Source organism: Aedes albopictus, chromosome 3 (assembly GCF_035046485.1).
Source record: "Aedes albopictus strain Foshan chromosome 3, AalbF5, whole genome shotgun sequence".
NCBI lineage: Eukaryota > Metazoa > Arthropoda > Insecta > Diptera > Culicidae > Aedes > Aedes albopictus.
Genome location: NC_085138.1, coordinates 137278276 through 137350364, shown reverse-complemented (window position 1 = coordinate 137350364; position 72089 = coordinate 137278276). Strand labels below are relative to the sequence as shown.

Genomic DNA, 72089 nt, shown 5'->3' with positions numbered 1-72089 from the left:
CCTGTTTTCTTCTAGCCTTAGGTCTTTTCGGCGCCCCTCTGAGGCTGACGCCCTTGGCGGGGGCCAACCTGGCCAACCGCACGCTACGGCTCTGCTTGGAGGAGTTTCTGATGTAATTCCTGAAAGAACAGTTTGTATTGGAAAAAAAAATTTAAACATTTTCTGATTTCAATACAAAAATTGCCATTTTTAGAGGTCTATATCTTTAAAGTATATGCACCGATTGAGCTGAAAGTTTGACACATAACCAAAAATTACCTGTATTTTTTAATTTCGATTGAGTTCAGGAACTTTCACAGACAAAATGTTAATTTTCTGTTGGTGCGAAATTGGAAATAAAAAAGCAAACAATTCAAAAACAAAAATAATTTTGAAATGATCTGATGGCTATTTATTGTCAGGCTGCGAAGATTAAAACCATGCCACAAGGGCTTCTTCGAACGCGTTGTTTTTGAGCTATGGAAATCGAAATTGTTTCCTTTTTATTTCCAGTTTGGCACCAACAGAAAATCAACATTTTGTCTATGAAAGTTTTTGAACTCAATAGTAATTAAAAAAAAAAACGTAATTTTCAGTTCTGTGGCAAATTTTCAGCTCAACCAGTTCATGGACTCCAAATATATAGACTTCCAAAAATGTCTATTTTGTATGGAAACCATAAATTATTAACTTCGTAGAGGAAAATCTGAAAGAAACTTCAAGGCAACTTCCTTGAAGAACTTCTAGAGAACCCCTGAAAGAATTTTCAAGTGGTTTTTAAAGGCCTTTTCATAATCAAATTAGGAAAGCTGGGAAAGACATCTGATGGGTTTTTGAAGAAAAAGAACATATATTTTTCTGGCCTTTTTCATTGGATGAAAAATTTTAAATGAACAAAGTGAGGTTGAAAGTAAATACTTTCAGAAAATATCTTGGTTATATCCATAAATTTTCCAAAAACAGCTTTGAACAAGAAACTTATCCAAAAATCGTCATTATACTCACACTCTTGGAAGAAGAAACCTTTTTAAGGAATCTATCGAAAAGTAGTTTAAAATGTCCCAACAGTCTTGATTCGAAAACTAACTTCATGATTATAAACTGTGCAAATACTTTTAAAATGGGAATGCAGTTTTTTTTTATTTTCCTTTTGCCGAAACTTGTATCTCAAATATTGAACACATATTTTTAAAGCTCTGTACAACTCCTAAGATTTAAAATTGCGAGAATATTTGAAAATTTTACATTTTACTGTGCAATTATATCCTTTACAACAATGCTCATGACAAAATTGTTCTAAAAAAGAAACAAGGCCATTTTTCAATATTGTTTATGCTTTTTCAAATCATGTGCTATTTATTACTGTAAAATATATTAAAAACAGATTTTCTTTAAATTTGGCAATGTTTTTGGAAATATTAAGGAAGAATTTTTATTAGAAAATGGAATTTTTAGTCTATTCGTTGTCCCGGCAAACGTTGTTTTGCCATTTTAAATTTTGACTAAGTGAATGGTCAATTCAATGTTTTTTTTCACTCTAGATTAATTTTATTGCGATCATGTTTCAAAATTTTTACAATTGTTGACAATTTGAAAGGAATATTATCAAAGATACAATTATATTGATCGACACTGTATATTTCATGAGATCATGCCAGGCTTATCAGTAACTGGAAAGGTTATCAGTGCTTTACAAAAATCTAGTTTTGTGCAGCCAATATTTATGAAATCTTAGGACATCCTGTAATATGTATTGGATATTTTTACATAAAAATATTGGAAAAATTATTTAAATTTATGAAATTTGCGAAACTGCACATCATAAGTTTTTTTCATCACATTCACAAATCATACACATGAACCAAGTCGTCCAGACAAATTTAACTATCGGTATCCCCATCACCAGCAATCTTTCAGCTCGATCGGCGCACTTTCCCCGCACTTACCTGGATGATGCAGAAGATCACGATGAACAACAGTCCCAACTTGGCCATTTTGATGCTAGGGTTTTGGTTTTGTACTGCGCAGAGTGCTACACTGATTGGGAGAAGTTCTCACTGAGTTAATACTTTGAACGGTCACACGGCACTTGAGATGTTTACTGGACGAGTTATCGCGCACGAATGTCTAATGTCGTCGCACTTGATCTGGCTATTATATTTCGTTGAATGGTACAAACGCCTGTTTCGCCAAGCCACACTTACTATACTCCTGTGGTGTATTGTTACATATGTACACATATGGGGTTGACCCACAGGAGTCAACCATTCGGAGCAAGTCGATCGATGCCGATCCCAGAGGCACACGCTCTCTCTTCAACGGCGATGTGGCTTCACAAATAGGCAGGCGATCGCGATAGTACGAACACATTTCCAGTCCGATAATGGGTTATCATGTGCGCTCTGAGGAATATTCGTTCGTTAGAAGTTCTAGGTCGTCGTCGATCAATTGGCTTTTAATTACATTATATACTGGTAAAAAGGGGAAATGGTGCTGGTTGACCCGTGACAAATGTTTCGATAATTTTCCTGGAATTGGCTAGCTAACTCTGAACTGTGTGTGTTTGCTCAGTCGACAGTGCAAACATGGCCGTTTTTATTTACAGTTTGAAAGGTGGTGATTACAAATTGAAAACACAAATACGACTGTGAGAGTTGCTCCAATTTTATGTAAAGTTATCCAATCGAGTTCAAATTTGTACCGTTTATAGCTTACTAGTTGTGCAACTGGCAGGAAAAAATTGAGAATATTTGGTGCATTTTTGAAAAAGTTACAGCTTTCTGAATATATTTGAAATAATAAATAAAAGTTGCATGCTTCAATTAATTCGTAACTAGCGCCGCCTACTGACAGAACCTTGAATTAATCAGATAATCAACTGAGCGGCCGTAACCAACCTAACAACATCGCCGAAGACATCAACTTTCTAAGTGATCTGAGTCCTGAGATATATGGAATATAATATTTGTTTGCTCACTAGCGCTGCCTTGTGGTGGAATTTTGAATCAAAAGGCTCATCATTTGTTAGTTGAGGGGGTTAGAAGCAAAGGGATGTAAGTGACAAAAACCCACTTTCGAGTAAATGAGGTTTAAAGTTTTTCACCAATTTTTTATCCCATACAAAATGTATGGAGTTGTAAAATCGACCCAATTTTCTCCGATTTATTGCAATTTTTTTAATCATCGTAAAAATAAACTTAAAAAAGTTTCTGAAAGCTTAGAATCTGAAGAATCTTTTGATATGCTCAGCTCAAAATCGACAAAATGGTCACTTACACCCCTTTGCATCTGGGCCCCTCTGTTCTTGACCAGCCAAATAATATTAATAATAATAATAATAATTAATTAATAATATTAATATTAATATTAATAAAGACAAATCAATCAAATCAATCGAATGTTTTATTTTTGTAAATTTGCTATAACTTTGTAAAACATTCTGATATTGTATAGAGAATAACTAATCAGCAGATTTTTGGATAAGCCACACTTGATTGACCGTAATCATTTCACAATAATGAAAAAAAAAAAAAGAAATGGTAGAAACATTTTTGTCTTCGTAAATACGACTCTAGACCCATTGTGCACTGAAAAGCCCGCATCCAGCAGGTTGCTGTTTGCAAGTGGAAAATTCCATGTAGACAATAGGACGCGAAGCTCAGCAGCGAAGCGAAAGTTATTTTTAGACGCAACCCGGTTCAACTTCTCGGGTTTGAATGGAGGTGTTTGTGTGTAGTGGTATGGAAGCTATGGAACCGTGTAGCGCATCTTAATACAACGAATGGATTATGATTTATCACATTTTCTGTACGTTTTTAATACATAAATTGGTAGAAAAGGCATATCTCAATTTTTGGTAGCTTTTCTTGTTTTGCGTGCACTTATGAATAATATGATGAACGTAAGTTTTTGAATTTGATATTAGAAGAAACGGGGACAACCGTACCAACCGTTTCGTTTTTAAGAGCAAAGGGAATTATAGATAGTCCAATTATAGATTGTCCATTTCTCACTCACGCCAGTATATGTAAAGTCTAGCTTTTGGAATAAAGTAAAACTTCCATTCGGCTGGTTAAGCCGCAAAAAATCGATAATTAATTAATTTAATTATGTCAATTATAGATAGATTTGTTGAAAGTGGCGTTGCTAAGAAGGTTAATACACACTCGATCGGTGATGCTGATTTCCTTGGGATGGGACACAGGTATTTGGTCTGTGTCCGGCCTCTAAAATCTAGGCTTAAGTCTAGTCTAGTCTAGTCTAGTCTAGTCTACACATAACAGCCATTCATTGAAAGAATCCTGGAAAATGATGGAGTCGACTAAGTCCATAATTTTTCTTGTCATTATTAATCCTTGCAGCACATCTGATATGTATTACAAACATTAAAGCGGCCAGGCCTACTGTGCAGCGTTGTTATTGTTATTGAAATCAAAGAACGGGGACATCTCGTGGGAGTGAAGTTGCTAAGAAGGTTAATGTCACTCCTTGGTCCTTGGAATCCTGGGATGGGACACTGGTATTTACTCCTTATGCCCAGGCCCTTATGCCTAGGCTTTACTCGCTCTCTGAAACGAAGAGAAAATACTGATCCCCCCTTATTATGATGGCAAAGGGCTCCAGGGAGGAATCACCGCGCCCGCCACCCCGAATTTATATCGACGGTGATGAAATCGAGGCGGTTGAAGAATTCGTGTACTGGTGACCGCCGACCGCTGAACTCTACGATATTCTAATAAAGTTCGCCGTAACACAAAGGTAACTATCTACAAAACGCTGATTAGACCGGTTGTTCTCTATAGGCACGAAACATGGACCCTACGTGCAGAGGACCAACGCGCCCTTGGAGTTTTCGAACGGAAAGTGTTGCGTACCATCTACGGCGGAGTGCAGATGGAAGACGGGACGTGGAGAAGGTGAATGAACCACGAGCTACATCAGCTGCTGAGAGAACCAACCATCATCGTCCATACCGCGAAAATCGGGAGGCTACGGTGGGCGGGTCACGTCATCAGAATGTCGGATAGCAACCCGACTAAAATGGTTCTCGAGAGTCATCCGACCGGTACAATAAGAGGTGGAGCGCAGCGAGTTAGGTGGTTCGACCAAGTGGAGGACGATCTGCGGACCCTACGCAGAGTGCGGAACTGGAGACAAACAGCCATGGACCGAGTGGAATGGAGTCGGCTTCTATGTACAGCAGAGGCCACCCACCCCGGCCTTAGCCTGATCGGTACACTAATACAGTCGTACCAGGATTTGCTGGTTGGGTGACGACTGCGCCCCGATTAGCGAATCGTGGAAGCAGCACTTCGATTAGCACCTGAATAACGTGTAGAACTTTGGCAAGGAAGAGCACGGCAACGGCGAAAATGACTACGTCAGTGCAGCAGAGGACGGAAATGAACTAGCTCCCACGGTGAGGGAAGTTAATGATGCAATTCCTCAGCTCAAAACCACCAAACAGCAGGTAAGGCTGGTATCGCAGCTGAACTCATCAAGATGGACCCAGAAGAACTGGCCTCTTGTCTGCACCGGTTGATAAATAGAATCTGGGAAACCGAACAGCTACCGTAAGAGTGGGAGGAAAGACTAATCTGCCCCATTCACAAGATAGGCGACCATTTGGAATGTGAGAACTCCAGAGCGATCACCATTTTGAATGCTGCCTATCCAAGATCATCTTCCGTCGTCTGTCCCCTACAATTAACGAGTTTGTGGGATGTTATCAAGCCGGCTTCATCGACGGCCGGTCGACAACGGACGAGATCTTCACCGTACGGCAAGTCCTACAGAAATACCGTGAATACCAAGTCCCAACGCATTACCTGTTCATATGGATTTCAAAGCGGCATACGACAGTATCAATCGCACAGAGCTATGGAAAATCATGGACGAAAACGGCTTTCCTGGGATGCAGACTAGGCTGATTAAAGCACCGAGGGACGACGGTGTGCAAAACTGCTTAAGGGTTTTGGGTGAACTATAGATAGTAGAGTAAACATAGATCCGCTAAGATGAATCCGTTGTATCCAAACGAACTGTCAAAATCTGTATCCAAACGAGCATGACGTCACGATTAGGACAACATCAATGGAACGCATGACGTCATATTCAATCGTCGCACTTTTGAAAATTACTACTTACACGCTTGAAAGATTTTAGTCAGCGGTGTCCGCGGATCTATGTTTACTCTACTATCTATAGGGTGAACTATCCAGTTCATTCGAATTTCACCAGGGACTATGATAAGGTGACACCTTCAACATCGCTCTGGAAGGTGTGATGCGACGAGCCGGGTTCAGCAGCCGGGAGACAGAGCCCTCAAGAAAACCCAGGTGAAATCACTAGAGAAAATTTGTGAATTCTTTGGATCAATTCTTTTAAGAATCTATTAAAGTTTCAATAGAAACTCAGAATAAACCAATATTATATTTTCCTAGTTTATTTATATTGGCGAACCAGCCAAGGGCTGAAAGTCTCTTTAATAAAGACAAATCAATCAATCAATATTTATATTGTTCTTTCTGATATTCGCTTTTCCCTGGCAAATCACTACTTATTATTAAGTCGTATGCACTCAGCTGTGTATTGATCAAATTTTTATTTTTTTTTCTATCTAGAACCTTCATTTTCTGTTATACCATAGAATGCTAACCAAAATCGTACTCAACAATAACATTAAGTCATAAAGCAAATGTTATCAAACAATCCAGTGTTAAACAAATTTCATCTAGGTTGACCTACAAAAGGTTTTCGCAAATAGAATTTCCATTGAAATGGGTAACAAAGCGAACTGGACTGATGCTACAGCGAAAAAAGCTAATTGAATGTCAATGCCTTTGCCATAGCCGAGTGATATGCACATACCACCGCCGGCCTGCACCTAACTAAGCACACAATTGCTGCTCCGTCATCACTAGCAATTTCAAACCATTGAACTTGAAGGGAACAAACACAAAGCATCTACGCAGCTGACCATTGCATCTACGGACCTAATGCATAGCCGCCGTCGCTTCCATCCAACTGCCGTCGTCGTCGTCGTCGTTCGCGCAGCCCGGCTCGTACTCGAGCGAAAGCGCACCCGGGTTACGTAGCTGTTCCAGCCGGCGGTTTCGCTCGGCGTCCCGGTAGGCCTGATCGTCCAGGACCTTGAGTATTTTGAGCAGCAGATCGTACAATTTTTCGTTGGATTCCTCGGCGCTTCTGGTGGGCTCTCCTCGATGGTCATAGTAAGATGATTCGTAGGAAGTGTGTTCTAATGATTCGCTAGACTGGGAGTCGGTGTGCTCTTGGAAACTACTGTTGGCAAAGCCGTCGTCTTCGTCTAGTGTTTGCTCAAGCGATGATACCATCAGTGGTTGTAGACGATCGTTGAAAAATACCGGTGTCTGTAAGTTGAGGAAATAGGATAAGCAAATAGATTGTTCAATGGTTCATGTATGTATAAGATATAATGCCCCAGGGCAAATGATGGTTAATTTTCGAATGAATGTCCTGCATGTACCAGTGCACAATTATGCCAAAGAAGACCTAGAAAATGCGTTTTGGAGTGGAGGTGAGTTATAGATTAACTCTTTGGGGCTAGATCAGTCATATACATATGACTCCAAATGGAAAATGGATGCATAAAATTCACCAGTCGATAAAAGTTGCGGGTTAGATTCCCGTTCCGGTCGGGGAAATTTTGTCGACTCCCTGGGCATAGAGTATCATTGTACTTGCCTCACAATATACAAATTCATGCAATGGCAGGCAAAGGAAGTCCTTTAATTAATAACTGTGGAAGTGCACAAAGAACACTAAGTTGAAGCGAGGCAGGTCAAGTCCCAGTGGGGACGTAGAGCCACAAAGAAGAAAAGGTAGAATGAATATGGAAAAGTTGCTAATATCTTGGGATGTTCAAGGTTGTCCAAAACTGTTCTGAAATTCAGTCCTTCAAATCTACAGGAGTAATTTTGTTCCTTTCACATAAAAAAAACTTACAATGCATAATCTGCTGTCTCTTGAAAGTTCGGATGCTTCTCATTGAAACTAACTTAAGGCAAGGATGGGAACACTACTTGCAAAGAGTTACATTCACTTACTACTATCTCAATTCAGAAGCATGTTATCAAAACAACAGTGCATAGAATAATTTTACCTTGCAGTTTAACCCCTTAACACCCGGGACGATCTTCTTTTGGTAGAAATACAATACAGGTCGGACTCGATTATCTGGAGTCGGGTTCTGATGCTTCTCAAACTTATATCTGGGGAACGGAATGCTCTATTAGGCTGAAATTTTGCCATTTTGTCAAGCCAACTTTTATTAGTGATCAGTCAAAATTTAAACTTTTTACAGCATTCTGTTTGCAAGATATTACTTTGGGAATCCCCAGAACCCGACTCCGGATAATCGCGTCCGACCTGTATATACTTTGTTTCAAAACATTTTACCCTGGAATTATTTTTATACTCAGGGGGAATATTCGAATATTTATGCTAATAAATGCATGGTACCTCCCCCCTTTTACTGGTAGCCGAAAAGCTTTTTTTTGTAAATTGTACATGTTTTTGCTCAAATTTCATCGTTTTGTTGATCATCAATAGTTTTCACAGATCCTTGACATGCAATGTATTACTCATTATAGTCTGTTGAACTTTTGATCCCAGAGCTATTCTAAGGTCTCCAAAGTACTCCAAAGTTAGTGACACAAATCCAACATTCTCAACCAAATTTTATATACGATGAATGATCACAGAACATAGTCCACGGCACTCAAAAAGCCTGAAAGCACCTTTAGAAAATTCATGGTACATAAATTGGGTGATCTGGGTGATCTGGGTTTGTGTTCACTCTGTTCAAGAAATTTAGACACATTGATGTCCATTAGACCTCGCAATGCTGCGAGCAACTTGATGTTGTGGTAGTTGGACATTCTGTGAAATACAACAGAGGGGCCCAGAATCAAAGGGGTGTAAGTGACCATTTTGTCGATTTTGAGTTGAGTATATCATAAAATTCTTCGGTTTTCAAGCTTTCAGGAATTTTTTTAAGATTGTTCCTGCGATGATTGGTAAAATTACAATAAATCAGAGAAAATTGGGTTGATTTTGAAACTTCATACATTTAGTATGGAATGAAAAATTGGTCAAAAACTTTTAACCTCTTTTTCTCGAAAGTAAGTTTTTGTCACTTACACCCCTTTGCTTCTAACCCCCTCAAATGGCATCCAATACACTTTGAAGTTTGGGTTATAATATCTACATACTGTATCATCAGGTATCAGGTATCAGTAGGTCGGCTCCAGAGGCACGTTCTCCTCCATTTGGGAAATTTGTGCCATCGCCATGAACACGAGCCTATTCATCATTTACCAGGTAAGGGAATAAGATCGTTATACATGCAAAAGCGTACCACAATGGGTTCACATAGCGCCCTGAGAAGGGCACTGTGATAACGCATAAATCGTAAAGAAAGCCAGCATGCTGCAATTCTGCTTTGACAGATTTGTTAGATACTTTGCCACCCCTAGAGATGGCTCAGTACAATACATTTTGTTTGACGACATGACTCCAAACTATTCTAGTATTGTTTGTTCTGAGTAGCTGCCCAGGTGTCAATCTGAAGCTTTACCTAAGGGGTCGTCCATAAATGACGTAGCTTTTTTCAAGAGATTTTTTATACCCCCCTCCCCCCTCGTAGCATTCCGTCACAAATGTTGATACCCCCCTCTATAAATGACGTAGCTTGTTAAACAACCCCCCCCCTCAACAAAATTTTCACGTCAAAAAGCTAGTAACGAAAAAAAACTCGAAACTTAGTTCTGATTGCAATTATAACTTATATGTTTAACGGGTATTATGAAAAAAAAAAAAAAAAAACAACAGCAAGAAAACATTGCCGACTGTGGAGCGGATCTAGTGTGATGGTTAAAGCACGTGACTCTCACGTCGAGGACCAGGGATCGAATCCCACTCCCGAAAAACTCTCAAAATGTGAGTTGCGTGGGTCCCGGGATGGGATAGGGATAAGAATCTCGTCAATATAGAAAGAAAAAAAATCATTGCCGACTGCCATGTTCAGATTCAACCAGTGGAGATTATCACCAAAGCTAACATATTCAATAAACCACTCATCGTTCTCCTCAATGCAGAAGAACAGGAAGTTGATGCTCCCAATACAGTTCAATACTATGTTATTATTTTTTTCAAATTTCTTTTTATTCGTGAATTTTAACTTAGGCTAATTCTTCAGACCATACCATATTAGCCTAGGAGGTCTTTCGAAGATATTAGTTTGCTCACAAATAAATCTGTTAAGAATATCATAGAATATATAGAAGTGGAGGCGATATACGCACCTTTTACACGCGGTTGAATGGAACCATGTACGCATATTAGGCCTCCACTTTAGCATCTTATTCAACATCATATAAGACTTTGTGTTAGCTGGGATGAAGGACTCTGCAGGAGTTTCTTCTGAAATTCTTTCAGCAGCTCATTCTGGAATTCTTCAAGGAGTTCCTTGTGTGATTCCTATTTTTGAGAATCCCTCCCTTTTTAATTCCTCCAGCATTTGCTCCTGGAATTTCTCTAAGAATTTCCTTTGGGATTCCATTTGAGATTTCCTCCTTTTTGTATTCCTTCAGGGGTTCTTTCAGAGATCCCTCCAAAAACTCCTTCCGGAGTTCCTTCTTAGATTCCACCAAAATTTCCTTCTGAGATTTCTCCAGGAGTTTTTAAAGGTATTTCTAAAAGTTTATCCATAGTTTCCTTCAGGAGTTATTTCAAGGTTTTCTGCTCCTCTTTTCCACCAGCAGTTTCTTCGGACATATCTCCAGGGAATTTAACCGGAATATATTTTAAAATTCCATCAGAACTTCCTTCTGGGTTACCCAAAGAAGTCCCTTTCGGGTTTCCTCCATAAGTACCTTTTTGGTTTCCTTCAGGAATTCACTCAGATATTCATTCTGAGATATCTACAGAAAAACCCTCCGGCATTCTTTCAAAACGCCTTCAGGAGTTGCTTTTGGCATTCCTCCAGGAGTTCTTTTTCGGATTCTTTCAGGAATTCCTTCCTGGATTCTTCTGGGAATTTCTTCTGGCATTCCTCGGAGGACTTCCTTCTAGGATTTATCAAGTTTTTTTTCCAGGACTTCACCAGGTACTTTTTCCGGCATACCTTTATTCATTCCTTCTGGAATTCCTCCAGAATTGTCTTTCTTAGATTTCATTGGGAGTTCCAGATATTCAGATAATTCCGGGATTCGCGCGCAAATGTTATTTTCGGGATTCCTTCAGAAATTTCTTCCGCGATTACTTCAATAATTTCTTCCGTGTTTTTTTTTCAGAAATTGTACCAAGAGTTTGTTTTGAGACTGTACAAATAGCTCCTTCTGAGATTCTTCCAGGAGTTTATTCAAGATTTCTCCAAAAGTTCTATCTAGAATTGCTCCAGGAACTCCTCACGGGATTTCTTTTGGAATTTTTCTAAGATTTTCTTTCAAGATTCCTTCAGGAGTTTCTTTTGGGGATTCCCAATAGGAATTCCTGTGAATATGTTATCCTTCTCTTGTTGGGGAAACATATAAAGAACACCATGAGAAGTTCCTTACAAAGCTGCTAGAGGAGCTCCTTAAGAAATTGTTGGAGGATTTCTTTGAGGAAGTCCTGTAGAAATTATATAAGGAACTCCTAGAATAATGCCATATTGCGAAAAACTTAGAAGATTTTTCCTTTGCAACCTTAGCGACGTGCAGTGCCCTATAGTAAGCAGCAAACTATTGGTCATGAGAAACATTTGAACGAAATTGATTTTCATACACATTATTCTTTCATTATATTTATTACTCTTTACGCAGGATTTGAAAACCATTTTCTCGGATACAGTTGTTGCGTCCGATAGCTGCATGTCTTATGAACGAAAGCCATGTCCATTATTTGTTATTTACATTAATGTGACGGAAAAAATAGATCATGCAATTTTTTTTTTAGTTTACAGGATAATGATACTTAACGCAAGTAAAAATTTTATTAATTGCGAAATATGTTTTTTTTTTTCAATGAGCTTGGTAGAAATCTACGTAGCATATCATAAACCCCTACCCCCCTATCATCACACTTCGTCACAAAATCACAAACACCCCCCTCCCCCCCAAAAAGCTACGTCATTTATGGACGACCCCTAACACTTGGATACCGGAATAGCTGGCTCAGGGCCAATGAAGTCATGTGATGCTCCAGTGCGAGCTAACTCATCAGCCAATTCATTTCCAGCGATGGAAGAATGGCTAGGTACCCATACAAGGTGAACAGCGTTTGTTGAATTCAGCTCCTCGATTTGAGTTCGACAAGCGATAACTGTTTTCGACCTGGAGTTGGCCGAAGCAAGTGCTTTAATAGCAGCCTGGCTATCTGAACAGAAGTATATTACCTTGCCCATTACGTGCTGCTGAAGTGCTGATTGCACTCCGCACATAAAGCAAAGATTTCGGCCTAAAAAACGGTGCAGTGTTTACCAAGTGAATAGGACTGATGCAGTCTTAGCTCACGAGAATAAACACCAGCACCTGCTCGGCCTTCGAGAAGGGAGCCATCAGTGTAACATATGATGCCGTCTGAAATACTTCTCTCCAGATAACCAGATGCCCACTCTTCCCGGGAAGGGAATTTCGTGGAAAATGTCCTATATGGAAAATTACAAGCAATTGTAAGAACACTTGGAGCAAGGACAACTTTGTCCCAATTCACCAAAAGTGGAAACAACGAGGTGTGTGTTGAACTGCGGTTCACAGGAGTTTCCTCTAGTAAACCGAGTACCTATAGACGGTAAGTGCAAGAAAGTGCTTCTTGTTTGAGATGAATGTGCAGTGGGGCAACGTCAAAAAGAACTTCGAGCGCTGCCGTTGGAGTTGAAGAGAACGCTCCAGACATCGCCATTAAGCACATCCTTTGGAGATGGCCTAATTTTGATTGGGACGTCCTCACTTCCCCCATTTGCCACCACACATGACATCCATAAGCCAATATTGGACGAACAACAGTTGTGTAAATCCATTTGATATACTTGGGTTTAAGACCCCAAGCAGGCTTGTCCGCACTGAGCGCACGAAAATTCTGCTCTTTGGATTTACACCATCAAGCACATCATAAACTAGAAATCTTTTCATCTTATCAGATAGAAGGATGTTGAAATATTGTAAATGTCATTTCGAACTGTCAAAAAACCGCACCGCAGAGCCACACGGAGCGCGCAAAGAGATTTTCACCCGGGTGAAAACACTCTAGTGAATTTCACTTTGAACGGCCCGTGCGGCGCTGCGGTGCGGTTTTTCGACAGTTCGAAATGACATTTACAATATTTCAACATCCTTCTATCTGGTAAGATGAGAAGATTTCTAATTTATGATGTGCTTGATGGTGTAAGTTCAAAGAGCAGAATTTTCGTGCGCTCAGTGTGGGCAAGCCTGACCCCAAGTTGTACCAAAGGTTCGCCGGCATTGCCCGAAGGCCATTCAAGCTTTCTTGATTCTGAACTCAACATGAGGTGTCCAGGAAAGCTTGGAATCAAGAATGACTCCAACGTACTTTACCTGTTCAGTCACATTGATTTCAGAATCAAAGAGACGTAAAGGTCGAACACCATTACGGTTTCGCTTTTCTGTGAAAAGAACAATTGATGTTTTACTCGGATTTACCGAAAGGCGACACCAACCCTCAACTACCTGAAGAGCGTTTTACATCAGGTTGGAAAGGGTGCTGATGCACATACCGACTAACAATGTTAGGTAGTCGTCGGCAAAACTATAAGTAGGAAAACCGCTATTATTGAGTTGCCTCAATAGCGTATCTGGTACGAGATTCCACAAAAGCGGGGATAAGACTCCCCCTTGGGGGCATCCACAAACACTCAATTTCCTAATCACTGCTTGACGCAATGTCGAGAAGAGATGTCGGTTTTTGAGCATTTGGTGAATCCAATTGGTTATCATTGGAGATATACCATGACCCCGTGCGGCTTCCAATATGACATCGAAAGGCACGTTGTAAGAGGCACCCTCGATATCGAAGAAAACATCCAAGCAGGATTGCTTTTGAGCGAATGCCTTCTCGATATCGTAAACAACTTTGTGTAAAAGAGTCACAGTGGACTTTCCAGATTGGTGAGCATGTTGGCTTACATGAAGAGGCACATTGGCCAGATGAACATCACGGATGTGATGATCGACAATGCGTTCTAAGCATTTCAGAAGAAAAGAGGTCAAAATGATAGGTCTGAAGCTCTTTGCTTGTTCATACGACGCACGACCCACTTTCGGAATAAACTTTACAGTAATATCCCGCCAGGATTTGGGAATATACCCTGTAGCAAAACTGCAAACAAGTAGTTGTTTCAAAACATGTTTGAAACGATCAAATCCCTTCTGAAGCAAAATAGGATAAATCCCATCTGCCCCAGGAGATTTGAAAGGAGCAAAGCTATTAAGTGCCCATTCAATCGATTCTAAAGTTATGATACTCCGAGCCGAAGCTAAAGAATCATAACTACAAGAAAACACGTCAGGTTCATCCGAAGACGTAATATCCACACATCCGGGGAAGTGTGTACTGAATAAACATTGCAAAACTTCCTCACCAGAGGAAGTGAAATCACCATTTGGTAAACAAAGTTCGTTCACTTGAAAATCCATAGATTTTGCAAGGATTTTGTTCAATCTACTGGCTTCACTCAAACTGGAAACATTTGTACAAAGGTTTTTCCAGTCGGATCGTTCAGCAGACCGAAGAGCCTTCTGGTAGGCCTTGCGAGCCGACCTGAAAGCCTCCGATCCAGCTGAACGTCGTCTGTTCCAACTCTTTCTACATTGTTTCCTGAGCTTCGCCAGATCAGAGTTCCACCAAGGGGTTCCTCTTGTGGTCTTCACAGACCGCAGAGGGCAAGCTTCTTCAAAAGCTTCCATGATGAAGGCCGTTGTAGTATCAATGGCATCATCTTTTTTTTTCTCCGCGGCCACATAATCGCTGTAAGGGTCGATCTCGACCGCAGGGCACCGGTATGACCTACGAAGCCGACTTCGAACCCCTGGACCACCTCTTGTACTGCATCTGGACTAGCCATTCTCCGAGTCCACGCGCCACCTCCTCTGTAGCTCCCAGACGATATGGGTGATAGCCGTTGAAACGGCATTCCAGCTAATCTCATCCCTACACATTCTCTGGACCAAGTTGTCCGGAGTTGTGTCCTCCCCGCATGTCGCAAGCATGCAGTCATGCATTGTGCGAAAACGCGGGCACACGAACAAAACGTGTTCCGCCGTTTCCTCTAAACCATTGCACACTGGGCATTCGGGAGAATCCGCATGCCCGAAACGGTGTACACACTAAGATTCAGATGTTCCAGCTCAGTAATTTTTTCACTGAGTTCAGTATTTTTTCCATCTTTTTACTGAGTTTTCAACAGCAGATTTATTTAGGTACACTCGGTAATCGTATTTACCGTTCACCAGTAACGATATTTACCGTGCTTCAGTAACTTTTGACAGTTTGTGAGCTGAGCTCGGTAACTCATTTACAGAATATCCGCAAAATAAATAACCGAGCGTACCGAGTTAAATCTGCTGTTGAGAACTCAGTAAAAAGATGGGAAAAATACCGAGCTGATCTTAGTGTGTAGATACTGTCGGAAGCAACCATGACCTGTAAGGACCTGTGTCAGGTGGAATGAGACTTCCCCATGGCGCCTATTAATCCAACTATCTACCCTCGGTATCAACCTATGGGTCCACCTTCCTTTGGTGGAACTGTCCCACGCGCGCTGTCATTTGACCATAGAGGCCATCCTGACAGTCTTGCGTATGCCTCTTGTGAAGCGCATTTCGAAGCACTCCATGTCCTCACTGATAAGAATGCTGATAGGCACCATACCAGTAATGACACAGAGAGCGTCGTGTCACACGGTACGGTACGCGCTTGCAACCCTCAGACACATAAGCCTGTAAGTACTTTCCAGCTTCCGTCGGTAGCATTCAGTACTTAACGCGGTACCCCACGCCGGGCCGCCATACCTAAGTATGGACGTAGCAACACTAGCCAGAAGCTTGCGCTTACTGGCGTACACCGCTGAGCTATTGGACATCATCCGGGACAGTGCCGCAATAGCTGTGGAGGCTCTTTTACAGGCATAATCGACGTGGCTACCGAAGGTAAGCTTATCGTCGATCATCACGCCCAAGTGCTTGACAGAGCGCTTCGACAGGATAGTGCACTCTCCTACACTGATCTCCGTCTGCTGCACCGACTGCATGTTGTTAACAACCGTCACCTCTTTCTTGTGGTGAGCCAGCTCCAGTTTTCTGGACCGCATCCACGCCTCCACAACCTTGATCGAGTGGTCGGTAGTCAACTTCACCTCCTCGATCGTTTCACCGTAGACTTCGAGCGTAATATCGTCGGCAAATCCGACAATCACCACTCCCATTGGGTACTCTAACCTCAACACCTCGTCGTACATGACATTCCATAACACCGGACCTAGGATGGAACCTTGCGGGACTCCTGAGGTTATGTGAAAGCACTTCCGACCCACCTCCGTGTCGTAAACTAGTACGCGATTCTGGAAGTAGCTTCCGAGAATCTTGTACAAGTACTCCGGTATCCCCAGACGCAAGAGCGCATCGGCAATAGCAGCCCAACTGGCGCTATTAAATGCATTCCTTACATCTAGAGTCACTACCCCGCAAAAGCGAATTCCCCTCCTCTTAGGCTCGAGTGCTTTCTCGGCGGTTTTTGTAACCGACAAGATAGCGTCTACGGTGGACCTTCCCTTCCGGAAGCCATACTGGTTGCTCGAAAGACCATTTGCGCCCTCAGTGAACCTCAACATTCTATTGAGGATGATCTTTTCGAGCACCTTCCCCGCCGTGTCAATCAAGCATATTGGTCTATATGCCGACGGGTCTCCGGGTGGTTTCCCCGCCTTTGGCAATAATACCAGGCTCTGCCTCTTCCAAGCTTCTGGGAAAACTCCCTCGTCCAGGCATTTCTGCATAGCAGACCTGAACATCTCGGGAGCCTCTGCAATAGCTACTTTTAAGGCCAGGTTCGGAACTCCGTCCGGACCTGGGGCCTTACCTACGCTAAGGGACTTAGCTATCTCCGCAAGTTCCACATCGGTGACCCTTTCCTCATCGCCAGCCCCAGTCCCCGGCTGTCCTACGAAAGGAGGCCAAGGACTAGGATCATGACGCGGAAAAAGTCCTCCAATGATCCCCTCCAACATCTCTGGAGATTGCTCTGTAGGAGCCATCACACCTCTTGTCTTGGCCATAACGATCCTGTAGGCGTCACCCCACGGGTTCGTATTGGCACTCTGACAGAGACCCTCAAAGCAGGCCTTTTTGCTTGCTCTTATCTCGGTCTTGAGCGCGGCTTTTGCAGCGGCGAACACCACCCGCCGTTCGTTTCGCTCTTCCTCTGATCGTGCTCGCTGCATCCGCCGCCTAGCCCTTAGGCAGGCGCGGCGCAGGTCCGCAATCGCGTCGGTCCACCAGTAAGCCGGTGGCCTCCCATTTCTAGGGTGGACTCGCCTAGGCATGGTCGCATCACACGCACGTGAGAGCACCGCTACCAGCTCGTCGCCGTCTAAACCGAGTAAGTTTCGCTCACGGCGGAGCGCTTCCCTAAATACCTCTTCGTCGAAGTATGATGTCTTCCACCTACGAGGGCTTGGCCTTGGCCTAGTCACCTCTTCTTCTATCCGCTGTCTGCTGTTGTTGTAGTCGATACTGTAGCGAACCGCCAGGTGGTCGCTGTGAGTGTAGCCATCATCTACTCTCCAGTTCGAACTACTTGTTAGGCCAGGACTACAGAAGGTCACGTCAATAATTGACTCCGCTCCGTTTCGACTATAGGTACTCTTGGTACCGACGTTAGCCAAGTCGACATCTAAGATGGCCAGTGTTTCTAGCAGGATCTGACCCCGCTGGTTCGTGAAACGGCTTCCCCATTCCACAGCCCAGGCATTGAAGTCACCCGCTATTACCACCGGCCTTCGCCCTGTTAGCACGGTCGTTAGGCGGTTCAGCATTTGCGTGAACCGCTTGATCGGCCACCGCGGAGGCGCATAACAGCTACAGAAGAAGACCTCGTTTACTTTTTCGACCACGAAGCCCTCATAGGTAGTAGACACCAACTCCTGCACGGGGTATTTACCCGTCGTCCATATCGCCGCCATTTTCCTGGTCCCATCCGAGACCCAGTTGCCGGTGGGTACTCGGTATGGGTCCGAAATGATGGCGATATCCGTCTCCCACTCAGAAACCGCCTGACAAAGCAGTTGCTGAGCCGCATCACAGTGGTTCAGGTTCAGCTGCGTTACCTGCACTGTGATTTGTTGTTCACTGCGGCTTTCTTGAAGGTCGGGCACCTTGGACCACCCGTTGGATGTCTGTTGTTCGAGGATTTCCCGGTACAGATCATACAGATGGGTGGACTCGTGCAGCTTTGGGCCTTATGACCTTCAGCGCCGCATCGCCGACACAGTTTGCGCCTGTCAGGGCCTTTACAGTCCCACGACTTGTGTCCTGGTTCCAGACACCTAAAGCAAACCTCTGGTGGCTCGTGGAATGTCAGAGAACATACGCACCAGCCCACCTTTATCCGCCCTACTTTAACGGACTTTATAACGTCCGCCACAGGTAGCTGAACCAGAGCTATCTGTGTCCCTGCTGGCCCCTTCCGCAGCCTGACGGCTGTGGCGGCCACCTGAACATCGCACTGTTGCCGCAGTGCCGTGACGAGCTCTCCCACTTCGGTGATTTCACCTAGGTCTTTGACCTTCAGAGTCGCCTCATGCGTAAGAGCCCTCACCTCCACTCCATCACCAAGGACCACTTCTGCCAGCCTCTTGTAGGCGGCGCCCTTGTGATCCTTCTCGCGCTTAAGCTCCAAGATCATTTCGCCCGTACGAGTACGTCTGATACTGCGTACGTCGGCTCCAAGACCCTCAAGCTTGGCGTCGCACCTCATCGCCTTCAAGACGTCCGAGTATTTCGACTGTTCGGTCTTGATGACGATAGCGTCGCCTTTTTCGCGCCTGGCACCTGCCTTCCTACGCCTTGGCTTGGCGACCTGCACTTCTGCCTGCGGATTCACTTTCTTCTTCCTCTTCCGCTCTACCTTTGTCCAAGGAGGGTCCTCTCCTTGGATCGCCCTGCTCTGTGGCTGCTGAGGGCCCACCATTGGTCGCAACCCCTTGTTCCCATCGTTCCGGGACGGGCCAGCTTTTTCAGGCCCACCCTTCCCAGCTTTCCGGGAACCCTGGATGGGGTCCGACTTCCCGGCGTTACCACCGGCTTTCGGGGTTATTATCCACTTATCCGCGAGCGGTAATGGCGGCGGCGGGCATAACCAACCGGTTCGGATTTTGACGTTTCATGGGGGAAAGTCAAAACAGTTTCATTCTCCTCCTCAACCCCTTCGCCAACCGATCGGTGGCGCCAACCGATTGCGACCCTATGAAACGTCAAAATGCGAATCGGTTAATGTGCCCGCCGCCGCCATTACCGCTCGCGGATAAGTGGATACGCCTGGCCTTGCGGGCGCCGCCAGACAGCTCCTCACCTGACGGCTGCCTCGCCCGCTTCTGCGAATGCTTGTCGCGTTTGTCACGAGCATTCGCTTCCACTCTCTTCGGACTACCTGCGAAGGAGAAGGCCTCCGTTTGTGTAAACTTAGACGCTTTCTCCTTTGCGGGTTCCGCCGCCGCTGCGACCAGCAACGCGACCGCGTGCTCCTGCTTGGCCTCATCGACAGACGCTCTAAGCCGAAGCAAGGCCGTTTTCAGGTCTCTGCTTATATTAGACTTAGTTGTCGCAAAGTCGATAATTTTGCCAAGCTGCTGCTCAGCTACCTCTAATGCGGGCCGTCCTTTTCCTGCTACTTGGCTGATGGCCCTCAGCAACCATGCTCCGTCCATAACCTCCGCCGGCTGGCTTGCCGTGGAGTGGACAGGAGCTCCCACGCTTGAGCTGCGTAAGCAGCTTCCAGCACCTGACTCCTCGCTTCTCCTTGTTGGAGACCGCATCAACCCGCTTCTTGCGAAGGGGTTGATCGCACCACTACTACCTGCTACACCTGATTTTTGAATTGGATTTTTACTCATATTTTATTCCCACGAGTCGCACGAGAAAGAATGTCCACCACGCCAGAGCTCTGCATTAACGCGGTAAGGGACAGCTTACTGTGGGGGGTGCCCAGGTGCCCCACAGGCTCCGTTAAAGATCGAGCATCTTTTTCACCCCCTCGATCACTCATTCCTCGGCACGGGTCGCTTGACACCTTGATTTGATTAGTAGTCCTATTCTTAGCCGGCAACTACGTGGCTGACTCGCAAGCGGGGAAGGGGGGGTGCGTCAGGCCCCAGGGCATCCGTCCCTGCTGCCCCATCTAAATCACTTGGATCATCTAAATCACTTGGAGTGTCAATGGATGGTGAGTATCCATGAAATTTGGTCGCAACCAAATCAGTAAAAAGATCCCAGTTTGTTGACCGAGGATTCCTGAAACGCAATGGTTGCGAAGTAACATTTAAATGTTCAAAAAAGATATAGCGATGGTCAGATAAAGATTCTTCGTCTGACACATGCCAATTGGTCAGCTCATGACAAATTCTGCTACAGCAAAGCGTTATGTCTAACACTTTCTCTCTAGCAGATACCATGAAGGTTGGGCGGTTGCCTATGTTAAGTAATCCAAGATCTCTGTGCTACTTGAGTATTCCATCAAACTGGTGGATGGTTGATGTCTGAGCTGCCCCAGATTATATGGTGAGCATTAGCATCACTACCAACAATCAGCAGAAGGCCTTTTGAAGTGCAGTATGCAATGACTTGCTTGAAAGCATCCGTAGGGGATGGTTCATCAAGCGGTACATTGATTGTGATAGCACATACATCTCTGGTAGTTAGTTCAGAGATGAGTGTAGCAACGATTGCGTTGTTGACAAGCACACATGCTCGAGGCATGACACGTGAGTTTGCCATTTAATTTTTACTGAAAGTAGCAAACAGCGGATTCACAAGGTTTCCTAGATAGAAATTCTCCTTACGAAAGTAAGGTTCTTGGACTAACGCCATTTGGGCTGTACCATTTTGCATAAGTCTACAAAGATTGATCGTTGCTGTTATTTCATGCTGAAGATTGATCTCAGCTATCCTAACCGTAGCCACTACCCAAACTAGGCAAGATTAAACTCTTAACAATCACAGCACAAAAAAGAACAGCAACAATAAAGCCAGATCGGTATCGATTTGAGTGCGCCAAAGGCGAGGATGCACAGAATACACTGTGTAAAACGCATAATGCGAAACCATATAAGCGAAAATTTAAACTAATTAATAACATCTTCATTATCCGCCCTTATTCAGCCTCAAGTATGAGATTGAAGAAGGGCAGCTGATTGTCTCGGAGAAACACAAGGTCCACCGCGCTATTGCTCCGGTTAGCACAGTAAGGGCAAATACTGTGGAGGGTGCCCTGGTACTCCACAGGCTCCGTTTGCGATTAGGTTTTTATAAGACCCTCCTAACCATTCATTCCTAGGCACGGTAAGCGTAAAGCCACATAACACCTTGAATTAGGGGTCACCTGATTAGTGGACTCCTACCACTGGAACAGGCGGTCCGTAGTGCTATTCTTAGCCAGTTGAACTAACCGCTACCGACACTACACAGCTATCTAGGCTGATCGGGAAAAGAAGTTAATATTGGTGATCAACTTCATACGGGCCCGAAAAGCCGGAGCTGCGAGCAACTTGATGTTGTGGTAGTTGGACATTCTGTGAAATACAAATGGCATCCAATACACTTTGAAGTTTGGGTTATAATATCTACATACTGTATCATGCTTTAATTGTAAAACATGTTCGTGGAATGAATTCTATGCTGCTGATGTAGCCTCAGTACATGGCTATAATGCTTTTGGTACCTTCATGGGGTATTCCAGGCTTTCCAAACTATTCTGGAATTAGGACCTTCAAGGTCTACAGGCTCTACTCTTACTTCTTTTCACTAAATTTGCATAATTCTTTCACGATAGTCTGTTGCGCCTCATTATGTTACGAGTATCTCTTTGTGTTGCTTTTTGGGTGTCCGCTGGTATACAAATGGACCCAATGTATTTTGAAGTATCGGTCGCAATATCTGTAAATCTTAGGATATTTTTATTGTAGCGAATGCTCGCGGAAGATAATCTACGCTACATTTAGAGCCTCAGAGTGCATTTCTCATAACTAAGCAACATTCATTTGGTGATCTAGGTCATCAAAACTATTCTGGAAGGAGGAACTTCAAGCTCTGCAAGCTCTACTCTTGCATCTCTTTACTTTATCGATGTAATTCTGTTGTATCTCATAATATTTTAAGTATTTCTTTGTCACCTGTGCATCCACTGATATACTAATAATCATTATGGTATTTTAAAGCACACAGGTTGGATTGAAATGATGTATTGGAAGATGTTTTAGGATATTGCAAGGATATAAAAAGTACAGTGAGTGTAATAATCATCGCAGCTCTATGTTGACCCTTTGAGGCCGGAACAGTCATATGTATATGGCCCCGCCAACCAAGCTTTAGAAACGTGGTCAAGACGAGTGAGGGTTTGACAGCAGTGGTGAAACCAGCTGGATGGTTAAACTTCTTCGTGCATTAGCTACCACGCACCACGCTGGCGCAGTGACCGTTCAGCGTGACTGGCTGGGTCATAACGACCCCAATGCTCGACTAGGTTTAAATGTCATGTAATTTCAGCTTTAAAAAAAAAACCCTACCCTTCAATTTTTGGTACCAAGACATGGTTCCTTCGGCTTGTTTTAACCCTTTGGAGCCGGAGGGGTCATATATGACCCCAACATAGAAACGGCTGCATAAATTCACCCATTCAATGAAACAGAATACTGTCTTCGGTGAAGTTGCTGCAAATTGAGTCCTCTATCAGAGAAAAATGGGCATATTTATATTTGGGGTTTCATTGACAACCTAGAACATTGTGAACGCCATGAAATTTGGAGAAACGAAATAATTGACATACCAGTTGATCTAAAAGCTGAACTTGGATGTGGGTTACGTTTATATGTATTCATTTAACCTTCTCCAAGAATATCAAAAAGTGTTTTATATTCTGGGATGTTCTAGGTATTTCAAACTATCCTACAAATAATAGCACTGCATACCCTACTTGGATCCGTGAAGCTCTTGACATCCCTATAGACACTATAGGGATATTCCAGGTCAGCCAAACTACCTTGGAGTTCAGAACTTCGGATCTACACTCGTAACAAGAGCCATATCTGTTATATTGAGTAACGTTGCATAATCAGCCGTAGTTACTGGAGTTATCTGGAGTCTGCTAGCTTATTACAAACCTTAGAGACATTCAGGTTCGTCCAAATTGTTCTATAATGAAGACCTTCAAATCTACCAGAAAATTTTTATGTATTTTCACCATAAATAACACAGCGTAACAAAAAATAACTTTTTGTCTGTCTCAAATGCAAACTTATGCGTCTCCGAAGGATTTTGGGCCGCTGAATCCGAATCCGGGCTCAGATTTGCTCTAACACGTCACAATTTTGAGCTATACCTCCAATTAAAAGCGATTTTGGGCGTTTTTGACTGCAAGCCATTAAGCAAGGAAATATTTTTTTTAAGCAATCAAAATGTTAATTGGTCAATAAACATCTAAATTAACGACTCATGCAAAATAGTTCATTAAAATTCCCTCTAATTGAATTGAATATATTTATATTTCAAAGGAAAGCAACCAAATAGCCGGCATTAAATATAAAAAGTAATGGGATGCATATGAAAAATAGATAAATTTACTGAAAAAACATGGAATAAATGAAATCGCCATAACTTTTTTCTTATTAATAAATTCAAATAAAGTCAACTGTTTTTTTAAAGTTCATTATATAAGTCATAAACGATCAAAATTTCATTGCATTCGGTGCATTGAATCCGGAGATATAACAGGTCAAAGTTGGCTATCGAATAATTATACTTTTTCTAGAATATTTATAACCTCGTGTACAAGGGACCGATCTTTTCCAAATTTGAACCACTGATACACAACTAGGTGATAAACTTACAGTAAAAATTTGAGTATAATTGATGCCCTTTTCGAAATGTTACAGCGAGTTGAACATTTTTCGAAAAGTGAAAATGTTACCTGTCCCAGTTATTTTGAGTATCCCCTGTATAACATAAATCATTTCAAGATAGTTTTGAGATATTCCAGGTCAACAACACTACTCTGGAGACCACAGCTTCAGGTCTACACTTGTGATAATAGCTTTTGCCACTACGTTTAGTAGTGTTACATAATCCACTGTACTTACCAAAGTAGTTGGAGGAACAATAAGCGTTGTTATATATTTTTGTGATATTATGGGCTTCCTTACTATTATGAAGCAAAATTGATAAAAACAACCACTGTAACATAAGGCGATTTCGTTTCAGATAGTAATGTTACACGATATTTTTTTTGATAATTTAGCTATGTCTTAGTCTCTGGTTGTGTTCTGTGAGCTCCAGTAAGTATAATAGATTATGCAACATAACTCTATAGCCAAAATAGAAACTCCAATTACTGTAGATGCTAGATATCAAACATCATAATAGTTTGGATGGCCCCGGCTGATCTTATGATGTCCATTGAACATTCAAAAGATTTATTGGACATGATAGATTACAAATCGTAGCTTTGTATATTGAAGGAATCTATTGTTACACCCGTAGACTTTAGAGTGTAATCTCAAGAACGGTTTGGATGACTTAGGATATCCCACCAGATCCGGTACAGTCTATTGAATTTGCAGAAGACTTACTGGACATGATAGATTACAAATAGTAGATTTGTATAATGAAAGAAGTTACCGTTACACCCGTAGACTTTAGCATCTAAACTCAAGAACAGTTTGGATGACCTAGGATATCCCGACTGATCTGATGCTATCTATTGAACTTTCATAAGACTTACTGGACATGATATATTACAGATCGTAGCTTTGTAAAATGAAAGAAGTTACCGTTACACCCGTAGACTTTAGAGTGTAATCTCAAGAACGGTTTGGGTATCCCAACAGATCCGATAGTCTATTGAATTTGCAGAAGACTTTCTGGACATGATAGATTACAAAAATAAGCTTTGAATAATGAAAGAAGTTACCGTTACACCCCTAGACTTTAGGATCTAAACTCAAGAACAGTTTGGGTGACCTAAGATATCCCGACTGATCTGATACTGTCTATTGAACTTCCAGAAGACTTACTGGACATGATATATTACAAATAGTAGCTTTGAATAATGAGGGAAGTTGCCGTTGCACCCGTAGACTTTAGAGTGTAATCTCAAGAACGGTTTGGATGACCTAGGATATCCCAACAGATTCGATACAGACTATTGAATTTGCAGAAGACTTACTGGACATGATAGATTACAAATAATAGATATGTATAATGAAAGAAGTTACCGTTACACCCGTAGACTTTAGGATGTATACTGAAGAACAGTTTGGATGACCTAGGATATCCCGAATGATCTGATACTGTCTATTGAACTTTCAGAAGACTACCTGGACATGATAGATTACAAATCGTAGCTTTGTATAATGAAAGAAGTTAGCGTTACACCCGTAGACTTAAGGATCTAAACTGAAGAACAGTTTGGATGATCTAGGATATCCAGAAAAAATATTCTGCATGATATTCTACCCTTTTAATGCTATTGAGCACCAAAACAGCAGAAAAAACCTAGAAAAATTTCCATAATAACGCTTGGAAAAATTCCGGCTTCAAAGGGTAACCGATAAAAAGTAAATTTAAAAAATCGAAAATAAAAAACAGTAATATGCATTTTACCATCCTTGGCAAATTTAGAGGCTAGAAATCAGTTTTTTACAGAAAAATTAAAAAAAAAATCAAAGTATAAGGCATGAAAAAAAAAAATCTTCAATTTAACATAGATCCGCGATGAATATTAGTCTCAGTGCATTTGTTGTAAAAGTTTTTCAAATATCCAGAAACATCTTCGAAGCCATCATTTCAATTCAAGATGTCATTAATAAATTAAAAAAAAAAACAAGATGAAGAATATTTCAAAACAAATATCATAAAACCAAATTCGGATAGAATGAGCTGAATTTCATTTGAATTGAATAAGTTCGCGTCTACGCGATCCGTGCGTTGAACTGGAAATGCTCCGCTACCGAAATAATTTCCCGAAAATCTTACTTTACTATGCCGAGCTTGTGCCGAGATTTAATCGCATGTGCGTAACAGACTCACAACAAATGTTAACTACTCGTCTAGTCTAACCAATAGCTACTTCTCACAAAAAAATACTCTACTCTACATCAATTTCTCCAAGGTTAGCCAACACGTTCTCAAAAGCGCTTCTAATTTAAATACACAACGTGACACCAAAACTCTACCAGAACCGTTGTGCGGCAAACGGAAATTTGATAAACCACACCACATGTTATCAGCAGCACATAGAACAGACTTCGAAGAAAGTGAACAAAAAAAAAAAGATTACTATACTTGACCTTGCCCGGGTCAAGAGAATTTAGCAACGTCTGCTTGCGTTCTGATGGCGATAGTGGCTTCCACATGGCCGCCGCTCTCCTTGAACGCTTTTTCGGCACCAACTGAATCGTGTCCAGAATGCGCAGCATAACTTCGAGCAGGGGCGATCGATGACCTGATAGAGTCACAGAATTGGCACGTTTTCCGATGGAATGCGTGCGTTCATTATCGCACGGTACTCCAGAGGGCGCCCGCCGTGCAACGGTTGTAAGATGCGCGATCAGCATCGAGTGGATCGTCCTGGATTGGCTTGCGTCAACTCGTTCGAAGTCAACCGTATTGAATTGCTGCTGTGCACTTACCGATCGGCAAATAGAGTTGCTTAGAAAAACTGATAACAACGACACATAGAACAACCACATGGTGATATCTGATGCAGAGCCATTTATCAACTATCGAGCCCATGCTGAGCTTTCTGCTATCTCAGCGGGACAACAGTCCGACCGGCGATGGCGATGAGACAGCAGTGCATTTTGGAGGACGATTTGCGGTCCAGTCAGTGTCACCAAAACACAAACTTGCCTGTCTGCCTCCCTGCCTGCACATATGCATAATGTTGCATAATCAGCAAAAAAGCACCGACGCCAGTGTAGATGTTTATTGCTTATGCGTTAGATGGAGACAACAATGCGTGGCGGATTACCTTCAGAGAGCTATGATAAATGCTAATCAGCTGCGTAGGCATTGGGGTAACAGACTTGTGCGCACTGCACATAAGCCGACGTATCAATTAAGAATGATCCACCGAACATTCGTATACATAACATAATGATCAGTTTGGAGTTTACGTGGAAGACGATTTGCACATAACTCATGTCCTCATGAAGCAAGTATTTTCATACATTGTAAATAGGGGAAAAAATATTTCGTCATATACGCTAATATCCGTCACATCAGATGGAAAATAGTTAATCATTTCAGATATTCCAACTTACCTTTGCCAATGCCTCATTGAATGGAAGCAAAAAGATGTAGGCTATCGCTAACCAGCCTCTTTAACACTGGAAATTGAATAAATACGCAACGTTTCACATTTAAATTTCACTCCACTTACGACTTCACATTATTTCTCGTTTTGCGTTTGTTGAAGGCCACCGCACCAAAGCACAAAGCAGCAGCTAAAGCAATAAATATTCATCACCGTTCAATTTTCTCTTCACCGTTAAACCAACCTCCAATTAACCCCCCCCCCCAAAAGCTCTGTTGCACTTAGAAGGTGGTTTTCACTGCTGCAGAATGCAGCAAGGGCTGTTCATTTAATCCATACATTCCTCTAAGGTCTCCTGTTAGCCTAGTGGTTAAGGCTTTGGATTACCAATTCGGAGACGGCGGGTTAGATTCCCGTTCTGATCGGGAAAATTTTCTGGATTTCCTGGTCATAGTGTATTATTGTGCTTGCCTCACAATGTACTAATTCATGCAAAGCTGGCAAAGAAAGCCCTTCAATTAATAACTGTGGACAAGGGCGTAGCCAGCGTTTCGGTCAGAGGGGAGCAAGAACCTTAGTAAATTTATACCTACTAGCTTTTATTGGTAAACACAAAATGATGAAATTGAATTTAATAACATTATATTCTAAAAGCATCATTTAACCCTTCAGCAGTCATGCTGTTGTATTTTGTACAATACGTTGAAAAAGCTCGCCTGATCTACACAAATCAACGTGGTGCTGGTAGCGGTGACCAGTTTCTGGAAGTTCAAGAATTTTTATTTACCCGTCCATTATTTTGCTAGGTTTTTTTTTGTTAAACATTAATAAGAAATTATAACTGAACTCTTTTGAAAAATACGAATGCTTTTGAGGACTCATCTAGAATTTTCTGGTTCCTGTATGCGTCCTTTTTAAATTATCTGCCAATACTATTCGCTGGAGGAATTCCTCCTGAAAGTCCTGATGTATTTCAGAACAAAAATCAAGGAGAAGTTCTTGGGAACATACATTCCCGAAAAGATGATTGAAGTATTTCTGAAATTTTCTATGGAACTCCTGAATAATTTTTTGGAGAGAACCTGAGAGGAATTTCTGAAGAATTCCTGGACCAATACCTGGAAGAATCCCCGAAGCAATCCCTGGAAGATTTCCTGGCTAAATCCCTGAAGAAGCACCAAGATGAATCCCAGGAATAATTCCTACAGTAATGCCTGAAGAATTCCCGGAGAATTTCTGAAAGTATACCTGGAGGAATGCCTGGATAAATTATGGGAGGAATACCTAGAGAAATTTCTAAAGAGATTTCATGAGGAAATCCTAGATGCATTTCCGGGGGATTCTTAGGAAAAAGATCCGGAGAAATTCATAGAAAAAATCAGAAGAAAGGAATTCCCAGAGAAAATCTTAGATAAATTTCTGGAGGAATTCTTGGAGAAACCCCTGAATAAATATCTGGGTAAATCTCTAGAGAGAATCCTACACGAATGCTTGGAGAAGTTTCTGAACAAATTCCTGACGTAATACCTAGAGAAATTCTTAAACGAATTCTTGGAGCAATCCCTGGAAGAACTTCTGGAGGAATTCTTGTTGAAATCTCCGAAGGAATTCTGGGAGGAATTACTGGAGAATTTTCTGAAAAAAAAACCTTAAAGCAATTCCAGAAGGATTCCTGGAAGAATCCTCTGAGGAATTTCTAGAAGATGTCCTGGTGGATTTTCTGGGAATATCCCTGGAGAAATTCGTGGAGAAATCCCTGGAAATCTCTGGAGGAATTCCTGGAGAAATGTCTGGAGGAATCTCTGAAAAATTTCTGAAAGTACTCCTGGAGAATTTCCTGGAAGAATCTCTGAAGAAATCCCTAGAGGATTTCCTAGAAAAATACTTGGAGGAATTGCTGACATAATTGCTGAAGGACGTTCAGGAGCAATTCCTGGAGGAATTCCTGAAGAATTTCCTGGGGTATTTCCGGAGGGATGGATTCCTTGTGAAGTTCCTGGAGAAATTCCTGGATGAAATCCTGGACGAATTCCTAGAGGTTTTCCTGTGGGAATTTCTGCAGGAATCTTTAGAGGAATTCTTGAAAGAATTACCACAGACAAACAGACGTAACACTTCGAACATTTTTCGATTCAAATCATAGTCACGGAAACATATTCGCTCAATGCTAAAAGGACTAAGTTTGGCTGACCATCAACTAGGTGGCGGTAGTGAGCAAACGTCAAACTCGAACAAAAACGATGCGAGCGCCACGGGTGGGCAGTTGGCCAACTATCATATTTTGAAAAAGATCGATAAATCGGTGTACGATGGGAATTATCAGAGTGTTACGTCTGTTTGTCTGTGGAATTACTGAATGAGTTTCTAGAGGAATCTCCAGAGGAATTGCTGGGGATTTCTATTTCTGTTATTTTTGCCATTTCTGAAATATCCATAAAATCCTTGAGGAATTTCTAGCGGAATTTCTGGAGGAATTCCTGGATAAGTCCTCGAAGGAATTCCTGAAGGAATCCCTGAGGAAATCATTAAAGAAATTTGTGGAGAAATCCCTGAATAAATCTCTGGAGTAACTCCTGGAGGAAAACCTGGAGGAATCCCTGGAAAATTCCTGGAAAATTTCCTGGACGAATTTCTGAAGAAATCCCTTGAGGATTTTCTGGAGGAATCCTTGTAGAAACTTCTGGAGAAATTCCTTAAGGAATTTTCGATGGATTTGCTGGAGGAATCCCTGCGAAAATCCTTGAAAAATTCATGGAGAAATCTTTGGAGGAATCCCTGAAGCAATTCCTGATGAAATTTCTGGAGAAATGCCAGTAGGAATCCCTAGAGGAATTGCTGACATAATTTCTGAAGGATGTCTAGGACCAAATCCTGGAAGAATTCATGAAGAAATTCCTGAGGTAATTCCTGAAGGAATTCCTGGAGGAGTTCCTGGATAAATTCCTGGATAAAATATTGATGGAATTTCTAGAAGCATTCCTGTGGGAATTGCTTAAGTAATCCATGATGGAATTCCTGGAGGAATCTCTAGAGGTATTTTTGAAACAATTACTGGATGAATTTCTAGACAAAACTCCAGAGGAATTTTGGGAGATTCATATTTCTATTTCAATTATTTTTCTATTGCTGAAAAAATCCCTTGAAAAAATCCTGGAGGAATTTCTAGTGGAATTCCTCGATAAATCCTCGCAAAAAAAAATACTGAATGAATCCCTGGGAGAATTCTTGAAGAAATTTGTGACGAAATCCCTGGAGGAATCCCTAGAGAAACTACTAGAAGAATCCCTGAAAAAATTCCTGAAGGTATTCCTTCAGGAACTTCCTGGAAGAATTTCTGAAAAAATCACTAGAGGATTTGCTGGAAGGATCCTTAGAGGAACTTCTTCGAAAGATTTCCAGGGGTAATCCCTGGAGAAATTCGTGGAGAAATCCCTGAAGCAATTCATGGAGAATTCTCAAGAGAAATTCCTGGAGAAATGCCTGGAGGAATTCCTTAAAAAATCCTGAGGGTATTCCAAGAAGAATTTCTGAAAAAATCCCCGGAAGATTTTCTGGACAAAATCCTGGAAAAATTGTTGATTACATACACTTGATTACAGCATTTTTGAACTCGTTAAGCTAATGATAGTTCTTGGTGTAGAATCATGCCCTGAGTTCGAAAACGCGAAGAAAAAAAATTACAGTAGAGCGGAAATTTGACTTTCCATACAAGGTTGATGATTTGAAATCGATTTTTGTTCTATTTTTAAGCAAAGTCGCTCACTTCACATATCTCATTCTCCGTCATCAATGCTCCGATTGAGCTGATTTTTTTACTGTAACTCGCCTACATATGGTACGTCAAATAAACGTTGAGAAAGAATTTTTTAATTGTTTTTTTTTCTTTTTGAAAAAAAAAAATAGATTTCTTCATATATTTTTGGGAATTTTGCCCAAATTTAAGGAGATCGTCCCTATAACTCGCCAATATCTCAAATTTTATCAATCTGACGCAAAACCTGCCTTCGGATGGTCGAATTATTATTATTATTAATGTTTATTTATGACACTTTACACTACGATTGTGCATTCGTGTCAGGTAATACAAAAAAAAACTAATTACAATACTTTCTAATGAATTTATCCGTTCGTTTTGATCGCTTATTGCATTTAATTATCCACCCATCTACGTCATCCGGAGCTGGATCAGGGCCAGAATCCAAATCGCTATCCACGTCTATAACGATGTTAACAGCAGGCTCGGTCATCAAATTATCATCAATCGCGACGGACGTATCGATCAATGCGGTTGCTCCGACAGTGTCTGCTTTTCGATCTGCTTTTTTCTGGGGCGCTGGGTTGATCTCGGGTGAGCAAAGTTGACGAACATTTCGTTTTACAGCATTCGTGTTTGATTCGCGGCTACTTACTTCGGTTGCGGTGCTGGTCATTCGAGTGTGGTTGTCGGCCGTATTGGATAAGAGGACTTCGTTTGGTGGTTGTTTGTGTTGCGCTTGTTGGACATCGCGTTGTAAAGCCGATTTTGCTGCTAGGGCTTCTTGTTCTTTCGCTGCAGCTTCACTGCACTTTTGTTTTGGGTGTGCTCTTTTGTCACACTGGCGGCACGTACGAATTTGAGTACGGTAAGTCACTGTAGCTACGTCATCGCAAATTCTGATATACGATGGGATATGTTTATCAAGTTCTATCCGTACCACACGGACGCCATTCGGTATACCCGGAAAATGTTTCTTCCACAGTTCTCTTGCAACCGATTTCACTATGCCATACCGTTTCATAAAATCTGCAACTACTTCATTCGGTATATCTGGCGGGAGATCATGGATACGGACATTTGTTGCACTGTCTTCCATGAAAACTGGAATATTGAACTTTTTGTCCGCTGCCATCATGAAGTGCTTAAGATGATGAGAAGCGGCTATGCGTTCGGCTATCTCTAAATTGCGCATCTCCAGGAGAGCACAATTTCGAGTGGAGTGTAGCTGGATATTTTTGACGAATGATAAGTCAATTTCCAGTTTTTCGTTGAGGAATTTTGCGATGTTCCCAGCACTTGGTCGTACGGGAAGCACACTAAAATCGATGACCAATGTGTTCTTCCGTGTGGTGGCCATTGTGAATAGCGATACCACAGCGATAATCGAACCGAAAGAAAGACGACCGGCCCGATTGAACGTCGGCTGACAACTGGGATGGTCGAATGGTATTATGTTCAGCTTTTAATTTATAAAAAAAGATTTAAAATTAGTTGAACAAAACGCAAGATATTTTAATTTTAGTAAATTCCAAATTTTCAAAACTTGTAGAACTCGATTTTGACCTAAAACTCAAAAACTGTTCTACTTAAAATTTTTTGAAGCACTAAATTGTGCTTCAAAAATTTTGGTCGTTGACAGAAGTTCACGACTTTCGTTTTATTTTGTAAACTAGTGTTATCATACTGCAGGATCTTGCACCGACTTTTCGAACCCTCTAAGCAGAATACCCTCTTCGAATGAGTGTTATTAGTTTCGTACCTTTTATTTCGGAATATTTTGCTTATCCTTTGAAAGATACGCGTATTTCGACTACCACTTGTAATATTCCTCAGTGTCAGTGTCAGTGGAGGAATTCCTAGAGAAATTACAGGAGGACTTCCTAGAGAAATTACAGGAGGAATTCCTGAAGATATTCTTGGGGTGGTTCCTAGAGAATTTCTTGGATTCTGGAGGTATGCCTGGAGAAATTCCTTGAGATTTTCCTTTGTGAATTGTTGAGGCAATCCTTGAAGGAAATTCTGGAGGAATCTCTGGAGGAATTCTTGTAAAAAATACTGGATGAATTTCTGGGGGAATCTCCAGAGGAACTATGGGCGAAATTTCTGAAAAAAAAACCCTCAGAAATTCCTGGAGGAATTTCTAGAGTAATTTCTGGAGAAATCCTCGGAAGAGCTTCTGAAGGAGTCCCTGAGGGAATCCTTGGAGAAATTTGTGGAGAAATCCCTGATGACGTTCCTGGATGAATGTTAGCGGAATTGCTGGAGGCAAATCTGGAATAATTCTTAGTGGAATTCCTGGAAACAATCCAAAAGGTTTTCCTAGAGAAAATCCTGGAAGAATTTCTGAAGGAATTCTTAAAGGATTTCCTGGAGAAATCCCTGGATGAATTGCTGGCATAATTTATGAAGGAAATTCTTGATTAATTCGTGGTGATGTCCCTGGAGGAGTCTCTGAAGAAATTCCTGGAGTAATTTCTGGAGGAGTTTCTAGAAAAGACCCACGGCCACGCCCCCTGCCCCCCTCTGGCTACGCCCATGACTGTGTAAGTGCTCAAAGAACACTAAGTTGGAAAGAGGCTGGTCAAGTTTCAGTGGGAACGTAGAGAGTCATACAGCATACAGAAATATTCCAAGGGATTTGTCCTGGAATCCAATCAGGGGATTGTCCAGGAATTTCTAAAGGGATTGATCCAATACTTCACAAGGAATTACTCTAGATATTCCATCTAGAGATTAGCAGGGTGACAGAAAGCGATTAGCCCAGTACCAACTGCAGTGAGGAATTCGGCATAGATCACAGCAATAAACATGAAATGATTTCAATTTAAAACAATTCTATTACTATAATACTATTGAATTTTTCGTTTCGACTGTCGTTGCTTCCCGAACGATCCCGGCCGTATCGATCGTTTCCTGTACGTCTCTTCTTCGCCGCTGTCTTCTTCCGAAGCATCATCTTCGGCACCTTCGTTTGAATCGGCATCCTCGCCTTCTTCCTCCTCTTCGTCTTCTTCAGCATCATCTTCATCTTCATCTGCCTCATCCGGTGTTTCCTCGTCGGACTCGCAGTCTTCTTCCGTTTCGCACGGGCAATCTGTCGGTTCCTCTTCCTCCGTGTGGTTGTCCGTGCAAACTTTGCAGGGAATTTCCTCCTGCTTGACCTGTTCGAGATCTGGGTTCGGTGGTTCTATCTTGCCGTAGCAAATGTCCGAATAGTACTGCTTCTCCGGCTGGCACGGTTGATGGTCCTCTTCGGACAGGTCTACTCTAGGAATGTACTTTCTCTTTGGAGGTTTCAGTTCGATCGGTTGTCGGTTCATTTTGTAGAGTAGTTCCTCTGGAACGGTCAGTACTTCTTTGGGACAGGGAGGCACCTTTATGGGTGGCCTGTGGAAGTGCAAGTCTGTCTCGGAAATGGTTTTCTTGCGAGCGGCTACAACAGCTAGGTGTTGACTGATCACGTCTGCAGGGTATTTCCTGAAAAAGTGTAGACAAGGTTGAAAAAAATTATGGAAAAGTGGGGTAAGATGCCATTTTTAAATATTCATCGCAACACTTTAGCAGAAATATTCACGAAAGTATTGCATTTTCATCGATTTTCTAACCCCCCCCCTCCCCCCATCTGTCAAGCTTTTTCCGTATACTCAATACATGGAGTGTCATCACTCTCCCCGTTAATCGATGGTCGTAATATTTGAATGGCCATTAAGGACAAAATCGCCGGCTTTGACACCAACTCACGATTTCGAGCGCACAAATCTCTTTGTAAACAAAACCAGCACACCTGATCTTTTTATTTGAAGCTTATTACAAGAGAACAAGAACAGAATAATAAAATGCACTATTGTTTAAAGCTTACTTCTTGAGATTTGTGCGTCTGAAGTTCAGATGCACTGTTGAAACGGGATTTCAGGACGTTTGTCCTTAACATGAATAGCGTAGACATCATTAACATGCGCCTCCACGTGTTTCCCAATCTCATTGGAAACATATCGCTGGTAATAAAAATCACCAGAAAACCTCAAATTTTATACCGCCGTCTATCACCGATTGCAAGAGAGTTCGTGGGGCAATATCAGGCTGGATTTATGGGTGAACGCGCTACAACGATGTTCGCCATCCGCCAGGTGTGGCAGAAATGCCGCGAATACAACGTGCCCACACATCACTTGTTCATCGATTTCAAATCGGCGTATGATACAATCGATCTAGAACAACTATGGTAGATTATGCACGAATACGGATTCCCGGATAAACTGATACGATTGATCAAGGCGACGATGGATCGAGTGATGTACGTAGTTCGAGTATCAGGGACACTCTCGAGTAACTTCGAATCTCGCAGAGGGTTACAGCGAGGTTATGGTCTTTCGTGCCTGCTGTTCAACATTGCTTTAGAGGGTGTAATTAGGAGAGCGGGGATAAACACGAGTGGAACGATTTTCACGAAATCCGTTCAGCTGCTTGGTTTCGCCGATGATATTGATATTATTGCTCGTAAATTTGAGACGATGGCGGAAACGTACATCCGACTAAAGAGTGAAGCCAGACGAATCGGATTAGTCATTAATGTGTCGAAGACAAAGTACATGATGGCAAAGGGCTCCAGGGAGGAATCAGCGTGCCCGCCACCCCGAAATTATATCGACGGTGATGAAATCGAGGCGGTTGAAGAATTCGTGTACTTGGGCTTACTGGTGACCGCCGACAACGACACCAGCAGAGAAATTCAGAGGCAGGAAATCGTGCTTACTTTGGACGCAGAACTCTACGATCGAATAAAGTTCGCCGTAGCACGAATTTGACTATCTACAAAACGCTGATTAGACCGGTCGTCCTCTATGGGCACGAAACATGGAGAAGGGCACGAAACATGCAGAGGACCAACGCGCTCTTGGAGTTTTAGAACGGAAGGTGTTGCGTAGCATCTACGGCGGAGTGCAGATGAAAGACGGGACTTGGAGAAGGCGAATGAACCACGAGCTGCATCAGCTGCTAAGAGGAGGCTACGGTGGGCGGGTCACGTCATCAGGATGTTGGATAGCAACCCGACTTAAATGGTTCTCGAGAGTCATCCGACCGGTACAAGAAGACGTGGAGCGCAGCGAGCTAGGTGGGTCGACCAAGTGGAGGACGATCTGCGAACCCTACGCAGAGTGCGGAACTGAAGACAAACAGCCATGGACCGAGTGGAATGGAGACGGCTACTATGTACAGCAGAGGCCACCCCGGCCTTAGCCTGATCGGTAAGGTAAGTATAAAAAAAAACCTTAACGGCAAGCACGAAAAACCGGAAGTTGCCAATTTTGATTGGGAAATTAAAAAGATTTCCGTGGGTTTAGCGGCCTAGCTTCTAGATTTATGCAAACATATCTTGACACCATTTACCTTAATAATGATCAAACCACATTGAGGAATGATTTTATGAGTTGGCAATTTGCTTAAGTCGTTGGCAAGGTATCAGATATCAGAAGACACTTTATCGCGCTTTATCCTTAATTTGGGGTATTTGTGCCATCGCCATCAGCCTATTTAATCATCTACATGTGGCAGAATAGGATATGGGATAGGGATTAGGAAGGGGGAAAGTGATAAAATAGGAAAGGGGTTTGCCCATACCATAAAGTAATCAAATTGATTAATTACTGATTTTTGCGGCTTAACCCGCGAAATGGAAGCTTTACTGCAATTCAGAAGACTTTACAAATACTGGCGAGAGTGAGACATTGACAAATTGGAGATGTAGATGTAGATGTATCAAATCAATGAATATTAGGCAAAAGCAAAAAATAAAAAATAAATTGCTGCCCATCGGATTTCAACCGATAGTCGCTGCGTGAGAGCTCTACGCTCAATCAAATTACTACAGTTTTGGTTGAGTGAACAGCGGGTGAAGTCTGACTTCAATCGATTTTCTGTCGGTAGCTAGTTTTGCACATTTGTACAGTAGTGAAGTAAGTGTCTTCAGCAGCGCAGCGGTAAGTCAGCTAAAGTTCATATAAGGAGGTACTTTAGGAGCTTAAGCAGCTTGTTCGAGGTTGCTCATTTTTTTTTTATTCAATCATATATTTGAAAGGCTTATGCGCTCAAAAGCATAACGGAGCTAATTTGCATAAAAGTGATTACATGATTTATTCACAAGGTTACCGTTGAGGTTGCTCATTAGCCATCTGAGCAGCTTAATTTTAAGGCAATTTTGTAACTTGAAAGTTTGCATAAGGTAACTATATAGCCTTCTAAGTAGCTTCTGGCAGAGTTTTGATAAAATTCATGCAGAAGAATTATTTTTCTGAATCACTGCTTTATTTTGAGGGTATGTGATTCATGTCTGAAATTGCTTCTGATAATTATATTTTCACACACGTCGCTGCTATGTAGATATTGTAGATTTGAACTGGATCATCCTGCGTGATAGCCTGCTGACTTACTGTTGCGCTGCTGACGACATTTGACAAAGTCAAGCTAACATCACCACTGTACAAATGTGCAGAACTAGCTATTGACAGAAAATCGATTGAATTTTGACTTCAGCCTCTTAAGCAGCTAGGAAATTCCTTTCGGAACTTTATCTGAACTTCGCGGAACTTGAAAGTGCATTTTGTCATGGGGGAACGTCCATAAATTACGTCACGCAAAAATCGACCATTTTCACCTCTCTATGTCACACTTTTTGTATGGGACCACTGAAATTTTTGTATGGGTCGTCACACTTTGCTGAACCCCCCTCCCCCTCAAAGCGTGACGTAATTTATGGACGTTCCCTCGGAAGCGGAACTTTTGGTTACTTGGGTACAAAGTAAAGTCAGGATTCGTTATACACGGTGCCACCCACTTTACGCCACCGCAATTTCTCTGTTGTCTTTCAACCAATTCAGTTCATTTTTGGAATGTATTTAGCGTACGATATGCCGCAGTTACATACAAAAAATGAGCTCAATCGGATGTAAGGCAGCCGAAAAATCACGGTAGGCGTAATGTACCACCTACCGTGATTACTTGTGTTTGCTCATGAAAAACCTCAACTACAAATTCTATAGCGTAAAGACAACTTCTTTGTTTTGCCAATGTTGACTTCATGATCAAATTTTGGTATAACGGTGATTCCCATTGCCGCCGGCCAAAAATGGCCCTCATGCCGCCACCGAATGAAATATAATCGGCGCACTATCCTGAACCACTGCATTTATGACTGCTTTTATTGTGCTCGTCGTGCTCTTTCAGTCCACATCGAGCTCATATTCATCCGGCAACATATGTAGGGGTAATCCTGCCGCTATAGGTTGTACCGAGGCAGCCGTCGATACCGTACATTACACTAGTTTACACCATTTTTGAACTCGGTAAGCTGATGATCATTTTTGGTTTAGAATCATGCCCTGAGTTCGAAAACGCAAAAGAAAAAAATTACAGTAGAGTGGAATTTTTTTCGACTTTCCATACAAGGTTGATGATTTGAAATCGATTTTTGTTCTATTTTTAACCAAAGTCGCTCACTTCAAACATCTCTATCTCCGTAATCAATGCTCCGATAGAGCTGAAATTTTAACTGTAACTCGCCTACATATGATATGTCAAATAAACGTTGAGAAAGAATTTTTAAATTGTTTTTTTTTTCTTATTGAAAAAAATACATTTCTTCAAAAATTTTTGGGATTTTTACTAAAATTTAAGGAGATCTTCCCAAAAACTCGCCCATATCTTGAATTTCATCAATCTGACGCAAAACCTGTCGATATTAGCGATAGGTCGTCAGGACCATGACGGTGGTAGTGCCGGGGAAAAGCCATCCATCTAGATTTGCGATTCCATCTGATGTGGTGATCTCCAAATGTAACGATAAGGGAGGATATACAATATGAATGATTTCTGTTCTGGTCGGGGAAGTTTTCTCGACTTCCTGGGCAGTGTATCATAGTGATTGCCTCACGATATACAGGTTCATGCAATGGCAGGCAAAGAAAACCCTTTAGTTAATAACTGTGGAAGTGCTCAACGAACTCTAAGTACCCCGTAACGTGGGTAGATCACCTTAGAATGGTGCGTTGCGGTGTAAGATCTACCAAATCAAATTTTGATCTTGATATTTACCGTATTTATAAATATTCCAAGATTGAAGTTTGATGTACTTTTTTGAGTTTTGTAGTTTATTTTGTTTCAATGTAGGTACTGCTAATTAACATTTTATTTCAGCAGAATGCAGGTAAATTTATCATATGATATACACGGTGTGCCAAAAACCGTTATTAACAAATAAAAATGTCCATCCAAAAGGCACCCGGCATTCGAAAGATATACTATTCTAGTATCTTCTCTGAAAATTTGAAAATCTTTCATCGAGGGAAACTAAAGTTTTTGTGATTTGAAGATTTTGAGCCATTTCTATAGAATTTTCATATATGAGTAAATATGCGTGCACGGTGTGCCTGGAACCACTATTAACAAATAAAAATATACATCATATTGCCACCCGTCATTCGGAAGATATTTCATTTTAGCAGAAACGAAAGTTTTTACTGTTTGAAGGTTTTCCTCTATTTTCATAGAATTAGCTCATATATGGCAATATGTATTGTCAAGGGTGTTTCAATGGCTCTTCAAATCATAAACAAATATTAATAAGTTTCACAAACATCATTCCAAAGATACAACATTCAAACAACTTCTCTGGAAATTTGACAACATTTCATTGAAACGATCGCAAATTACAGTGGTTTGAAAATATAAGATATGATGATTAAGTATATTGAAAATGTAGTAACTTCTTTGAATATTATTTCAATTTCTCTTGTTAATCATTCTTCGCAATGAATATATATTTTGTAACTCATCTAAAACTTTGATTATATATCACATTTTTTGCGATACTGTTACAAAACTCAGTAGGTGTCTTTAACGTGTTTATAGACAAAGCGATAGTGTATGCATATCTCCAATGAAATTGAAATGTGGGCTTCGTGGCCTTGCGGTTAGCGGCGTCAGTCGTCTAGGCGTTTCGTAAGCCTCGGAGTGCTCGGAGCTAGCTAGTATACTTCAAAATTTAGGTATACTTCAAAAGCTTCAATATCTTAAACATTATACCAATGAGTTACAAAGCTTCCTACGAATACCAAAACCTTGGGCAGGTAATTCACTTTAACTCTCGTTTCACCATGAAACGTTTTCAAATTTATCGACAAGATACCTTGCTTAAAAACAAAAAAAAAAAAAAACAACGATATCAAACTCTTAGAAAGTTTATGTAATCAACGCCGTGAGCGTGCCACATTTTTATTTGTATTCGAGTAGCAGGTAGAACTGTGGAATATTAATTAGATTCTCACATCATGGTAATTGACATTCCACTCAATGAAATGTTGTCAAATTTTCAGAGAAGTTGCTTGAATATTGTACTTTTGAAATTTATGAAACTCATTACACCGTTCAACACTAGTTCGCGTTATGGGATGAGAAAAAAAATAATAGGGGTTTGGGACACTAGAAACCCTAATGCGTATATCAATTGAAAACCCCAAGTTCTCAATTCAAACTTCGGTCTTGAACTGTGAAGTCCCGTTCCAATATTTTTAGAAAATTCTTTCACTATAACACTTCTCTTTTTTTCTCATCTCATAATACGAACTTTTTTTTTTAAATTTTGTTGAGCAGTGTTATTATTTGTTTATGATATTAAGAGCACCGTATGACAATATTCCCATATATGAGCTAATCCTATGAAAATAGAGGAAAATCTTCAAACAATAAAACCTTTGCTTTCCCTCGATAAAACATTTTCAAATTTTCGGAGCAGTTACTAGAATAGTATATCTTTCGAATGCCGGGTGTTAGTTTGGAGTACATTTTTGTTTGTTCATAGCGGTATCAGACACACCGTGCGCGCATATTTACTCGTATAAGAAAATTCTATAGAAAAGGCTCAAAATCTTCAAATCACAAAAACTTTAGTTTCCCTCGATGAAAGATTTTCAAATTTTCAGAGAAGATACTAGAATAGTATATCTTTCGAATGCCGGGTGCCATTTGGGTGGACATTTTTATTTGGTAATAACGGTTTTTGGCACACCGTGTATATAAATAATATCGTAAAAATATGTAAGTGTGGCGAGCGTATCACTAATATGTAGCTTATTTCACGTACGATGTTAATATTATTTTATATTTCAGATTTTAATCGAAGAATCTAGTAATTCAACCAAATGCCAGCAAGATGACGAGGAAACCAGGATGAATCGGGCAGACAACTGATTCGAAGAAGTCTAACAATGGTGTGCCTGAACGTTGACCAAGCGTATCCTTTGGATTTACCCTTCCACTAACAACACCCATATTCCCGTGACACCTAGGCCTGAGAGATCGTAGAGCTGTCAACATATTTCATAGGTGTTCAAAACTAACCATCCTTTCCCATACCTCAGCAGTCGCAAGGACGTGGCCAGGACAGTGCTCGACCATTGGGGGATTGCGTCAGTCTTGTCTAAGAGTCAGAGATTAGTCCCAAATATTTGTGCTTTGGTTCGGACGGGTATGGAGCAACCCTCATAACCCTCATAACCTACGAATTTGTGCGACTCGCTTAATGCTAATGCCAATGCTAAGTGCTCAAAGAACTCTAAGTTGACGAGAGGCAGGCCAGGTTCCACTTGGAACGTCGATCCAGAAAGAAGAAGAAGAAGAAAAAGAGAATACCTACACCAGTGAAACGATTGATCAAATATCCTGAGGCCAACAACCAATTTGCTCCGATTGACGCAATCGACAGAGATTTTTCATTAGGGCCTAACTGACATGGTCGATTTCTCTCCATCGATCCTCTCTTTGTGTAATTACAGAACGTGTAGTGTGTTTTCCAAAAAAAATTTGACAAGTCAGTTGGGCCCTAATGAAAACTCATTGTCGCTATGCTTGTCACAAACGATCATGCTTAGCACAAGTCTGAGCGAGTTGATCGGTCTTGTGGTCAAGGTTTTCCAACCGTTTGCCTGGTGTGGTGGTACTTTTACATTCAATGAAGATTTTGTTCGAAATGACATACAGTATCGGATAATAAAATGCACCAAAATCGTTTTCGCATATAAACTAGTCAACTTTAAATTGCCATATCTCAGTCATTTCTCAACCGATTGATATCATTTTTCTGTAATGAACTACAAAATAGGGTATGTGTGCCATCAGTAATCTTACTCTTCAACTTATTCGAAAACAAGCGATTACGGCACCGATTGATTCCGTTCTTTTTGTTTACATGGGTGCTTACTTTTAACAAAAAATAAAAAAAGAAACAAAACAAACAGCGCTTCAATCCCTTGTTTTTCGTAGGATGAAAATGGGAGCCACATGCTTAATAAGAGAGCCAATACCCTACTTCAATTTTTAAAAAAATTATTGGAAAAGTTTGATGATAACTACAGGGTGGCCAGTGAATTTCAGATTTGGATTTCCCGGTTTTTTTCCCGAAATTTTCAATTTTTTCCCGGTTTTACTTGTTTGTTTACTTGTGTTGAATAAAATAATCCCTATCGGTTCAGGAGCTGTTCCAGGATAAATTTCAGAACTAACATATGTTTGAATTTCCAATTAAACTCCTGGGTGAACTTCAAGAGATTCTTTTGGGTAAAATTCAGAAATAATCTCTTAAGAATTTTAATTCCTATAGGTTTCTGTAAAAACTGTACATGTACATTTTTGCAACTGTAAAGTACTTTCACATTTCTTCTCATTTTTAGTTTGAACGTCAAAACATCATTTCCACTAGAATTGATACAGTATGCCTGATACTTGTGTTAAAATTTTGAAGATGTTTCATATCAACTTAATTTAAACAACATCTTCAGATTCAGCCATTTTTGGCACACAGGCTTCTTTGAAAAATATTCAAACTTTTGATGGAAAGCAATTATATTACATAAATTCTTGCATGAATCGCCCAAGAAACCGTTTTTCTTCGCAGTACGCAGTTGCGAAGGAATGACAATTCAAATGGCTGTCACTGTGGAATTTTTATTCCAGGAATTGGTCTAAAACTTTCTTGAGCGATTCCTTTTTAACACGAAACTGGCCTTATTGCTGAATTCCTTTGAGCAATCGTTAATTCCTTTTAACAATTTTACATTTTATTTCAGAAAGCCTATAGGCTTTATTGTTTTGTGTTCGTCTCTCATGCTCCATATAATAACATTATTTGTTTTAGTAACACTTGCCAAAAAAACTGCTTAGAATTACGTTTGGCCAAGTAAAAATACTGATTCTAGGTTTCAGTTTAGTTGTACATAACTGTTGTTAAAATTTAGCCAACAACAACGTCCTATTTACTCCTTTTAGTCTGTCTTTCATCAATTCCTTGTTGCTGTTGTTAAAATACATTTCCCACAATTTCAATTTGATGTAGACAAGTGAAAAGAAACATGTGAGTGCCCTTGTTAGTTTTTGTAGCATTATTGTATTTTGGTGACATCGATACAAGACTAATTCAGAGGAAGATTGCCCTTTACTAAAGTTTACTGAAACTCTTTACATTATTACGCAGGAATTATAAAATATTGTTTCTTTTTGATTTGCTGAAAACTAAGAATAAAAACAGTTATAACTTTTAAAATGACTTAACAGATTGACTTCAGCAACCGATATTATGATTTTAAAATTCTCAACATCTAAATATAACGCAAGTCGTATTTTCAATAAAATATATCGAAATATTGCAACTTCTGTTAAACCAGCAACAAGCTTGGCATTACAGATTATTTTCATGGATGATAAAAAAGTGAATAATAATTAGAAATAATAGAGCAGTATGGAATTATTCCTGGAAATGCAAAATTTTCCCGGTGGCAATCTGAATTCCCGAATATTTCCCGGTTTTTTCCCGGTGATTCCGAATTCCCGGCTTTTTCCCGGTTTTCCCGGTTCGCTGGCCACCCTGTAACTATTGATGCAATAGTTACAGATTGGATGAATTTTGACAATAGTAATGCATCAAGACAAAAAATGTTTACGTCATATCATTATGTGTCTTCGGAAAATATATTTGAAGTGTGATGACGAATGAAGTTGAAGAAATCAACATGATTTGACTTAAGAATTTTTTGTTATATTATTTTTTGTCTTGCTCCATTTTATTGTCAAAATTCTAAATATCTGTAACTATTGTATTAATAGTCATCACCGAACTTTTTCAATAGTTTTTTAGAAATTGAAGTATTTTGTAGTTCGTCACAGAATTGGTTAGGAAATCACAGAGCTATGGCAATCTAAACTTGTTTGTATGAGTAAACGATTTTGGTGCATTTTTTTGTCCGATACTGTACATATTTCGCAAAACTACTAGCTACCATGCGCCTCCAGCTAGTGAGATGAGGATTCTCTTTGTAAATAACGGTTGTCGTTTCATAATATACATAAGCTCCATTTACGCGCTACTAATATTTGCGTCCCAAATCACTCTATTTACTTATAATAAAATAGGTACTCAAACTAGAACTTACTTTGGTGGCGGTTTACAATCGTCATAGCCGCACTCGCACGATGTTGATGGTGCAAATTTGGGAACGTCGTCCAGTGGATTGCAAGCTGGCCGCACGTTGGCCACGTTTACGCACGAGCACATGTCTTTGATGGGATGCAAATCGGTGGGTTTCGTTTCTTCGCACTGTTTAATGCTGTGAAAGTCTGGTGGCGGTAGGGGTGCAGCTTTCATTACTTTTCGTTTGCAATCGCACTCATTTTTGTAGATCACTGAAGCTTCACACACTAAAACTAGCAGGGATAAACTGTATATCACTTTCGCACCCAACCGCATTTTCTCTACGTTTGGATGCAACTTTCCACCACTGTTTGGCACTGGATGAATACCGTTGTTCGATTGACCTTACGGTTCGGTCCCTGTGATGGCTTTATAGAAGTGAACGAACTTTTATCAACTGTTGTATTTATCTAAGGAAAGGTTACTAACCGAAAATACGTGCCTTCCTGGTCAACGGTTCAATTCGCGTGGGTTAGATTGTACAGTTTTCTATGCGTATTTTAATATTGCTCATTCTTGCACGGATTGAGCGGAGTTTCAAGGTTGAATGACGACATTTGCCTTACACATTTCAAACGACCTTTCTGTGGACATGGAGTTTTTCTTCACTTTATTATATTTACGGATGGTTGAAACGATACCTGTTTTGTTGTCCTGGTGGTTTATACAGCGTTCAAGAAGAAATTTATTGAAAAGTTCAAATATTTAGGTCACCCTGGAAGAATTCAACAGATATGCGTTTCAAACAACTTTGAGCACAGCTACGGCATAAAGAAAGATGCAGGGTCATTCTCATTAGATAGGGGCTAGTATGTTTATTTCTCCTCCCAAACAGTGAACTCACCCTAGCACCATGGGATGCTTCACTGCATTTTATTTTTCGAGTAGTTTGTTATAAGCTCTTCCTCTTCATCATAATATCCCTTCTCAGCAGAATCGTCCATAATTTGCTTGATTTCGCTTAACCGATCCCAGTCCTGTCCATCACGGTTTGGCGTCGAATGGATTCGATAGTACACCAAAGGTTCATCAACTATCATTCGTTTGCTATTACTTTTCGCAGTTGGCAGATCCGGCTTATACATACAGTTTACACAGCTACGAGGATACGTCGATTCATTGTTGACGTCATTATCCTCCGCTTTCACTTCTTCGGATTGAGTATTGCACCCACAGATACCTTGCTCACCATTCCAGTCCATATTTATTCTCGGTGGGAGAGGGCACTTGCATGTGGCACTATTTCTAGCGAGACACTCCAGAAGACAATTGATGTTTTCATTCGTCTCCTGCAACTGCTTCACGAGAAATTTTCGTACACAGGTTGGAGATCTCCTAATTGCACCCAGTTGGTCTTGATGACCAATGGTCTGACAAGGACAACGGTTCCTCTTTGAACTGCGGTGCTGTAATTTTGGGGATTCGTCATATTCGATGTTCCGTTTGTGTTGAGCATTTTTGCCTTCAATTACACCGAAATGTTTTAGGAAATCGTTCAAACTGTATATTGCAACAGATTGCGTTGGACGCTCTTTTCCAGTTGAATTTCTGCTGGTTTGAAATGTGCTTGGATGTTCGGTGCTTTGTGCCGTTAGGATCTGTGTAAATTAAATTTTTTGAACATGTTTCTAATATACCCAGTTAGGGACCATTGTCTACAAACCTGAGGTGAAACTGCCAATATTATAAGAACGTTGAAAGCTGTGAACCAATGATATGCCATTATAGTGTAGTGCTTTTGATCTATCAGAATAAACTATCATATTAATATCTCTGATGGGTAGCTTAAGTATGGTAGAAATGTTTTCTTTCCCAGCAATCCATTTGAGGTCGAACGTGACTCGTATCGAATCGTGCTAGTGCAAAAGAGAGCAAACCAGATCACTTCTGCTGACAAGGTGATTAGCGAGCTGGAAGCAGTGGAGTCATCGAGGTTACTCCAAGTTACTCACTGAGTAACCAATTTTTGAGATGAAAAAAAAATCCTACCAGTAAATATTAGCGCCCATGGATTACTCCACAAAATCCCCGGAAATAACTTAAAAAAATATTTCATTATCTATTTCATAGATATTTCATTAGCTATTTTTCCGAAAATTCCTCAAAGGTTATTTTAGAAAATCTTGCAAATATTGCTTCGGAAATTTATCAATGAATTTCTCCCGAAATCCTTTGATAATTTCTTCTGAAATTCTTTGAAAAACTCCTCCAGATATTTCACAAAGGATGCATTTGGAAAAGAAGTCATGGATATCTTCAGATATTACTCCATGGATTACTGTGAAAATTCTTTCAAAATTTCAAAGCGATTCCTTCAGAAAAAGTTCCAGAGAATTCAATAAAAAATCTGCCAGAAATGCATGGGGAAATTTCTCCTTGGATTTCTTTAAATCTTAAAAAAATCTTTACAAAATTTTTTTACGAATGGATTTTTATATTTTTTATATGTTTATATTTTTCTGGAATTGATTTCCTTAGAAATTGCTCTAGAATTTCATTTAGAATTACTTCTTAGACCTGTGCGCCGCCGCGCCACGCCGCCGCCGCCGACACTTTTTGTCCCACGGCGACGCCGACCGAGGTATCGGCGGCGCGCCATACGCCGCTGTTTGTCACGCCGCCGATTTTAATTTTTCGCGCCGGTAATCAGTGCACGAACAAAATTTAGTTTATATAAACTTGAGATGAAATTTTCAAGATCACTATTATAAAAGTTTGACTGCAATAATTGATTTCTCGTTATCGGTGTAAATGTAATACATACGACTAGTAGCGAAAGAGTAAATTGATTATTAAATTTCGGTTACTTTTGCAGATAAAGACGTTATTCAATACCATTCTCTAGCAGATAACCATGAGATTATCTAAAAACGGATTGTATTTTGGAAATAATAATATTAGGAAAACATCAATTTAAAAAAATAATTATTAAAGTTATGCCACTACACCATTTGAAATCTGACCATTGGAACATTGGACTATCTATTAATTTCTTTCTATTGTTTTAGACAAACTTTGCAGAAAACTCTTATAAAGAACTTCTGAAGAAATTCAAGCGGAAGTTCAGAGTGTCCATTCAAATACGAAACTCCTATAACTGCTAGTTTTTTTTCATTTTCATTAGAATTCACAGTAGTTTCTTCAAAGATTCTTCAGGGATGCCTCCAGATTTTTTTCTATAGATCCAGAATGTTTTTTTTCCCAAAAGGTCTCTCAGGAAAACTATAGAAGTTCCTTCAGAAATTCTTTCAGGAGGATTCAGGAATGCCTCCTAGAAATACATCAGAGATTCATCCAGAAGATCCTTCAAGGATTCCCATAGGAGGTCCTTTAGAGAGTCTGAGAGGGATTCCTTCTGAAGTTCCTTCAAGAACTCCTACTAGGGTTTCTTTAGGAACTAGTCCAGGAGTTTTCTCAGAGATTCCTCCAGGAGATCCTTCAGAAATTCCGCAATAATTCCAACAAGGGATTTCTCCTGAGGTTCTGTAAGGATCACTCCGAGAGTTTCATCAAGGGTTCCTAGAGAAATTCCTTCTAGCGTCTCTCCTGGAATTTCAACAAGAATGCCTCCTGAGAGTCCTTCAGGGATTCCTCTTAGAATTACTTCGAGATGCCTCTTGAAAATTTTTCAGAGATTCTTTGAGGAGTTCTTTCAAGGATTGCTCCAGAAGCTCCTTCGGTGATCTCTCCAGGATAATTGCTACAGGAGAGATGCCTCCAGATGTTCATTAGGAATTTCTTCAGAAGTTCCCTGAGCTGTTTCAACAGAAGTTTACTCAGGCATCCTTCCAGAACTCCCTTCATGGATTCTTCCAAGAGGATTCATTGATGTCTCCTGGAGATCCATAAAAAAATCCGTAAGAAGTTTCTTCAGGAATTCCTGCAGGAGGTCCTTGAAAATTAGTCTATGAGTTCCTGCAGGAATTCATTCTGGAGTTCCTTAAGCCATTCCTACAGGAGTTCTTACCGAAATTAGTCCAGGAGTTCCTTCAGAGATCTCTCTAGGAGTTTTAAGGATTCTTGCAGATGTTTCTTCAGAGATTGCTCCTGATTTTTTTCAGGGATTCCTGCAGAAGTTCCTTCAGAAACCTCTTCAGGAGTTTCTTTAAAGAATCTTATAGAAGGATCTAAAGATTCCTCCAACAGACTTCAGGTATACCTTTAGAAGTTTATTCAGGGATTCCTACATAAGAGTACTTTCTAAGATTCCTGCAGGATATCCTTGGGGGATTCCTCGAGAGCTTCTTTTAGGTATTCTTCCAGTTTTTCCAGAGATCGCTGCTGGGGTTCTTTCAGATAGTAAATTGTCTCACGGATGCCTTCAGCAGATCCAGAGATCTCTCCAAAATCTCATTCAGGAATTCCTACATGAGTTTTAAGGGAATCTTGAAGGAGTTCCTTCAATAATTTCCTTAGGATTATAATCAGGCATATCTCCAGGATATTCTTGAGGGATCTTTCATGGAGTTTCTATAAGAATTCAAGATTCCCTTTGAGAGGTTCCGCTGAAAATCCTTCGTGGATTCTGAAGAAATTCCTGCAGGGATTTCTCCTGTAATATCTTCGGGGATTCCTCCTGGACTTCCTTCAGGGGTTCCCCTGGACTTCCTTCGAAGATCCCTCCTGAAATTCTTTCGGGAGTTTCTCTTGGAATTCTTTCGCGTTTTTTTTCCTGGAATTCTTTTTGTGATTGCTCTTGGAATTCCTTCGGAGATTCCTCCTGGTACTACTTCTGGTATTCATCATGGAAATCTTCCAGAGATTTCTCCTGAAATTCTTTCGGGGATTCCTCCTGATATTCCGTCGTGGATTCCTCCTGGAATTCCTTTACGGTTTCTTCCTGGAGTTCCTCTTGTGATTGCTCTTAGAATTCCTTCGAAGATTTCTCCTGGTATTACTTCGGGCATTCCTCATGGAATTCCTCCGGTTATTCCTCCTGGACTGCCGTCAGAAATTCCTCCTGGAATTCTTTCGGGGATTCCTTCTTGTATTTCTTCGGAGTTTCCTCCCAGAATTCACTCTGGAATTTCTCCTGGAATTCTTCCGTGGATTCCACCAGGACCTTCTTCATAGATTCCTCCTGAAGTTCTTTCGGGGATTTACCCTGATGGTTTCCCTAAGAATTCCTTCGGAGATTCCTCCTGGATTTCCTCGGAGTATCCTCCCAGAATTCATTCTGGAATTTCTCCTGGAATTGTTCCGTGAATTCCACCAGGACCTTCTTCATGGATTCCTCCTGAAGTTCTTTCGGGGATTTACCCTGATGGTTTCCCTAAGAATTCCTTCGGAGATTCCTCCTGGATTTCCTTCAGGAATTCCTCATGGAATTCCTCCAAGAGTCCTCCTGGAATTCTTTCGGTGATTTCTCCTAGAATTCCTTCGGTGATTCCTCCTAGAGTTCCTTCGAGGATTTTTCTTGGATTTCCGTCGGCGATTTCTCCTGGACTTCCTATGGAGATTTCTCTTGGAATTCCTTCAGGATTTTCTCTTGTATATCCTTCGAGGATTCCTTCAGGGGTTCCCACTAGGATTCTTGCAAGAATTTCTCCTGTAATTTCTTCGGGGATTTCTCCTGGATTTCTTTCAGGAAATCCTCCTGTACTTCCTTAGGGGATTTCTCCTGGAATTAATTCGAAGATTCCTCCTAGAATTCCTTCGGAGATTCCTCCTAGAATTTTTTCGCGGATTCCTCCTGGCATTTCTTCGGAGATTGCTCCTGTAATTCTTTCGGAGATTCCTTTTGGCATTTTTTCGGAGATTCCTTCTAAAGTTCATCTGGTGATTTTTTTCTGGAATTTCTTAGAGAATTCCTCTTGGAATTACTTCAGGGATTCCTTGTGGACTTCCTTCCAGAATTCTTCCTAAAATTTCTTCAGGGATTCCATTCCTCCTGATATTCCGTCGGGGATTCCTCCTGAAATTCCTACGGGAATTCCTCCTGGAATTTCTTCAGGCATCCCTTATGGAATTCCTCCGAAGATTCCTCCTAGAATTCCTTTGAGGTTTCCTTCTGGTATTCTTTCAGTGATTCCTCGTAGAATTCCATCAGGATTTTTTTTTCTGGAACTCCTCCAGAGATTCCATCTGGATATTTTTCATTGATTCCTTCTCGAATTCCTTTGAAAATTTTTTCTGGAGTTCCTTTGGGAATTCCTCCTGGACTTCCTTCATGAATTCATTTTGAAATTTTTTCGGGGATTCCTCCTGCGATTTCTTCGGAGCTTACTCCAGAAATTCCTTTGGTGATTCCTCTTAGAAATCCTTCGGAGATTTCTTCTGGAATTCCTTCAGAAATTCCTCATGGAATTCCTCCAAGAATCCTCCGAGAATTCTCTCGGGATTTCCTTCTTGATTTTTTCGGTGATTTCTCCTAGAATTCCTTTGCAAATTTCTCCTGGATTTCGGGGATTCTTCCAAGAGATCCTTCGGGGATTCCTTCCTTCGGAAGTTGCCTCAGGAATTCTTGCAGGGATTCCTCCTGCAGTTTCTTCGAAGATTCCTCCTGGAAATCTTTCGAAGATTATTCACAGAATTCTTTCGGGGATTCCTTTTGGAATTCCTCCTGGAATTCTTTCGGGGATTCTTTCTGGACTCCCTTCTTATAATATTTTCTGAGATTCCTTCTATAATTCCTTCGTCGGTTTCATTCCTCCTATAATTCTTTCAGAAATTCCTCCTAGATTTTCTTCGGAAATTTCTCCTTGGGGGTTCTTCCAACGAGGATTCTTTTTAAAATTCCTTCGGGGATTTCTCCTGATATTCCGTCGGGGATTCCTTTTGGAATTCCTTCGGGATCCCCTCTGGTGATTACTCTTTGAATTTCTTCGGAGATTTCCCCTGGAATTCCTTCGAGGATTAATCCTGGAATTCCTTCGAGGATTCCTCGTGGTATTCTTTTGGCAGTTCCTCCTAGAATTCTCTCATAAATTTCTACTGGAATTCCTTCAGTGATCCCTCCTGGGTATTTTTCGTTGATCCCTCTAAAAACCCTTAAGATTTTTTTTTGAATTCCCCTGGAAATTCCCACTGAAATTCTTTTCAGGATTCGTTGTGGAAATAATTTTGTGATTCCTGTTTAAATTTCTTTGGGATTCCTCCTGGACATTTTTCATTGATTTCTCCTAGATACTCTTAGCGAGTTCCATCTCGAATACCTTAAGAAATTCTTCTGGGGATTTGTGCTGAAATTCCCTTAAGATTTCTGATTGAAATCATTCAGGGCATCCTCCTGGAATCTCTTCTGAAATTCCTTGAAAATTCCAATCAGGGATTCCTTTAGAAGTTGCTGCGGGGATCTCTCTAAGATAGATTCTTGAACCACCGGAGATTCCTGCAGAAGTTCCTTCAGGATATCATAAAGGAGTTTCTGCAGATCTAGAATGCTCCTCCTGGAAATCCTGCTGAGATTCCTCCCTGATATAAATTGGGGATTCCTTGGTGAAAGTACTGCGACCTTATTATCATATTTGATTGCTTCGAAGGTTCTAAGAAAACCAAACGAAAACTGTAGCAAAACCTAAATGTTATTGCCCTTCATTTGTAATGGAATATTGCAACATTGCACTACACTAAGGATACGGGTAATGTTACAAAAGGTCTAATCACTGGTCGCAGTGACGGTCCCGACCAGAAATAAAGAAAATCATTCAAACGTAATAATTTTATGTCATCAATGGTCATGAACCGCGCAGAATACAAATTCTAGAGCGCAATGACAACTTTTATGCTTTGCAAATATTGACATTATGGTCAAATTTTGGTCACGCCGATACACGCCGCCGCCGCCGCCGCCGAAAGCTGCCACCGGCGTGACGCCGATGACGCCGCCGCCGCCGGCCAAAAATGGCCCTCACGCCGCCGCCGAACAAAATATAATCGGCGCACAGGTCTACTTCTAGAGGATTTTCCGAGAACTCCATTAGAAACTTTCCATGGGTTTGCTCAGAAATTCTTTATTCAATTCTTTCAACATTCCGTACGAGATATCTTTCAGGAAATCATCCCCGGATTACTTCAGAAATTCTCTCGAAGATTCTTTCGCAAATTCTTCAGAACTCAGTCAATTTTGAACCGATTCTCATGAAATTATTTACACATGTAAGCACGTTTAATAGTATTCGTGTACAAACAACCAAGTCAATTGGTTCAAAATTGACTGAGTTATAGCAAAAAAAAAACGACCCGTGCAAACAAAAAAGAATCAGGTGTTTTTTCCTTAACATATCCCCATCAATACCTCCTGCATTTCCTTAAAGGATTACTCTAAGAATTTTCTGTTGATTCTGTGAGGAATTTATTCAGTTGTTTGTTCAGTTGAAACAGTTGTTTCCTAAGAATTTCTACAGGAATTCCTTTAGAAATATCTCGAGTTTTTTTTTTTTCAAAAGATTTTTGCAGAAGATTTTCTGGGCATGTTTTTCAACTACTCCTACAGGAATTTCTTCTGAAATATGTGCACATATAGCTTCAGGAATGGTATCTGCGATTCATTCATGAAATCAAAAGCTCAAAGTTCCTTCGGAAATTTCACCACGGATTTCTTCAGAAAATCATCCACAGACTCCTTTAGGCCTTTAGGAATATTATTAAACAATTTCTTCAGGAATTTTCTTTTCTTTTTTTTTACTATTTCTTTATTTGACAGGCCTAGACGCCCGAAGGCTTTACGAGGCCAATAGAACCTTTTTTTCATTTTGAATTAGATAACCTAACAGAATCACAACCACTCTGTGACTCTTGAATACCACACAATTTTTTCTTCTCCTTTCCGCGCTTAGTTGACAGCCGCCGTTTATTGGTTTCACAATTGATCTCATATGGTGAAGATGAGCTATCGGTCTCGCCGTCGTCGTTGTCGTCGCCGTCATCGTCGTCGTCACCTCCATTCGTGCTCTGTTGGTCTACTTGGTCAGCTTGATTTGTAGGTACGCTATTGTTTTCGCGTTCGATAAGCGCACGCTTACTTCTCGCCACTATTTCGATGAATGTTTCAGGGGAGGATGGGGTCGATTGACTGCTGCACATCGGTGGGAAATCGGCATCGGAGAAAATTTGTTCGTTTGATTGAGGGGGAGCTGCCGCTGTTGCTGCTGCTGCTGTTGTTTTTGTTTCGGGTACGGTCTCTTCCAAGCACCTCTGCTTGGGATGAACCGGCCTGGAGCACCGCCTACAAGTTCGAATTTGGTTCAAGTGCTCCACATAGCAAATCTCGTCGGCTATTGTGAGATATGAAGGGATCGGTTGTTTGATCCTCATCAATAGCACTCGAACTCCGTTTGGTATACCGACAAAGTAATTCTTCCAACGTTCTGTTTGTATGGAAAACACATCCCCGTACTTCATCATGAAGTTAGCGACGGTGGTGTGGGGGACAGAAGGGGGCAGGTCATGTACTCGTACCGACACCGCTTCGCTATCCACATACACCGGGATTTTGAACTGCTTGTCCTTCCAAACAAAAGTCCGTTTGATATTGTGCGCTTTTTCATAGCGCAGCGCCGTATCATAATCCACCATTTCGATGTATACACAGTTACGCGTGTTGTGTAACTGGATACTTTTAACATCCGAAAGATTTAACTTGAGATCATTTTGAAGAAACTGCTCAACTTTTCGCACATCGGGTCGCCCGGGAACTACACTTAAATCAACGATTAATGTGTTTTTGCGAAAACTACTCATTTTACCGATTCAAAGCACGGGGGATCTGGTGAAAGCGTCTGGAGGCTACGAGTGCAGACTGTCAACTGATCAGGAATTTTCTTAAAGACTACTTGACATAAACGTTTCTAGGAATATCAGCCAAGGCGATTTCTCTAGAGAACTTTTCAAAACTTCCTGCTGGGATTTCTTCAAAGATTTCTCAGGGTTTGATATTTTTCAAATATTCCTTTGGAGATCCATTCAAAAGTTCTTCGTGAGATTTTTACAGAAATTTTACTAGAGATTTCTTTAAAAAAATCCTTTAGAAATTCTTTCTGAAATTCTCGCTCGGATTTCTTCTGATATTCCTTCTTCAGAGTTTCAGGGATTTCTTCAGTAATTTCAGTGCGGGATTTCTTCAACAGTTCTTTCGTGGAGTTTACAGAAATTCATCGACTATTTCTTTAACAAACCCCTACAGTTTTTTTTTTTTCAGAAATTATTCTAAGAGTTCCTCCAAAAAATGCATGAGAAATTCCTTCCAGGATTGCTGCATTGCTCCAGCGATTTTTTCAAGAGAAGTTCTTCCAGAAATTTTACAAAAATGCCTGGAAGAATTCTTGAAAGAATCTCTGAATGAAATTCTAAAGATATCCCTGGATGATTGTCTAAAGGAATCCATACTTAAAAATGTCCTTGTTACAGCTTTGAAGACTTCTAGAAGAAATTCTTAAAATAAAATCTGCAGCGATTCTTGGACAAAAATTGCAGGGGAAATATATGTAGCAACTCCTTAATTCCTTGAAAAAAAAAAACATAAGAAACTTCTTGAGAAACTCTGAACGTTATTTCAAGGAAAACTTGCTAAACATGTTTCTGAGAGAAGTTCTGCAGATAGCCGTAGAGAAATTACTGAAGGAATATCTTCAAAATGTCTGCCATAATTCTTGTAGGAATTGCAGACAAAGGTACTAATGGGTTTCTTGTAAAATTCAACAAAAATTTCTGAGGGTGTTCGGAAGGAATCCTTAGCAAAACTACTGGAGATATCTCTGGAGGACAATTTCTTCAGGGATAATAGGAGGCAATCAGTGAAGTACTAGATTGAAAGTAGTGAGCTGGATTTTTGTATGGTGAGATGTTCAATTCTCCATTTCTGCAATGAAATGGTTCAAACAGCGTGGGTTATATGATTTCTTGGCTAATTTGATGCTGTTTGAGCAAAAGTTTGGGTAACTTTGTTGTTGTATTATTTATTTAATGCAACTTCAACAACACAGTTACCCAAACTTTTGCTCAAACAGCATCAAATTAGTCAAGAAATCATAATACCCACGCTGTTTGAACCATTTCATTGCAGAAATGGAGAATTGAACATCTCACCATACAAAAATCCAGCTCACTACTTTCAATCTAGTACTTCACTGATTGCCTCCTATTACATAAAAATCTATGAAGAAACAGTCCTGAAAAAATAGAAAACTTTTGAATATCTGAAAGAATTTCTAACCCCTGGATCTCTTGAGAATATTTTAGAGAAAATTCTAAATAAATACAATAAGGAATAAGAGCTAATGAAGTTCTGGATTTTTTTACAATGATTCCTGAAATATTTCCAGGAAAAAATATCTGCATTTCTAAAGAAATTTTCCGAGAGGAATTTTTGAATGTATCTCTGGAAGAATCTCCGAAACTCTGTCAATTTTGTTCCAGGAATTGCATCTTTAGATGAAATCTTTGGAGGAACTCCTTGACAAACCCCAGGATAAATTCTTGAGAAATATCCAGAAGAATATTGATGGGATATTCTTACAGAAATGTTTGAAAAAAAACATATGCACGAACTTCCGCAGCAATCCTTGAAGAAATTTCCTGAATAATCGTTAGATGAATCCCAGGAAGTATTTCTGAACGAACCTTGTTTGAATCGTTTCAGCAAAATCTGCGAGAATGTTCTGAAAGATTTTGATAAATCTTGTAAAAATCCCTAAAAGAATTTCTGATGATGTCTCTGGAGGTAATTATGGAGCATTACAGAGAATGGAAAGAATTTTTGGATGAATCTTTTGAAGAGTTATTGCTTAACTCATAGAAAAATTAACTGCCAGAATGCCCCTCCCGCAATAATTACAGAAAACAATCGTAAAAATTTCAGTCATTTGAAGCCATTCCTATGGGGGCTTACCAGTATACGGGTTTGACATCAGGCTACGCATTACACGGTGTAGCCATGGTCTCTTCAATCATATTGGATTTTATTATGCAACCATCACCCCATCTCTACACCTAGAGGTCCTTGCTTCCCGGACCGAAAAAAAAACCCGGGATTCGGGATTTTCATTTTTCAAATCCCGAAACTTCCCGGAATCCCAGGAAAAATTCAAATTTTCCAAAAACCAAAAAAATGTATGGCAAAAAATTCTAAAACTATTTTTTCGACAACATAAAACGTTCACTCACTGATGTTCTTAAAAAAATGTTGTAAAATATCCTTCAAAAATACTTTTCATAAATATATAAGAGTCGTTCCAAACGACTTAATTGAATATTTTCTTCGTAAATAAACCATTTCTACTTACCAATGATATTTTGATCTAAAAGTTTGGAAAAAAAACTAGAACTTTCTTATAAACCTCCTCTTAAAATTTCTGGATTGATTCATGATCTGACTTTTGAGGACTCTTTTCTTAAGAAATTCCATCGAAAATAACGTCACGACCTCGTCAAAAAATATTCAAGAGATTGCAAAGTAAAGTCCTGTGGATGCTCTGTTAGAAATTCTTTGCCAATTTTCTTGACTATAAGCCTCCAAAAAGTTCCACCAAGAAGTTGACCAAATAAAACTTTTCGTCATAATTCTGTAGGAAATGCGTCAAGTAATTTCTCATATCCTACGAACATCAATACATTATCCTTAATTGATTTCTCTAGGAACATCTTAAAAAATGTATGTTGTACTTCCGGAATCCTGTTTCATCTAGCATAAGATTTTCTAATGAAATCAAGCCAGTAATGGCTGATATGGATATGGAAGTACTATTTAACAGGGATGTTTCCGATCACCTGCCAATCGTTTGACTTACTTGCCCCTAACACAGTTCAGGAAACTAATATTGAAATGTGATGTTCGGCAAAGTTGTAGATTAGAGTTTTTCCTACAATTACCAAGGACGTCATATTCTACCTCTTATATATACAGCGCTAGACCACTAGTACTACCTACTCATACTAAACGATCGAAAAATTTTACGACGTAAATATTACAGTTACACTGATACATTAGTGACCCGATTTTGTCAGCCCCTTTTCAAAACACATTTTTTGCTTTCCTAGAAAACCTCAATAGTTTTTTAAACTTTTTATACCGTTATATTCTGCATTCAAGCTGTATTTTAATGATATACATGAATTCGTTGGTTAAAATTTGACCGTAAGAGAACGAGAATAATAAGTTTGTCGTAAAAAGGAGCTGACGAAATCAGGTCCTTACTGTAGTACTAATGGTGTCTACATGTGTACATAATCTTATGAGAATCGATTCAAAATTATAGCAGAGTTATAGCAGAAATCCCATCCGAGCAAAAAATAATCTGTTGATCAGATGTTTTGCAATTTTTAAATATTCGGAAAATCCCGGGAATTTCGGAAAAATATCCCGGAATTCGGGATTTTTGTCCCGAGAAATCCTGGGCAAGACCCTCTATCTACAGCGCTCCGTTTGTTCGGCCAGCTGATCAAGGTCTCCCGGCGGGGCATAACGAAAATTTCGTTGAAGGTGATCTGACACTCGTAAACATCGCGTTCTTTAGCGCCCGCCTTTGCTAGACAGTCCAATTTCTTATTGCCTGGAATCAAGTATTGCGAGGAGACCCTTGGAATTTCTCTTCTCATTCAAATCATGTACCGTTACCCTCGTTGGTTTGACCGCATCTAATCTGAACACTTTTTAATTTGACTAAAACTAAAAATGATTCAAACGTCATTTTGCTCATGGAACAGAATGAAACGGAACGCAGAATCAAAACAAAACAGCAAAAAGGGTTACCATCAGTAAGTTTTTCGATGCCCACAGGGTAACTAGAAGTTCAAATTAAAAAATGAACCCCGTTGGTTTGCATGAGGTGTCGTTCAAACCAACGGGGGTAGACGGTACATACATATATTTTTTTTTTTGAAGAATATATAAAAACTTATTATTTGAAATTACTATTTACGTGTTTCGGAGAAACGGGCATTCGGGGAAATGGCATTCGAGGAAACGACATTCGGGGAAAAGTAGCACAATCCTATTGGTACGTTTACCCTATTATGATTTTCATAAGAATATTCATCTCATTTCATTCATTTTCATTTATTTAGTTCACATCAAATTCATGATAATACTGAATCAACAATTTGCCGCCATAATACTCGATTTGCAGCTGCAGCTCTCCATCCTCGGTCACGCCCAACACTCGCCAGATCACGCTCCACCTGGTCCGCCCATCGTGCTCTCTGCGCTCCACGCCTTCTTGTACCAACCGGATGGTTAGCAAACACCAACTTTGCAGGGTTGTTGTCCGGCATTCTTGCAACATGCCCTGCCCACCGTATCCTTCCAGCTTTGGCCACTTTCTGGATACTGTGTTCGCCGTAAAGTGCAGCGAGCTCGTGGTTCATCCTTCTCCGCCACACACCGTTCTCCTGCACACCGCCGAAGATCGTCCTTAGCACCCGTCGCTCGAAAACTCCGAGTGCTTGCAGGTCCTCCTCGAGCATCGTCCATGTCTCGTGTCCGTAGAGAACCACCGGTCTTATTAACGTCTTGTACATGGTACATTTGGTGCGGGGATGAATCTTTTTTGACTGCAGTTTCTTCTGGAGCCCATAGTAGGCACGACTTCCACTGATGATGCGCCTTCGTATTTCACGGCTCACGTTATTGTCAGCCGTTAGCAAGGAACCGAGGTAGACGAATTCTTCTACCACCTCGAAAGTATCCCCGTCTATCGTAACATTGCTGCCAAGGCTTGTCCTGTTTCGCTCAGTCCCACCTACCAGCATGTACTTTGTCTTAGCCGCATTCACCACCAGTCCGACCTTTGCTGCTTCACGTTTCAGGCGGGTGTACTGTTCTGCCACCGTTCCAAATGTTCTGGCAATAATATCCATGTCATCCGCAAAACAGACAAATTGGCTGGATTTCGTGAAGATCGTACCCCGGCTGTTGAGCCCGGCTCGTCGCATAACACCTTCCAGGGCGATGTTCAATAGTAGGCAGGAAAGTCCATCACTTTGTCGTAGTCCCCGTCGAGATTCAAATGAACTGGATAGCTCACCCGAAATCCTTACGCTGTTCTGCACACCGTCCATCGTTGCTCTTATCAGTCTAGTCAGCTTCCCGGGAAAGCTGTTCTCGTCCATAATTTTCCATGGCTCTGTGCGGTCGATACTGTCGTATGCCGCTTTGAAGTCGATGAACAGGTGATGCGTTGGGACCTGGTATTCACGGCATTTCTGGAGGATATGCCGTACGGTGAAGATCTGGTCCGTTGTCGACCGGCCGTCGATTAAACCGGCTTGGTAACTTCCCACGAACTCATTTACTTTAGGAGAAATACGATGATCTGGGATAGCACTTTGTAGGCGGCATTCAAAACGGTGATCGCTCGAAAGTTCTCACACATTAACTTGTCGCCTTTCTTGTGGATGGGACAGATTATCCCTTCCTTCCACTCCTCCGGTAGCTGTTCAGTTTCCCAGATCTTGACTACTAACTGGTGCAGGCAGGTGGCCAACTTTTCCGGGCCCATCTTGATGAGTTCTGCTGCGATACCGTCCTTACCAGCCACTTTGTTGTTTTTGAGCTGGTGGATGGCATCCTTAACTTCCCTCAGCGTGGGAGTTGGTTCGTTCCCGTCCTCTGCTGCACCAACATAGTCATTTCCTCCGCTGCCTTGGTCCTCCGTGCCTACATTCTCTTCGCCATTCAGGTGCTCGTCGAAGTGCTGCTTCCACCTTTCGATCACCTCACGTTTGTCCGTCAGGAGGCTCCCTTCCTTATCCCTGCATATTTCGGCTTGCGGCACGTAGCCTTTGCGGGATGCGTTGAGCTTCTGGTAGAACTTGCGTGTTTCCTGTGAATGGCACAGCAGTTCCATTTCCTCGCACTCCGCTACTTCCAGGCGGCGCTTTTTCTCCCGGAAGAGACGGGTCTGCTGCTTCCGCTTCTGTCTGTATCGCTCCACATTCTGTCGGGTTCCATACTGCAGCATTACCGCCCGCGCTGCATCCTTCTCCTCCAGAACCGCTCTGCACTCCTCGTCGAACCAATCGTTTCGTCGACTCCGTTCTACGTACCCGATAGTGCTCTCGGCTGCGTTGTTGATGGCTGCTTTCACTGTATTCCAGCAGTCCTCTAGAGGGGCTACATCGAGCACACCCTCGTCCGGCAACGCTGCCTCGAGATTCTGCGCGTATGCGGTGGCGACATCCGGTTGCTTCAGTCGTTCTAGATCGTACCGGGGCGGCCGCCGGTAATGTACATTGTTAATAACGGAGAGTTTTGGGCGCAGTTTAACCATCACCAGGTAGTGATCGGAGTCGATATTAGCGCCACGATAAGTCCTGACGTCGATAATGTCGGAGAAGTGCCGTCCATCAATCAGAACGTGGTCGATTTGCGATTCCGTTTGTTGTGGTGATCTCCAGGTGTAACGATACGGGAGGCTGTGCTGGAAGAAGGTGCTACGAATGGCCATGTTCTTGGAGGCGGCGAAATCGAATAGGCGTAGGCCATTTTCGTTCGTCAGCTGGTGGGCGCTGAACTTTCCAATCGTCGGTCTGAATTCCTCCTCCTGGCCTACCTGAGTGTTTAGATCCGCTATGATGATCTTGACGTCGTGGTTTGGGCAGCGGTCGTACTCGCGTTCGAGCTGCGCGTAAAATGCGTCTTTGTCATCATCAGTGCTTCCGGAATGAGGGATGTGCACGTTTATTATGCTAATGTTGAAGAATCGGCCCTTGATCCTCAACCTGCACATTCTTTCGTCGATCGGCCACCAACCGATCACGCGCCTCTGCATGTCGCCCATCACTATAAAAGCTGTTCCCAGCTCAAGTGTGTTGCCGCAACTCTGGTAGATGGTATGATTACCTCTAAATGTTCGCACCATGGATCCTGTCCAACACACTTCCTGCAGCGCTACGATTCCGAACCCGCGGTCCTTCAGTATATCGGCGAGTATGCGGGTGCTCCCGATGAAGTTGAGAGATCTGCAGTTCCACGTACCGAGCTTCCAATCGTAAGTCCCTTTTCGTCGCTGTGGTCGTCGCCATTGGTATCGGTTCGCATTCTTCTCTTGTTGATTTTCCGGTGCTAGTCTTTTTTACGGCTGGCTCGCAGGGCCTGACACCAACCCACTAACCCAGGGAGCTGGGCTTACCTTCCCGGAAGCTACGGGTTCTGCATTGGCATTTCCTCCAACTACAGTGCTAAATAGCTAGGCTCGAGCGCCAGTCTTCGCCGCGGGTGGTGTTTTTAATGGGCGCCCAGGAGATAATATTTTACCTGAGCTTCCACCCCCAAGAATATTCATCTCATCATTATCCATTCTTGATCTTCGGCTTTGGATGCAAGTCAATTGGCTGGCTGTTATTGTCCCGTATAAAATGCTGCAAAAAATGTGATAAATGTGAATAAATGTAAATGTGATTCCCTCCAGACTTTCACTCAAGATGTCTCGCAGAGGTTCCCCTGGGATTTATACCCGAATTCCTATCAAGATTTTGCAGAATATCCACCTCGTATATTTGTCGGAGTAGTACTTTCCGAGATTTTTTTTGGGTTTCCAAGCATTTCCCCGGAGCTTTCTATAGGATTTCTCGCGAATATTTTCCCGGGATTTTTAAAGGCATTTTCACGGTTGCTCCCGGGAATATGTTCGAGTTGCTCCAAGCATTTCTGATTTTACGTATTCCATTCAAGTAGGGTAAATGTATCAATAGTGGTTCTATTAGTAGCTCCTTGTAGTAAAACAATTTAATAAAATTGATAATACCACAAAGTAAAAAATCTGAAAACGCTAATCGGTAGTTTTTCACTTAAATTTGCTAGGAAAAATGTAAAAAAATCATTGTTTATTTAAGTTTTTGCTAATAAATCCCTTGCACCAACTATAGCAACACGGTTCCTATTACGGAGGTAAAATTAAACATTGGCGCATCCCATTGAATTCTTATGGGACCCACCACTATAGGTGCAAAAGAGCAACAAAATTAAAGAATGTAATTGTTTGAAAAAGGTTTTTCGGCAAATCATGAACACAAAACTGACTTAATGTTATTAATTAGGTATGATACATCCATTAAAAATGTCATCTGCAAGCTTTTTGGTCGAAATAGTGCTAAATTGCCACTACCACCACTATTGGTACTACCTCCACTAAGGGAGCTTTTACCCTAGTACTCTGAGTGCTGCATCGACTTCATTGATAAAACAGCCTCCAGAACAGCGCTGCTCTTCGTCGTGGTCCTCTTATGACGGTGAACAAGTTGACTCTTTTATCATCACACCGAGCATTTGGGAGTTTCGTCAAAAATCGAAAAGCGGGGCGAAATGACCGAATATGATGCATCACACTAAATTTAATTCGCCGAGGCCGGCAAAATAAAACGTCGAGAATCCAACAACTGAGAGCTCGGTAAAAGTTCAAATTGCCGACCAGTTTGCAAACTTGACAAAGATCAACTGTCAAACTTTGACGAGTGGTTCGGTAATACATTTCCGAAAATTTCGGCATGCATTATTACCGAAACTCAGTAAACACCACCCGGTGTACGGTTGGTTACCCGATCTTCCCTAAGTTTGCTCGCAGCCAGGCTGATTGTTGGATCTTATCATGGGATATGTACTACGCAAATTACCTGTCCTTCCGACATCGATTCAATGGAGCGAATTCTAGCTCACCATGTATCCAATAATCTTACGGAAATAGCGGAATCAGTGCTGAAAAATTCATTTCGTCATATCTAAATTCAATCACCTACAGCTCATTTTAGAAGCTGAACCTGAGAATATGATGTATGAAAAACTTGTGCGGCTAGACCAGTTCTGCAAGAAAGTCACGGATAAAACGATATTTTTCGAATATTCAAAGTAAATGTCACGGACTACCTTCGAAAAATACCAATGATATTCACGGTGAATATCATTCGGCATTTTTCGAAGGTAGTCCGTGACATTTACCATAAATATTCAAAAAATAGCGGTTTTTCCGTGACTTTCTTGTAGAACTGGTCTAGCCGCACAAGTTTTTCATACATCATATTCTCAGGTTCAGCTTCTAAAATGAGCTGTAGGTGATTGAATTTAAATATGACGAAATGAATTTTTCAGCACTAAGCGGAATACATGCCAAAATAGCGCAATAAAGCCTGTATCCGCAATAATCGGGACACAGAAGTACGGCTGAAGCTCTGTAATGAATCGGTAAAATTGGCCAAATAATTTACTGAGAACTCTTAGGTGTATGTTTATTATTTATGCCAAGTTTCATAAAAATCGATGCATTACTTTTAACTGTGGATGAAAAACAAAAAGACGAAATGTTAAGCATTTTGTACAATCATGACCAATTTTCATTTGCATAATAGGGTGCCTGTACCAGTTATCGCACCACCTAAGAAAAACTATTTTTACAAAAATAAGAAGAAGACCGACGAATGTAAACAATAAGTCAATTGATTGATTAGTTTTCATACTACACAGGAAAAATATAAAAACGGAGCCAAAACTACTTTTAGTATTTATTACGGCGTGTGCCAATGACAGGAACCATGTACCAGTTATAGACACATTTGTTAATTTGGGTTCCACTTCGCACTATTTACATGCATTCCTTATGGGATTTGCCATAACTGGTACACTATGGCGAAATAGGGTGCAGAGAGGCCGAAATGTTAAGGAAAATGATTTATTTCTACCCTAATTTGAGCAAATTGTGAAGTTTGAATGATTGCAATCATCTTTTGTGATCGTGATCTGTTGTTCACGAAATTTTTCTTGTTGATTTGTATCTTTAAAGGTTGAAAATCAACTATGGCGAATTTGAGGTACTATAGCCAAAACTGGTACACTGAGCCTAGATGGTTCTTTTACGCTACAGTTCAAAGTTCTGTGACGATAATTATGAAATTTTGTTAGCAGTTATGATACTTATAGAGACACTTTCTTGCAAAATTTCATCAACTTTGATCAATTGGTTTAAAGCTACTCTGCCGTTCTAAGCTGTCTGAGGGGCTAAAATCGCGTTCTGTCCCAAAACATGTTTCGACTAGTTTCCTTGACCCGATTCAAAGTGTATACACTAAACGGTTATCGTTAATAATAAAGCTAAATTACAAATTACTATAAAATTGTTGATAGTGCATCGATTTTTTGAAATTTTGCCTATGCAACAAATGCAGATTGAGAGGTTTGCGTTCAAAATTTCAGCCATTTCCTTTGGCAAATTGAAAAGTTACAGCGCTAAAAAGCAAAATTAGGGTCTGTACAAAAATCAATGGAACACATTCTACTCTTTCAATGCTAACACACAAACTACTGCACCGATTCAAGTTAAATTTTGTAGGTAAAATAAACACATCTGAAGACGTTATTAGGCCAAATTTGAGCTATTTCAATGTATATATTGCAGAGTTACAGCTGTATTTCTGTGTCCCGATTATTGCGGCTTTACATGCCAAATTGCAATGAACAAGGTGGCGTAGAGTGGCCAGCTTATCGAATTAAAAGTTAACCCCGGTGATTGGACTACAATAGTTGTCGAATTAGCGGGGTGTTACGGTAGAAGAATTCTTCAAATGGTCTGAAGGAATTCCTGGGTGATTAAATTATGCAAGTTTTAAATGAAGTTTTGATAAAAACTACTCTACAGGGTGTGGCAGGGAAAAATGAGAAAATTTCAAGGCGCTATCACACGCTGAATATGCACAGTTAATCGCGTTCGGTAATTGTTAAGGGTATAAATATTTGTTACAATTATAAGACAGAATAATTGTTAAATGTGTTATAAATTCTATATTCGTGCGTTCTTTGTGTTATATGTTTTATTTTAACTTGTAAATATTCCCCGAGTTTTAATATACATTTATAGGGTTCTGGAAAAATAGAGACCCATGAAATGCAATCCAATATTGATTGCCAACTTTCAGGCTATTTCGGGCAGCGGTCAAGTGCTAGAGATGTAAACCTTTCCCTGCCTCGGACTTCAAGTTGTTGAGCTCAAGTATCGAACCCTGAAACGGGATGCCCGATTAGGATTAGTTTTCCTAGACAAAACCAAGCTATGAACACAGCAACAATTGCTGTGAACTAAAAGGCATACTGCCAACTAAAATACAATTCCAGGATGACTGATGGACCCAAACCAATAAATGAGACCTCGTCATCCTGTGATCGGAAGGAGTTATCCATCTGGATAACAGGGCACATTTATGTTATATGTTGTGCTGTGTCCACTTGTCATGTTTCTTGTTTGTGCATTTATAAGGTTCTATGTGTTCGTGATATGTTAATCCTTTGTAATAATTAATTTCTTTTATTTTCGTAACATAATTTTTACCGAAATCTCAACCGCTGAGCGTTCGGTAATGGATTCTTAACGGAATTCTGTTAAAAATTACCAAATTTCGATAAAATATTATCGTTTAACGGTTGAGATTTCGGTAAAACATTACCGAAGTCGGTGGTTTTTTCTAACTATGATGGGATATATATGACTATTTTTTCATATCAGTGTATCAGTAAACGTCTATATTCTAGCACCACAAAATAAAAATGAACATATTTGAATTTTAACATGTGATAACGTAAGCCTAAAAAGTTGATATCAATAAACTGCGCACCCAATGATCATTGTACAAAATGGCTCAAATTGTAAAAAAATAGCTTCAAATCGATGAAAAACCAGGCCATACTAATCCAGAGCCATGTAGTTTCACATACCAGATAAAATGAACACATATGTATAATGTTATTGTTGAGAAAATTAAAAATTTTGTTTTATCGTTTCAGTGGTTTAAAAATTTTAATTGTATTCAGCTTTAGGCGCCGTCTTGTAAAGGTTTGTGACCAAAAACTGATTTTTTTAAACACTTACCAGGAAATTAGCCTGATACAGGTATACATACCTCGATTTAGTAGACCCTCGATTATATAGACCCTCGATTTTATGTACTTCGATTTTATGTACATTTTTTTAATGATAAAATTTGTAATATTCAATCAGTTTAATACTTGCAGTTTGTATCATGATGACTTATAATGCAGGGGTTTTCAGCCCTTTTGGCTCGTGGAGCACTTTATATCAATAAATTATTTTGTGGAGCACCAATATTAGACCCATATGACAAAATGTGTCATAAAATATTTCTAGTGCTGTAATGGTAAAATCAGAGCTAAATAGTTAGTCAAGATTACCTGATTCCAGTGTCACTACACGTGTACATTTCCAAGGATGAATTCCTGGAGTTATCTCTGAAGGAACCGCTTGAGCAATTCCTGAAGGAACTGCTGAAACAACTTCTGAAAAATCCATGGAACAACTTCTGAAGAAATCCCTGCCAGAATTTCTGAAGTAATTATAGTAATATTCAAGAAGTAATGTAAAGTAAAGTATCGCTGAAGAAATTTCAGATGGAATTTAAAAGAAATCTGAAGAAAATTCTAAATAAATTTCTGAATGAATTTCTGAAAAAATGAATATTTTTAGAATCCATAGATGGATTTTTTGAGGAAGTTCCGGAAGAAATAACTGGAAACTCCCGGTGGAATATCTAACAAAACCTCTTGAGATATTGTTGAAAAAAAATCCTGGAGAAAACCCCAAACAAAAATCCTAAACATTTTCAAATGAATTCCTTGATAAATCCATAGAGAAATTCTTAGAGGTATGCTTGGAGGAAATTCTGGAAGAGTTTCTGAGAAAATACATAGAGGAATACTCGGCGGAATTTCTGATGAAATCTCTGTGTCAATTTTTGCAGGAATCTCTGCAATAATGTCTTTCAGCTTTTCCATAGCAATCCTCTGTAGAAGTCTGCAAAATCTGTAGGAAATTTTCTTTGAGGATTTCCAAAGACTTTCCTAAGAAATCCTTGGAGTAATTTCTGGAAGAGAAATGTTTGAAGGAATACCAAAAGGAATGTGAATAAATTTTGGGAATTTCCTTAATAATCTCTTGTAGAGAATTCCTAAAGCAATTCCTAGAGACAGTTCTTTAGAAAGTTTCTAAGGAAATTTTGAAAGAGTTTTAAGCTTCTGATTCTCAATGTATTCGTGAATCATATTCTAAAAAAAATGGAATATTTTTAAGAAATTTCATGAAAGGTTTTCTAGATGAATGCTATGAAAAAAATCGGGAAGAATCTCTATTAAAGAAATCCGAAGAAATTCGTAGATAAATTTCTGGAACAATCTATGCAAAATTTTTTGAACCCATTTTTGGAAGCTATCCATGCAAGACTTTCTTAAGGTGTTCTTGGTGAAATTTGTAAATGACATTCTAAAGTTTAGAGGAATCTCTAGAAGAAACGAAAAAAATGAAAAAAATCTGACTGAAGGATCCCCTGGATGATTTTTTGAAGTAAATCTACGAGCAGTTTCCGAAGAAGTCCCTGGTAAAATTTCTTTAAAAATCTCTGGAAGATTTTATCAGGAGCTTGTGAAAGATTTTTTAAACAAATCCTAGGATTGATTTCAGCAAGAGCCCATGGAAGATTTATCGAAAAATCTGTAGAAGTTCGTTTAAAGTCATCCTTGGAGAAATTTGTAAAGAAATCCATGGAGGAGAACCTGGGCATATTTTTGAAGAAATTATTGGTCGAATTTATAATAAAAACCATGGGAGATTATCTGAAAGAACCCCTGGAAAAAATGTGAAGGAACTTCCAGGGTAGTTTCTATAGGAATGCCTGGAGAAAATTCCCGAATGGTTCTCATATTTTTTTTTAAGAAACCCTACAGAAACCCCAGGAAGTTTTTTTGACAGAAATTTCGATTAATAAAAAACCTTTGGAGCAATTTCTAAAGCAAACCCCGGAGAAAGTTTTGGAATCAATCTTTGGGGGTCGTTTGAGAGAGTGCTTAAAGGAATTTCCGAAAGATTTTTCGGGAAAAAAAACTAAAAAAGTCTCAAAAAAGGTAAAGGAGAAATTTCTACAAAAAATCATACACATCTCTTTCTGAAAATTCTGGAGAAATCCTTAGAAATTGGAACTTACTGTGGGAATATTTGGTGAAATCCTTGGAAGAATTTCCAAAGCATCCCAGCTCAAATTTTTGAAGGAACTTTCGAAACATTTTCTGAAGGCATCGCTGGAATCTCTGGAGAAATTTATGAATAAATGTCTAAAGATATTTCTGAAGGTATCTCTGAACGTATTTTGTATAAATGAATTTCTACTCATATTCATGGATATTTTTTTTTTGAAAAAAATGGAAGAATTTCAGAAGTAAATCATGAACGATGCTTTGAAAGAATTCTTTGTGAAATTTATAGAATAGAAAGAATTTCTAAACAAATCTATGAAGATGAAAGAACCCGTGAAGGATTTTTTGGAAGAATACTTGGACAAGTTTCCGCAAATAAAAATAGAATTTAAAAAAAATCTGAATTTTTTTTTGTGGATTTTCTAATGAAAGCTCCAGAAGATTCTCGTACGAATGCCTAGAGCAATTTTTTGAATAAACAACTAAAAGAATTTTTGAAATAATCCCTGTGTGAATTTCTCAAACAATCTCTGAAATGATTTTGTGAAAAATCATGGAGGAATTGGTGAAGCAAATCTTGCCAAATTTCGTTAAATAATTCTTTGTGACTCTTTGTGACATGGAAGATTTTCTGAAATATTCTGTAGCATGATTTGATGTGGAAAGTTTTATTCGGAGACCGTCGTAATAAAGTTGATAATTCCGGGTTCACCTAATTTAATTTAACACCCCAGAATTGCAACAAAAGGCGACCGATCAGATAACGGCACAAACCTACACTACTCGTACAGAAAGATTGTTCGGCAAATACAGCACAACCAGTAATCATGCTCTATCAGGTGCTTGTCATTGTCACGAATCTCTACCTTTATTTCCGAAGGAACCCTTTGAGGAAGTTCAGATGGGATCCCTGGAGGAATTTAGAAACTTTTTCAATTTTTTTGGACATTTATGCAAATAACGTTATTGTGTATGTCCATCGCTCAAAATATTAGCTTTTGAATCAACCGTACATAGTTTTGTAGACTCAAGATTCCGATCGTACCAAAAAAGCGAGATAGTGGTTTATTCGTTATTTAGCGAGAATTACTAATAAATGCCAAAAACTCCGAGCCTTTTATCGAAAACTCCATTTTTATGCAATTTTTATATGTTTTGGTACATTTTGGTATAACATTTACATAAAAATAATATAAAAAAAATTGCTTCGATTTTATGTAAAATTCGATTTTATAGACATTTCAAAAGTTGAAATGTCCACTAAATCGAGGTATACCTGTAGAGATCTTGGAACGTTGAAATATAGATTGGTTAACGTAAAATAGACGAAAATGAAGTTTGAAGTTGAAAAACACTTTCGCATTTATTCCTACTGTAGTAGCGTAATTTTGAGGCGCATCTTTGGCAAACCTCTGGAAAAAAAATGGGCGAACCCTCTAAAACATGCTCTACAGTATGCGGCAGGAAAAAATGCGAAAGTGTTTTTCAACTTCAAACCTCATTTTCGTCCATTTGACATTAACCAATGTATGTTTCATCGTTCCATGATCTATAATAGGCTAGTTTTCTGAAAAGTTAATTTAAAAAAATCACATTTTGGTCACTAACCTTTACAGGGCGGCGCCTGAAGATGAAGACAACCAGAATTTTCAAACCGCAGAAAATCACACAGGTCGCTAAATTTCGCATCTGATAAAACCAATTTTTTGATTTTCTCTACAATATCATCAAATATATGTACTTATTTCATCTGCTATGTGAAACTACATGGCTCTGGATCAGTGTGGTCTGGTTGTTCATCGAATTTGAGCTAATTTTGTTACTGTTATAGTCATTTTGTTTAATGACCATTGGGCGCGCAGTTTATTGATATCCGCTTATTAGGCCTGCATTATCACATGTTAAACATCAAATATGTTCATTTTTATTTTTCAGTGCTAGAATATAGACATTGACTGATACACTGTCATGAAAAAATAGTCATATATATCCCATATTTAGCGTGTAATAGTGCCTTGAACTTTTCGCATTTTTTCCTGCCGCACCCTGTAGAATGCTTGGCGAAATTTTACTAGAAAACAATCTCATTGAAACATGTGATTTAAAAACTTCCATTTGAATGTATATACAACATCGTATGAAAAAGTGCCTAAGTATGAATGACAACAACGTGGTTTTATCATACAAAGAGTTTAACCGTTAGAACAGACCTATATGTACAGTTTCGGAACTAAACTATCGGCATAGAATGCTCCAGGCGATGAGTCAGTTCTATGTATGCACCTAAAGCTACGTGACATTGAGTCAATCAAGTGCTACAACTGAACCCTTTCGGGCACTTAGCTCATGATAACTGACCCAGATAATGGCACGCCAAAACCCATCAAAACTAACATTCTGAGTTGAAGACATGTCCAGTGTGCAATTTTCCACAATGAAGAGGTCGATTTTCTTAGTGCTGTGTTGTGTGGCGGTATTCTTCTGTGGAGCTTTGAAAGCCAAGGTGAATTCTCATAGTATTTCATAGAAAGTGCACAAGTATCTTACACCTTGTGAAATTTACAGCCTCAAGGTCAGACCCACGAGGCAGTGGCGGATAAATGCTGCAATAATTGTGTGCCCTGTCGGGCGAGTTTCGACGTTGAGAAACCTGTCGATCCAGATTGTCCCCGTCCGAAAAAGTATTCATACCACGTGCAGGCAATCGATCCACACTGTCCCCACCAGAAGTTGGAAATTTTGGACGCCGACGTGGAAAAACCTGTGGACCCTCCTTGCCCGAAGAAGCTGAAGTTGTCCGCTAGGGTCGAACACAATCCAAAAGGTGATCAATTGTATGAAAGTGCGTTTCGACACAGCACTAACACTGTTTTTTTTTTCAGATTGCGACTGCCCACTTTGTCGGTATGAAAACCTTTTCAATATAACTCTTAGCAACGCCACAGATTCAGAACATTACTGTACCAATAAGAGCTATCATGGAGTGCTTAAGCAACAAAAGTTGTATGAATTCCGATCGAGTGGAAACTTGGTTCATGAAGAATTGGAGTTCGATTATAGTTTCCCCAGAAAACGATACAAAAGAACTACTTTAGATAAGATCGATTGCGCCGAGTTGATTAAACAAGGATACATCTGTCGATGTGTTCCCGACGATGGAACTAGTTGTTTCCCTAGTAGTCATGACGGTGACCCGATAGTGGGATCACCATTTCGAGAAGATTTTGACGAAAATGAGGTTTATGTTGGTGGAGGTAAGCCACCCTCGTATGATGTAATACGGAAGCATATAACTCCCATTTTGGTAGCAAACGATGGAAAAAATACCATACAGGAAGTTAAAGGACTTGCAGAGATATACTATGAAATTTATAAACGACATAATGAAA

The 72089-nt window shown here is 40.4% G+C and overlaps 4 protein-coding genes across 6 annotated transcripts in view; 1 reads left to right on the top strand and 3 right to left on the bottom strand.

The window, feature by feature from the left end:
* Positions 1 to 2121, bottom strand: part of LOC109419382 (uncharacterized) — a 7852-nt gene extending 5731 nt beyond the window's left edge. Inside the window, exon 1 of the mRNA XM_019693615.3 lies at positions 1926 to 2121. Within this exon, the coding sequence (XP_019549160.1) occupies positions 1926 to 1973 (48 nt within the window). The 5' untranslated portion in view covers positions 1974 to 2121. The remainder of the gene's footprint in view (positions 1 to 1925) is intronic.
* A 4293-nt stretch (positions 2122 to 6414) lies between these two features.
* On the bottom strand, positions 6415 to 27371 carry LOC115254634 (uncharacterized). Of its 2 annotated transcripts, none has more exons than XM_062858805.1 (2): positions 26570 to 27371; positions 6415 to 7370 (listed from the first exon to the last, which is right to left on the bottom strand). In XM_062858805.1, the coding sequence occupies exons 1-2, from the start codon at positions 26969 to 26971 to the stop codon at positions 6975 to 6977; spliced, it is 798 nt and encodes a 265-aa protein (XP_062714789.1). In that variant the 5' UTR covers positions 26972 to 27371; the 3' UTR covers positions 6415 to 6974. The 2 variants fall into 2 exon arrangements, with proteins under 2 accessions (XP_062714789.1, XP_062714790.1); XM_062858806.1 differs by having other exon boundaries at positions 6425 to 7370; positions 26912 to 27366.
* Positions 27372 to 34029: 6658 nt separating this feature from the next.
* Positions 34030 to 45417, bottom strand: LOC109408440 (nucleoplasmin-like protein ANO39). Its single transcript, XM_029879326.2, has 2 exons — positions 44770 to 45417; positions 34030 to 34771 (listed from the first exon to the last, which is right to left on the bottom strand). The coding sequence occupies exons 1-2, from the start codon at positions 45081 to 45083 to the stop codon at positions 34144 to 34146; spliced, it is 942 nt and encodes a 313-aa protein (XP_029735186.2). The 5' UTR covers positions 45084 to 45417; the 3' UTR covers positions 34030 to 34143.
* A 24738-nt stretch (positions 45418 to 70155) lies between these two features.
* The window catches only part of LOC109408441 (uncharacterized), a 2488-nt gene continuing 554 nt past the window's right edge, over positions 70156 to 72089 (top strand). The window contains exons 1-3 of one of the 2 annotated variants that reach the window (XM_062859104.1): positions 70156 to 71203; positions 71266 to 71524; positions 71583 to 72089. The exon at positions 71583 to 72089 is cut by the window's right edge and continues 554 nt beyond it. In XM_062859104.1, the coding sequence (XP_062715088.1) occupies positions 71111 to 71203; positions 71266 to 71524; positions 71583 to 72089 (859 nt within the window). In that variant the 5' untranslated portion in view covers positions 70156 to 71110. The remainder of the gene's footprint in view (positions 71204 to 71265; positions 71525 to 71582) is intronic. The other variant, XM_019681773.3, reaches the window with a different exon arrangement.

Bases quoted from the DNA above. Each gene is read 5' to 3' on its own strand.
- LOC115254634 (XM_062858805.1), bottom strand. From the start codon at position 26,971: ATGTGGTTGTTCTATGTGTCGTTGTTATCAGTTTTTCTAAGCAACTCT. The intron at 7,371-26,569 runs GTCAAGTATAGT...CTCAACTTACAG, and splicing joins ATTCTCTTGACCCGGGCAAG to ACACCGGTATTTTTCAACGA.
- LOC109408440 (XM_029879326.2), bottom strand. From the start codon at position 45,083: ATGCGGTTGGGTGCGAAAGTGATATACAGTTTATCCCTGCTAGTTTTA. The intron at 34,772-44,769 runs GTAAGTTCTAGT...ACACTTTTTCAG, and splicing joins GATTGTAAACCGCCACCAAA to GAAATACCCTGCAGACGTGA.